Source organism: Scomber japonicus, chromosome 12 (assembly GCF_027409825.1).
Source record: "Scomber japonicus isolate fScoJap1 chromosome 12, fScoJap1.pri, whole genome shotgun sequence".
In the NCBI taxonomy this organism is placed as follows: domain Eukaryota; kingdom Metazoa; phylum Chordata; class Actinopteri; order Scombriformes; family Scombridae; genus Scomber; species Scomber japonicus.
In genome coordinates, this window is record NC_070589.1 from 28277420 (window position 1) to 28349508 (window position 72089).

At 39.3% G+C, this 72089-nt stretch overlaps 2 protein-coding genes across 2 annotated transcripts in view; both read right to left on the reverse strand.

The window, feature by feature from the left end:
* Nucleotides 1-7156: 7156 nt before the first annotated feature.
* LOC128369409 (integrin beta-1-like) lies at nucleotides 7157-44180 on the reverse strand. The gene is made up of 16 exons (XM_053330447.1): nucleotides 43874-44180; nucleotides 26101-26167; nucleotides 24970-25055; nucleotides 21777-21999; nucleotides 20938-21108; nucleotides 20592-20830; nucleotides 19499-19654; nucleotides 17892-17987; nucleotides 17702-17791; nucleotides 16949-17089; nucleotides 16328-16530; nucleotides 15525-15763; nucleotides 14045-14267; nucleotides 12904-13136; nucleotides 12016-12182; nucleotides 7157-7335 (listed from the first exon to the last, which is right to left on the reverse strand). The coding sequence occupies exons 2-16, from the start codon at nucleotides 26165-26167 to the stop codon at nucleotides 7270-7272; spliced, it is 2400 nt and encodes a 799-aa protein (XP_053186422.1). The 5' UTR covers nucleotides 43874-44180; the 3' UTR covers nucleotides 7157-7269.
* An 8467-nt stretch (nucleotides 44181-52647) lies between these two features.
* LOC128369405 (neuropilin-1a-like) overlaps nucleotides 52648-72089 on the reverse strand; it is a 98376-nt gene continuing 78934 nt past the window's right edge. Inside the window, exons 11-18 of the mRNA XM_053330442.1 lie at nucleotides 70772-70916; nucleotides 63218-63400; nucleotides 61789-61833; nucleotides 57568-57702; nucleotides 55887-56197; nucleotides 54765-54861; nucleotides 54570-54605; nucleotides 52648-53447 (exon numbers count right to left, since the gene is read on the reverse strand). Of these exons, the coding sequence (XP_053186417.1) occupies nucleotides 53173-53447; nucleotides 54570-54605; nucleotides 54765-54861; nucleotides 55887-56197; nucleotides 57568-57702; nucleotides 61789-61833; nucleotides 63218-63400; nucleotides 70772-70916 (1227 nt within the window). The 3' untranslated portion in view covers nucleotides 52648-53172. The remainder of the gene's footprint in view (nucleotides 53448-54569; nucleotides 54606-54764; nucleotides 54862-55886; nucleotides 56198-57567; nucleotides 57703-61788; nucleotides 61834-63217; nucleotides 63401-70771; nucleotides 70917-72089) is intronic.

Below are 72089 nucleotides of genomic sequence, written 5' to 3' on the forward strand. Positions count from 1 at the left end.
AGAAAAGGCATCAACAGGTGTGCGACCTTTGTTTAGGCTACTGTGAAGATCATTATGGATGCTGTTAAAGTAGCGCTCAACAGCGTATGTATGTCAGTTTGTGTAGATGAAAACTTCTGATAACAATCTGGTATGTACAATGTTTTTAATGAAAACAGAGGGGGGGAATATTTGTTTTTGTGTATACATGGCCATAGATCGCATTGGGTGCTCCCAGTTTGGTGGCACTGTTTACTGTACGGGACGACAGTTACTTGACATCGCAACTCTCTTTCCGCCAGTCTAATGCTAGCTACCGTTTATTAGTTACATAGCTATAGCAGGCGTAATTTACAATTAATAAGCCAACTATTACGACAAAAAACCACCAACGAAAAGGTGGATAAAGAAGTTTCAAGAAGCTGGCTACACTATAATGTTGAGACTGTGGTGGTAAGTTGCTCGTTGTGTTTGTATTCAACATAATACCTTATTATTTCAATGAAATATACTGAAATGAATATGTGACACAAAAAGGTCATTTTCCCCAGTAAAATATGGTTGGCCGTTGGATATTTTCTAGCAGTCCCCTTTGGCAAGTAGTCAACAAGTTAATTTCGGACACTGACTTCGGTGATCCTGCATGGCTTCTCATGTAGCCCCTCCAGAAGGTATAAATTTCACTTGGTCCAATACTTTTATGACCTAAAACTAAAAAACATTTCCATCAACCTCAGCTGTACTTGTTGGTAGTGTTTAGTATTAGTTTGCTAATTAAGATGGAGACCAAAGTAAATGTTATATCTGCCACACTTCTCCATATTATTAGAGCTGAAATAATGAATCAAATAACTAATTAGTCAATCGACAGAACAGTAATAGTCTAACATTTTGTGGTTCCAGCTTTTCTGTTGTGAAGTTTTGCTGCTTTTCTTGGTCATATGTGGTGGTGGACTGGTAGTCAGTTGTGCAAAATAAGCACTTGAAGAGAGGCTTTACAAAATTGTGAATAATTTATGAGTCTTGTTATGTTAACACTGGGTTAAAAGGACTTGTAATTTATACATGGTCCCTGATAATGATCAAAGTCAACTTAACGCCAGTTCATGCACATTTAACTACCAGGAAGTTCTTCTATTATGCAAAGCAGCTTTGTGATCGTCAGCACGGTTGGAAACTGAAACCGCAGGATGTGAATATGTATTTGAATACATGTTGGATGAACATAGCTATCCGTTTTAAATGATTGGTGCCTTAGGGAGTGTTCTTGTGAACTAACAAACGTTTGGTTTATATTCAGTGTCACTCAACAAAGCACATCGTCTAAAACAGTCATTGTAGGTTTTTCCTTCCTCATAAAATATTTGCAAACTGTTTAAATATTTTGAAACCTACATTGTGTTACATCCATGTTTAATAGCTAATAGTTTTCTTCTTCCCTGACTTTGTTGGCACAATGCTGCGTTTCTCGGTGGATGCCTACGTGTACGTTCAATGCAAATGTGCGTCCTCAAGCGAACAGAGAAACCATTTCTAACATTTCTAATCATCCTAGTTCAACCTGTGATACATATAGGGCTATGGGTTAATCTGTTACTTATTTTCTCAGAAAATGGTGAAAAATGTTGATGACATGATGTTTTCTAAACCCCTGGGTGACTTCCTCAAATTTCTTGTTTTGTCATCAATCCAAAAATAAACCATTTACTGTCACATAGAGAACTAAATAAACCATAAAATATTCACATTTGAGAAGTTTTTTTCTTTTCTTAAAAGATGACTCAAAAGGATTAAAGAAGTATCAAAAAAGTTGGTGATAAATTAAATAGAAACTTGGCGACTAATAGATTAATCGCTGCTGCTTTAGATACATTACCAATACATGAAAGTGTAATGCACTCCCTTTTAAAAGTACTGAAATGTATAGTTTAGATACACACAAACTGTTCTGTTTTATGGCAGATGAGCCTTTTACCATTGGTTTATGGTTATTTGACCTTTGGATGGTGGGGTATGCATGTTTCTAGTCTGTTTAAAAGACTAAAATTGGAAGTTAGAAGCAAGGGCACAATATGGAGGACGTATTATGATTGATTACTGCTTTTAAAGTATGGTTTTCGTTCACGTTACATTAATAGAATAAAGTACTAAAAGAAGAATGCCCTGAAATATTCTTGGACTTCCAAATATTTGTCTACCCTGCTATTAGTCAGAAGCATCACATGTCAAATGAAGAGTCAGAGGTCCTTTTGTGTCCTGTCATGTGACCATTTAAAGTGACAAAGTGAAGTAATAAGCATAAGAATAATCAATGATAGTATTTTAGTGACTATTTCCAAGTCAGTGTTGGCGACAGCTGTTTAAACTTATCAAATACACGTTAACACAATAGCAAACCATTTTTAAAACCCTTACAATACAATAGTTTCATGCCTTACATTCTTTGTGTCAGCCTACAAAAGTGTCATGTGGGTGGGGTTTGTCCCACAATACCCACAGAGTTTACACAATCACAGGAAAGCACAGGAAACCCAAGTTATTGTACTTTTCTGGTTGAGAACTCACCTGGTCGGCTTGATGTAGTAAACCCCCTATATATCCATGTGTTATTTTAAAAAAGCAGTTTGTATCAATACATTTGAAGTATTGATAGTGCTGCTGTCATTGCTAGTCACCATGAGGCAGCTCTATCCTCTGCTCTGGATGCAGGATTTCCAAACTTTTCTATTTTTTTTTTTTTTTACAAGGAGGCTAAATTAAGTGTTTAATAGTATTTCAGTCCATGTAGGGAGAGGTTAGTGTAAGGAGGGGAGCTACAGTGGGTTAGATAATGCAGTGAGGGGGGAATATGAGGGATCAGGACCCATGCAGGCCAGGGCCAAGCAGTTCCCTGATAGACCACAGGAGCTGTCTGGCACTGTTTAGCCACACACCCCAAAAGCCTGTGATCCAACAATGTAACATTTCCAACCAAGATGATGATGAAAATCCCCTTAATGTAAAAAATGATATCAAATATAAATAACGTATAGCTGAAGCTCTTCTTAACTCGTCACCTCCACCTTTCTTTTGCTACTGGGGTTTTTTTCTGTCACTCCTTTTATAGCCAGATCAGATTTCCCCCGACCTTGTATTTGAGCCATTACAATACAACGAATAATGAACTATATCTTTTTTGTTTTTTTGCACAGTGAAATACATCTAATTCGCCATGACTGCACGATATTAACAAGCTGTTTGCTTCATGTGTTGGCAAAGTGATTGGGGAACTTGTGTGTGGTTTTTTCTTTTTTTTTTTTAGTGCTGAATTGCATCCAGCTGACCAAGCTAGGAATTTGATTGCGTGTATGAAATCATCTGATGCCCAGAAACACACTATTCACGATGGGGGCCTCTTTTTTTTTCCTCTCCAAGCGACCAACATCATCATCATCATTAATATTATCATTATTATTATTATCATTAAAAAATAATAATAAAAAAATTACTCACCATGTCGATATTTCTGCAGATGACTTTAAAGCAGATGGGTGTACATTTTCTTGCAAGTCAGAAGTAAAAAAACACACAACAACACACACAAAAACAGGCAACACGACGCAGCTAGCCAACTAACATTAATGCTAGCCCACTGCTACTTCTCCTAGCTTTATAATAATAATAATATTTTTTTTACAAACGACACGATAAAGCTGGCACGTAAAGCAGCTGTCCACTTTCCATCCACCGTCGTCAAACAGCCTATTTTTTTTCTCCCAGTCGATGAAAAAAGTCAGTATTTCCCCCTTGTCGATGTAAAAAAAAAAGCAGGCAGAAACTAGAGAGAGAGAGAGGTGGACACCAAAGTGCTACTGTTGGGGGTTAACAACTTTGCTGTAAAAGACGGCCGTTGACTGGTCGTCGCGAGCCACCAATCACCTGTGGAGAGTTCCTCGGCTGGTGACGTCACAGCAGCACCACGTGGGGATGGAGCGCGACGTGATTGGCTGACGGTGTGTCACGATGACGGCGATGAGTATTATTAAGCTCAATGGCTGGTTGTTATTCCTTATGTCCCACTTTTTTGTATGTGTTACTAGTTTTTAAAGCACTTTTTTTTTTTGCTCCTCATAAAAAAACAAAAACTAAATTGTCACACCATCAACTGATGTCTTTTTATGTGAAATAATATTTAATTTTTTTTTTTTAAAGACTGATGCTGCACATGCACAACAGAGGGTATTTACTTTACCTTTCTATGTAAAATCTCAGGAATATTGCACATTATTTTTTATCTTTATGAAGTTATATTCTGTATGTGAATCCTAGGGACATTGCACATGTATATATCTCATATTTTCTAAATAAATAAATTATTATTGTTATTTTTTTAACACTAGCACGGCATTGTATGTCAAATTCTCATTAGGAGCTGGGCCCCCATAAGGGCCCATGGTATGATGGTATATTCTGGATGTGAATCTCAGGAACATTGCACATGTATATAGCTCAGATTTTTTGCACATTGCACATTCATTTGTATCCTTATGAAGATATATTCTGTATGTGAACCTCAGGAATATTCATGTTTATAATCTCAGGAACTTCTGCATATTTCATGATTATATATTGCAGATTTATTTACACAAAGACCTAGTTTACGATAAGATGCATCATTTTTGATCCCCCTTGGGTGAAATTTAAAGTGACACAGCACCTCACTATGTACCTCCCAGGAACATTGCACATTTATTTACAGAGATTGTTTACTGTGTATAGTATTATATTTATCACTTTCACTCTTACACTGCTACTTTTTGAGAGATACATCTTACTAAAAAAAAAAAAAAAAACTGATACTGCACATGTACATCAGAGAGCATGTACTTAAATTTTCTATGTAAATCTCAGGAACATTGCAAATGTTTTTTCTCTAATTTTCTGCATATTGCACTTTTTTATATTGCAGATTTATTTACACAATGATCCAATTTACTGTGTATAGTATTTTATCTTATTGATTTTATTGTTAGGACACTTTCACCCTTACACTGCTACTGTTTGTCCCACTGTACTGCTGTGTCAATTCTCCCAAGGGGGATCAATAAAGACACATTTTAATTAATATTTATATTACAATAAAAAAGGGCATGTATGACATCCTCACATACAGACCACCTCACAATATGAATGTCAAGTATTTTTAAACCAACAGCATTATTTCAAAGCATTAAAAACTTAAACTCAGACACAGGGAAACTTTCTCTTGAAGAAAATCTCAAGTCATGTCATTTAATTAATTAATTGACCCAACACAGAACATTTCGTTGTAAAAAAGTCCGCTCAAATGAATCAATCACATGTGTTATTGATGTCGATTCAATGGGGGTAGGAAAAGGGTAGCCAAATTCACTTTATTTTACTTCATGACAGTATTTTCTCAAACTTTAAGTAAAACCAAGAACATTAAACCATAAAAAGCTTTTCCTGAAGGTGAATAGTGAACGGATAAAGTAAGCACACATGTTGAAATGTAAATAGGAGCTCAGTATTGTTTAGAAAGGCAATTTTTTCATACTGTGGATTTTTAAAAAAAACAAAAAAAACACATGCTACATTTTCAATCAATACTTCCCACATCACAGGATCTATGGAGCATAACTGAAGGGTACAAGAGTTAACGTTGTACCATATTTCTATCAGTTAAAATAAAATATTTAACTAATAATTCATATGGCGACCTCATTTTAACCAGCTCACAGTTTTCCCAGTGCTTCAGTATTATCTTTAAGGCATGAATCAATAACCTCCTTTTGTCCTTGGTTGTGATTGTGTCGAGGCAGATCATTTGTTCACATCCCTGTTCAACAAACATCCACACTACACATCAGGTTCTTGCACAATGAAACAGACCTTGTGTAAAAAAAATCTAATACTGGCTACAGAGACACACTGAACACACCGGTGAGAAAGAAAAGAATAATTGCATAATAATACTTTAACAATATAGGGGTACATTGTTTGGAATCTTTATTCAATAAATAATTTCTAAAATACAGAATTTCAAATGTGAATGTGTGTGTTGATGGAATTTTTAAAAAAGGCACTTTAAAAACAACTTGTGAGAAGTGTTACCTTTTTTTTTTTATCTTAACGTAAAAAAACAAATTCTAGACATCTCTAGACCATTCCCTTACCACTGGTCTTTAAAAACCTTTTTCTGCTTATTTTTAATAAACAAGAAAAAAAAAAAAGTTTGATCGAGGCACCAAAACAGTTACGTTGAATTACTGACATATAGAAAACAAAAATGGGAACAATAATCCCCAAATTCATAACCTACGAGTAACACCAAGGCATTTCAATATAGCAAATAGTAAAATTTAGTAAGACATAAGGCAGGTTTAAGTGTATTTGGCATTGCTGTGAAGAATTAAGGACCTGAGTTGGCTTTTAAATTAAGCAAGTAAAAACCTGGAGCCAAACAGTAACACTACTGTACAAAGACGTCCTCTCATCTAGAAAGTCAGCGCAAGAAAACGTCTTTTTTATATAGATACATATATCAATTGATTGTTCCGATGGAGTAACTCACTCAGAAAAGAAAAGAAAAAAACATACTATCGCCTTCATCCCTGCTCTGTGAACACATATATGGCTTTACACAGAAACCAAACATACTGTACACAATTCATTCGTTGCTACTAACAACCGGCTAGCACTACTACTACTACGTTGGAATCCAAAAAGAGCGACATCAGCTCAGTCTAATAAGACCTTTGCTCAGATGGCAAAAACAATCTAAAAGACCTTTGCTCACCACCTGCCACCACTCTTCTTTTTTTTTTTTTTTTTTGGAAACATTGATGGATTGGTAGCAGAAGCCCGCCCACCTTACTTTGAATACATAGTTATTTGGACTGGAACCCTTCATTTGTTGTCCATTATCAAACGTCCAATTCAACCCTCAACAATACAAACTGATGTAAAAAAAAAAAAAAAAGTCAGTTCAACACATTCTCGGAATAAAAACCCCACATTCATACAGACTGTACAATTTCCAGATGATGCATAGAAAATAAAAAAAGTTAGTAAAAAAAAAAAAAAAATGGAATAGTGGCAAAAAAATGCATTTGCTATCATTTGGTGGCTACAACAACAACAACAACAACAACAACAAAACAAAAAATAAACAAAAGAAATAAAAACATCAAACAGTGAGAGCATTATAAAAACCCGCCCCTCCCTTCAAGCCCCTCGGCCCCCCATATATTCTCCATACAGTGATATCACAGTGAAGGCAAAGCTCCATCATTTGCCTTCGTACTTTGGATTGACGACAGTTGTTACGGCACTTTTGTAGATGGGATTCTCGCCCTGTAAGGAAGAGAGAAAAAAAGAAGAGTGTGAGGGTGAGTGAAAGTTTTTTTGTTAACGAGTCGACACATCACAGCAAAGTCAAACCTTAAAATCATAATATCAGAGTTTTGATACCAGTTCAAGGTTAAGTAAAACAGTTTCATGCCAAACAAGAAAAGCCACCAAAGAGTAAGTAAGTAGACACACTATTCATATTCTACACTATCTGGCCTGGAGGTAACCCTTTAGTTTAAGTTTAGCAGTGACTCTGTTGCCATGGTTTCAGCAGCTTGTGTCTGACTGCTGCTTCTGTCTGCTCTGATGCTTAAAGGGGAACTTGTAGTATTTTCAACCTGGACTTTATTTTCCCATCTGTTTGTGTCTAAACTGGAATACTCTCCATACTGATGTAAGAGATTGTAACAGATATCTATCCTTTCAAAATAAACTTAAAGGATGGATTAAAAATAACCAAAACTGTAACCATAACTAACCTGCACTGTAATTTACCTGTATGTCTAACGTCTTGTATGTCTGTCTGTTTTTAAATACCTGTTGTTTTAATTGTGCTGATTTGTCACGCTGTTGTTCATTTGTTTCTTTTTCTTTTCTTTTTTTTCCTGTTTGTTTTTTACTTTTTTAAAAATGTATTACTCTCTCTTTCTCTTTGTCCTGACCTGCCAAGGGACAACGGATGAAAACTAGCTATCTTAGCTAACTCTGGTGCCTTTACATTTTAATTGGAAATGTTCATGAATGTACACTGTCCCTTCTTAAATAAATAAACTAAACTAAACTAAATCGATACCAAGTAGTATCAAAATGCCTCCTGTCAAATGATACTTGCAATCGATCATTGTTGCACCCAGAGCTAGAAAATATGACTGTGTGTATGAACTTGCTCACAGCCAATTAACTCAACTTTTCTTTGATTTAATGCAACGTGTGATTGGCCCATTGCCACAGCAGCTACGACCCGTCTGTGGTGGTGAAGTCATGGTGAATTTGAGTTAGCGTGTTTAGCAGTTCAGCAGCTAAGATCTCACCTAAATGCTCTAAAGTGAGTCTACATTACACACCTGTTACACCGGATAAAAGACAGAGCACTATGAGTAACCAATGAAGTACTCAATAGGTATCTGTATCACTTTAAGGGCACTTGGATTGGTACTGGTATCATCATGTTTTAAATAATAGCCAGCCCTATTAATGAGAGAAACATAATCTTTGCTATGTAACTCATCAATGTATGTCTAAAAGTAAGACTAAAAGTGATAGTTTTAGCCACTAACAGACTCAGATTGTTGTCTTAAGTGTCTGAAAACATAATAGAAATGACCACACGGAGTAATACAAGGTTTTTCTTTACCTTTTGCTTTATCTGGTCTGTTTGTTAGTGTATCTAACCAAAGTCTGGCTGAAGTCTTGTTCGACCCTAAAACCTCACGAGAGTTGAGTTGTTGCAGAAGACAACCAAATATTCAGTCTTGACTTTGACTCCTCTCACCAACTAATTTCTACCGTTGTCTTCTGGCAACAAGTCACCTCTTGCAAGATTTTCAGAGTGACACTTCTTCAGTGAGACTTGGTTACACACAATAACACAAAGACCAGATTAAGCGGATGATATAAAGAAAAATCTAACTGGTTTTGAATTTGTTTATCAAGTTTAAGGGCTGTGGGTGGAGAAGAAGATTCATTTAAAATCGTTGGCAGTCCCTGGTGCTAATATATGCATGATCATGAAAATTGATCAGTAGGAAAATTGGCAATGGCTTCTATTTAGGAGTAAGGAATGAAACCTGAGGGAGAAAAAACTACCGGCTTAAGAAAGAAAGTAACAAGGGCAGAAAAACAAGACCAATTCTTTAGAGAAAATTATGAATTTACATCATGCAGAAAGAAGAATATTTAATCCATCATTTCATCCAAATTGTAGATACACAGTCAAACTTGCTTGTTTATATTAGCAGGTTTCTGATAGTAACCACAAACAAGAAGAAGAAAATCAAACATTTTAAATCTATCTTAGTAGAAAAGCACTTCACACATCAACACACAGTATTTAGCAGCTGTAGTTAAACATGCTGTTGTCCTTGAGTCAAGGAAGGAAGGAAGGGAGGGAGGAAGAAGGAAGGAAGGAAAGGAGGGAGGAAGGAGGGAAGGAAAAAGGAAGGAAAGGAGGGAGGAAGGAGGGAGGGAGGGAGGAAGGAAAGGAGGACGGAAGGAGGGAAGGAAGGAAGGAAAGGAGGGAGGAAGGAGGGAAGGAGGAAGGAAGGAGGGAAGAAAAGGAGGGAGGAAGGAAAGAAGGAAGAAGGAAGGAAAGGAGGGAAGGAAAGGAAGAAAGGAGAGAGGAAAGAAAGAGAGCAAGGAGGGAAGGAAGGAAAGCAGGGAAGGAGGGATGGAAAGGAGGGAGGAAGGAAGTAGAGAGGAAGGAAAGGAGGGAGGAAAGAAAGAGGAGGAGGGAAGGAAGGAAGGAAATTAGGAAGAAGGAAGGAAAGAAGGAAGGAGGGAGGAAGGAAAGAGAAGGGAAGGAAGGAAAGAAGGAACAGTCAAAATGGACGGGGTCAATTTGACCCGGTAGGACGACACGAGGGTTAAGCATGCTGACTTCACAACAAGTCAAACCAAACCTTTCATTTCATTTCCTTGCAGACTTGCATAAAGTCATAAGAGATGTAACTCTGCACCACACACACACACACACACACACACACACACACACACACACACACACACACAGACACACACACACACACGCTCAGGAAACAACATGCAAGATGATACAAACTTTGACCTAAAGCGCAGAGCCTTTACTCCCATAGCTGGGGTTTTGGAACTCGTTAATGGGGCTCTTGTAAATGGGATTCCCTTGCTAACATGGAGAAGGAGAAGAGGAAGATGAAACAGCAAAAACAGAAAACAGAGGAAAAAGGGAATTAAAAGAAGCAAGAATAAAAGGCAGCAGAAAGGATAAGCACAGAAGTATGAAGAACAGGAAATGTCAGGAAGTAATAAAGACCTACATTTTTGTTTCTCATCTTTATTTTAGAGCCTGATAGATTCTCATGTAACGACTATTATAAAACATTCAGATTCCTTTCCTATTGTAGTAGTATGTTGTTTCTAGTTTCCTGTAATCTGTTTTTAGCTCTTTACTTTTAGTTTTCTTTCATTTAGTTTCATTTTTGTGCTCAAAAACCTGCTTAACATACAAAAACAGGTGATAGAAATGGAGGGAAAAGCTAGATTTAATATCTAACAATCTGATATACTGTAAATAAGAATCTTATAATGGAAAATAAAACTAAAACATATCCTTAGTACAAACTTTCTTCCTACACCAGGGGTGTCAAACATGCGGCCCGTGGGCCAGATATGGCCCGCCGAGGGGTGTGATCCGGCCCACTTGCCATCCTGTATTCTTTTCCTTCCTTCCATCTGTCCTTCCTACCTTCCTTTTTTCCTTTCTTCATTCATTCGTTCCTTCTGTCCTTCCTTCCATCTGTCCTTCCTCCCTACCTTCCTTTTTCCCTTTCTTCGTTCCTTCCTTCCTTACATCTGTCCTTCCTCCCTTTCTTCCTTCTGTTCTTCCTTCCTTCCTCCCTCCCTTCCTTCTGTCTGTCCTTCCTTCTTTTCTTCCTGCCGACTGTCTGTCTGTCCTTCACTGTCTGTCCTTCCTACCTTTCTTCCTCCTTCCTTTCCTTCGTATTTCCTTCCTTCCTCCCTTCTTTCCTCCATCTTTTTAATGATCCGGCCCACATGAGATCAAATTAGTCTGTATGTGACCCTCGAATGAAAATGAGTTTGACACCTCTGTCCTAAACTATAGTTTGTTTATTCAGAAGGATTTTATTCTCTTTGCTGCTTTAACACTGTAAATTTCCCTATCGTGGGACAAATAAAAAGATTATCTTATCTTATTTTAATACATAAATAAGTTTGTTAAATTTGACCAAACTATCTTCCTCCTACTGAATCGAAGCAGCACGGTGACTCATCTCATTCAAAAGTCATGTTCACCCCCCTAAACACGAGCTGTAATTAATGTTTACTTCATCCCGTCCAGACATGGTGTGACTAACACATAACAGTGAGCAGCAGCAGTGGAGCTTTCCATCAGCAGTCCTCCTCTTTTTCCCCCTCTGCTTCATTGCCTTTTATGGTCATGCAGTTGTAGCATGTGGACAGCGAGAGGCAGCACTTTCAGCCAGCGGAGGGGAAGGAAGGCTGCTCCCACCTCAGGGAAGAGAGACTAAAACAAAGCAGCGTGGAGGGAGCTGAGGTTGATCAAGGACAGAGTGAGAGCTGGAGAGCTGGAGAGTCTCACTGTCTCCCCTCTCTCGCTCTCTTTCAATGTCTCGTTCACATCAGCCCCCCCTCCGCCCCACAATCTGACTTCTTTTTAAATCTCTACTCCCTTTCTACACTGAGACATTTTTCTGTTGATTATTTGACATGTTTGACCTTTAAAAGCATCCATAAATACCCTAAAGAAACCTTTTTTTCTCCAATATGGTGCTTAAGAGCTGGAAGAGCTTTTCATTTTCAAAGTTAAGGCTAGCCAGAGATGTTTTAACGGCAAGTAAACGTAGCTAATCCTGGTGCAACTACGCAATGTGAAATCATTTGACCTGGTACGAAAAAGAATAAAAGCCTGCACACTTGTACCGAGTCACATGACTAAACTGAACTCACCGTGTCCCACTTGGCATTCATCTTCTCCTTCTCGAACTTGGCGAACTCTCGTCGGTCGTGGATGATCATGAGCAGTTTCCAGATGAGCAGCAGGGCGAGGCCGATCAGCACGATGCCGGCTACCACACCAGCGACTATAGGGATGATGTCAGGACCTGCCGGGCACTCTAAAAAAACACAAACAAGACCCGCCCGCCCAATTAAATCTACATCTTTAATGACAAGAAATTAAGTAGTTTGTCTAACATGTTTACGGTTAATGGGTGGTGTACAGAATTAGATCAATGTCTTATATCTGTGAAACATTATGACCATGTTTTACCTACACTGGTTTAGGGGGAACTAGCAAATGAATGGATCACAGATTTCATGCAGATTATAGCCTTATAGTTGCTCTAACCCTAATCTAAGATTTTTTTGTCTTATGTGCCCAACAATCCATTTTTTTACCCAGGTATTTATCCAAAAAGAGCCACCAAGTGTCTGATACTCAATAACCTGGATGCACCTGATGCTACAACGAAGGGGACTTGTAATATTAACTACAACAGCATCATATTTAACTTATCAAGAGTTTAAATTCTTGATAAAACGACCACCTGTCAAAACTACAGTGGTTTAGGGGCAACTAGCAAATGAATGGATCACAGATTTCAAGCAGATTATAACCTAACTCTAATCCTTTGCCTCTAAAAGAGAGCAAGATTTATTTGGCTTATGTCCCCAACAATTAATTTTTTTACCCAGGTATTTATCCAAAAAGGGCCACCAAGTGTCTGATACTCAATAACCTGGATGCACCTGATGCAAACTTGCAACATCATCACATTCAACCTATCAGAGTTTTAAATTCTTGATAAAATGTCAAATTAAGCAGCTCGATCGTACCCAGATTCTCCACCACGTAGACCTCCTTGGTGCCATTCCTGATGGCGTAGGTGTAGTAGAACCAGCAGTCGTTGGCGTCGCGCTCCTTGCAGTGAGTCAGGGGGAAGCTCTGGTCTGTGGGCTGGGGCAGCTTGTCGCGGTCTTTCACCTTCATCAGCTGGAAGTAGTCGCATTCCTTCTGACAGTTGTCCTTCTTCTCACCGGCCTGGAAAGCTCGGCACTGCACGCAATCCCTGTGCAAGACACGACATAGACAATGTTGACTCAAGTTGTTTTTTTTTTTGTTTTTTTTCACACAGCGAATGTTGACTAAACCTCCGTTACGATCCCAGATTAGGAAACAACCTCGACTAGTCCCACCCATCCACCCACACTGCAAATACCAAGCACTCTAACTTCACTACAATTAACTGAAGACTCTGGAGGAAAGACAGGAAGAGGAAGCACACAGACTCATGGCTTCAGACCAGAGTTATTATAGTTGTGAAATTTGCATTAGTTTTTGTTTTCATTTAGTTTTTCAGTTTGCTTTTTTTAATTTCAGTTTAGTTTCAGTTAGTTTAACAAGTGATTCAGTAGTTGTAGTTTTTCAGGTGTTACTGTAGGAGGAAAGCTTTGATTTGTAGAAGCTAAAAAGGATGAAATAATGCTGACACTGAGGTAGAGTTTGTTTCTGACTGTGAGCTGTCTCCTGCTTCTCTGTGAGAGCTTCGAAGGTGGACTTTCACATCAGTGGGATTTTTCCCCTTTTAGCTTTGTTCCTGTCCGTCACTCTTCATCATCACCGCACTTTTTACTTTTATCTACTGCTGAGTCGTAGTCTAAATATTCCCATATTGGGCTGTGATGTCTCTACCTAGAACAACAACTTCCTCTTTCTAGAAAATCAGAAATTGCACGTCAAGCATCTTTTTCTTGTGCGTTGTGCAACAGCAAGCGTCCGCTCTGCTGCCATCTACTGGAAGCAGGATGCATTTAAAAAAGGGAAAACAAAAACAAAGCTTTTATCTGTAATTCAGTTTAGTTTTAGTTTGTTTTTCATTGTTCATTGTAATTTTTATTTAGTCTCTTTTCAACTAAATTATCTTTTCACTGCTAGTCTTAGTTCTAGTTAACTATAATAACCCTCCTTCAGACTTACTTGTGCTCCGCGCAGACTCCGGGGCAGGTTGGACAGATCTCGCAGGTCGGACCTTGGAATTTGGGGTTGGTACATTTGCAGATTCCGCAGTCGCACACGCCGCGTCCGTTGCAGATCTGTCCGTTCTTGGCGAGGCAGGTGGAAGTGTCCAGAGAGCAGTCGCAGGCGCTGCCGGTGTAGTTGGCGTCACAGATGCACACTCTGCACTCACAGCGTCCGTGTCCTGTTACAACAAAAGATAATAGTTACCACATAGTTGTTGTTTTGTTTTTTCAATGCTCTTTTTTTTTTAAGTATATTTTTGGGTCTTTTTGTCTTTATTGTTCAGGTTAGTAGAGAGAGAGACAGGAAATGGGAGGCAGAGAGGGGGGCAATGACACGCAGGATAGGACCCCTCGGTGTGGGATTCGAACCGGGATCGCCTGCAGTGAGGACTGCAGCCTCAACACATGGGGCGGGCGCTCCACCCACCGAGCCAAACACTTTTCAATGCTCTTTTTATTTATTATTTTAAAAGTTGAAAACAAAAACAATGTCCCCCTAACAAGAGTGTATCCACATACATTACCATATAAGCACTAATATAAAGACTCACTTTTATTCTCTGGCTTTTAATTGAGTTTAATGTGTTTTAATCTGATTTCTTAGAGTTTTACACTTGTGTTTAAATTTAATATATCTTCATGCTTGTATATGCATATATATTTAGTCTGTCTTTGTGAAGCGCTTTGGTGCAAAGTCTGTTTACTTTTTAAAGTCCTATATAATTAAAATAAACTTGAAACTTAATGTATATATACACACAAGATATGTACACCTATACCTTAACTTACATACACACATTCACACCTATATACATGCACGTATATATTCAAATATGTGGATATATTACGAATATATATCCAAATTAAGCATAATTATGGCCCTGAACCTTATGTTAAAGCAAACCTAACAAGAAATCAAAGGTACTTAGTGGCCCAGCTGAGAACAGGAATCCTTCCCCTGAACCTTGAAGTCGGTAGATGAAAGGTTATGTGAGTTATGTGAACTCAATGAAGTTGAAAATGAATCACATTTTCTTTTATACTGTCCCTTGTATGATGAACTGAGAACTCCAATATTTACTGAAATGTGTGTTAAAAACCCAGAAATGTTTTGGTGCTCTGATGAAGACAGAATGGACTGGCTGTTTAACTCTAATGTTTTTAAATTGGCTAAATATGTGTATAATATGTGAAGCCTGGAAAAAGCATCAGGACGGTCTATATGTTTAATTGCTCTAATGCCTGTTATCTCGTTATCTAGTTTCATTTGTTATTATGTGTTCTTTCCTTCTTTTATTTCAGTGTCTTGTAAACCCTTTTGGGCTGGGCACTTCTGGTGCAAGACACGTTAATAAAAATAAATCAATCAATCAATCAATCAATCAATATATTCAAATATATACAAAGTCAGTAGATAAATAAATCAAAGTCCTCACCTCCACAGAGTTTGTTGCCGGAGCGATCACAGTTGAAGTTGTCACACTCGCAGTACTTCCCACTGTAGACCTCTGCAGGGTTTTCTCTTTTCTTGCATTCGCAGGTGCCGCAGACACAGTCTCCGTTACTGCTGCAGATATCTGTACCGTTGTCTTTCCTGCAGTTGGCGTCCAGATCCTCCGTCCGTACTTCGTCTTTGCTGCACTCACAGAGACGCCCGATGCGACCGTCATTACACCTGAAACACAAAATAAGTTAGAGTTAGTTAAGAAGTTAATTCAGTAAGACTTTTGCTATGATTTTGTTATATTCGCATTTAATTATTTGTTTATTTACATATTTAATTAATTAATTAATTTAATTATTTAATTCATTAAATTCATTTTATGTATTTATTTTTATAATTATTTATGTATTTATTTATTTTTATTTTCTATTATTATTTTATCTTAGTTGGTTGTTTATGTGTTTATGTATATACGCCTATATATGCACATTAATATATATTTATTTATTTTTATACTATGTGCATGTACATGTATTTTATTTTTTTTATTTCTATTTTTATTTATTTAATTTTTTCACACTCTTTGTATGTTTATACCTTTCCTTAAAACAAAATAAAACATTTGATCACAAAAAAAAAAAGATTAATTCAATGAGAAAATAAAGATAAATAAAGATGACTGGGAGACAAATACTTACAGGAAGACCACTGGTCTGATTATTTAGAGTTATTATTTGAGTGAGGGAGGTATTATTTCATTTAAAATAGTGAATCTCTCCCCCGCTTCGTACTTACTTGCAGGCTCCACACTCGAAGGTGCCGTTGCCTTCGTGGCACTTGTCACTGTTCTTTTCTCCCGCTTCAGAGCACTCGCAGTTACAGATGAAGTTGAGTTTTACTTCCACCTCTTCTGTGAAGCCCAGCAGTTTGATTTTAATGACCTCCTCTTTGCCGTCTGACGGACACTTCTGAGACTCGACGGAAATCTGAAAGCTCACCTGGGAAGCAGAGGGGAGTTTATAAGCGTCATTAAACCTCATCTGGAGGATGCCTCGAAGCTTATTGTGACATTTTACAGACGTGACTCGTGTGGTGGTTTTCTTTTTTTGAACTTTTCTGTCTTTTTCTCACACAAATAGAGAATTCAAGCGATCTGAAAATTACTGCTACCAGTTTCTGCGTGTTACTGCTGATGAAAACTTTTCTATGAGCATGTGCAGATGAGTCTTCACCTAATTATCAACAGTTACTCACTTAACCTTTACATAATGTTCAGGGTCAAATTTGACCCATTTTTTGACCCATTTTTTATATTCATATTTCCTTTAAGTTGTTATTTTAAAGTAAAAAAGGTGCATAATGTACCTAACTGTTGTTTTATTTAATTTTAGATTACTTGAGAATGATTATATGTACCTCGTCTCCGATGGAGATGTTGGAGCACTTCCTGCCGTTCTCGCCGGTTCCCTGCACACCGTTCTTACAGAAGGACTTGTAGCTGATTGAAACTCCTTCTGGCAGCTTGCTGTTCTCCAGAATGACTTCAGATGACAGAGACTGTCCAGAAGAAAAAGAAAGAAAGACAGAATATTTTACTACCATCTGTACACGAGCCTTCTGACATGTGGAAACTCAGACGCTACTGCTGAGTTGTTCTTTTTGGGCTTAACTATTTAACTCCAGGAGGAAGGAGGCATTGTGATATTGCCTCCAGTTTGTCAGTTTTAATTGACTTTTATTTTTTAGCTACAGGATTTTTTGGTCGTGTTTCAATTTGCAAAGTCTTATCCTCACTGAAGCTACAAAAAAAAAGAGAAATATTAGAGCTGAGCAAGTTACCATGACGATAGTTTTTAATTATTAGTCAGTAAACTCAGCATCGTCTGACGCAGGCTGGAAACTCTGCACTTTTATTTACAGTTAAAAGATTTTGCCATGTGTTTCAGCTTCTGTCGAACTAACAGAGCTGCGGCGGCTTCCTGTTTAAGATTTTCAAAATAAAACCTTTGTTATTGAGCGCTATCTCATTATTATTATTATCAAATTTCGATTAATTGAGCAGCCTTATTTCATTCCATCATTCAGGTTTCAAATGGTTCGTATAAAACAAAGAAATTAAAACTTGTTATCTTCTTGTAAATGATGTGAAGATGTTGCAGCTTGACTCACGTTATAAGCATCAATAATGAGTTTTATCACGTTGCTGGAGTTGGACGACAGAGTGCCAACAGCGGATTTGGGAATGAGATTTTTCAACTCCTGTAAGAGACACAAAAGGATCAAGGTAAGATTATAATTTTTTTTTTTTAAAAGTGCATCTTAGCGTTGAAAGACTTTTAAAACAATACTCAAACTCTACCTTGTAAACAGGCTGGAATTCCTCCGTGACGGCAAAGATGGTCTGAATGTTGTGGTCGCTCAGTTTCTGGACCAAATGGGCGATGGAGGGGTAGTCCTGTTAAAGAATGAATCAATATATTAATAACAGAAGAAATGAGCAACCATTTCAGAGCACAGACTGTTTGTTAAGCCAGGTTTATAGCACTGCTTCATACTACTTGACGCTGTCACCTGACCTGCACCTCTAAAAAATTTTAACTATGCATTAAAGCGACACAGATTGCAAAGGCTGCAATTAATCTGCATGACATCATTCCCAGCATTTTGGCTTTTCCGGCTTCCCCCTTTTGCCATACCTCCATTTTTAAAACGTGTCGGAGTTATATCGTTCCTAAGGTATGAGCTGGTCAGGAACACCTCAGGTGGTGCAGCTGCAGCGTAGAGTATTACGACCCCTCACACTGTCATTACAGTGTATATTCAGGTTAAATTAACATGTCTGTCTTTATTTCTCTTCCTTTTAGGAACATTTTAGAGCTGTAATCGCTGCAAAGGCTGCGATTAATATGCACAACATCATTCCCGGTATTTTGGCTTTTCCGGTTTCCTCCTCTTGCCAAACCTCCGTTTTTAAATAGTGTTGGAGTTTTGTCATTTTTGAGTGAAAAGAAAACATGGACCAAGTAGAAGAACGCTTGATTGAGGAGGTGCAGAAGTACGAGCACTTCAACTACGAGGTAAACAAACCATAAACGACTTTCACATTAGACCCTTCAGGAACTTCACACCAGCATCATTCAGCCCCGATGAAGAACTTTGGCAGGTTAACCACGCCATTGAGTTGATGCAGTACTATAAACTTGGCTTTAACATGCACAAAAAGACAATATTCCTACTAAACATAGCTAATAAATATTAATATCCCACTACTAGTCTTGTTGATATATTGTTGGCTTGTATATTCATTCACAAATCAACTATATAGGAACAAAAAGACATTTAAAAAGGTCCCTTTTTGGGTTTTGGAGAACATTTTCTAATATTTTATAGACCAAACAACTCATTGATTAATCAAGAAAATAATCAACAGATGAATAAACAGATATATATCAGTATTTATGATGTCCTACAAGTGGTGATATTTTTTTTTAGATATATAGGCAGCATTTTATGTATATCTGATCCTTCGTCTTAATTCATGTTTAATATATGTACATGTGTATGTTTTTTGGTTCTATGTATGTTTTACATAAAAGTTATAATTATTTAATTCCCATTACTGTTTCAGTTCACTGATTTAAAGTTATTGTTAAACTGTAACTGAACATCACAGCCTCCCATATACATCTTTGTCACATGTGTGTTTGTATATATATATAAGATTATATGTTGAGATATCGATATCAGAGCTTTTGTAATATCCTTAATATCGGTATCAGCATCAGCCCCAAAAACCCTGTATCGATCAGTCTCTCATAAATACTGCATCTCTAGTCGCAGCTTTTAACATCGACAAGAACCTGAGTCCATTATTGAAAAGGTCAAGCTGAAAAACGGCACACCTGCTCACTCAACTCTCCCCACACACATTAAGCATCTTAAATAAATGATAAACTTCATACATACATAGTAGTGGCTCATGGTGTACATGTTGTTCTCCAGATGACACTTTCCATCGTTGGGCAGGACGATGCCGCCCAGCTTGCCATCTCCAGCAAAGTGGAAACCGGCATCGGTGGAGAACACCAGCAGGCGAGTCACGTTCCTCCAGCCGATTTGATCCTGGAAAGACAAGAGACAAAGAAAAGGAGGAATATCATTAATATTTTATATAAATGTTGAAGCCTCTATCGCCTCCTAAATACAGTGCAATGGAAAAATACATCTAAATGTTCTAATATTACAAATAACTACTACAAATCTAACCCAACCCTTCTCACTAGGGATGTGCATGAGCCCATTTTTTGGGACTGACTTACCGAATATTCACTGCAATGCTGACATTCACAGGAGCTAAATAGATAATGCGTCCAAAATTAACTTTAAATATTCATAACTGTACAAACTTGTATTTATTTAACTGATAATCAGCTTTCATTTATTTATAGAAACACATTAATTAAATTTTTTTACAGGCTTACAGATCTCTAAAAATAAAAGAACGTGGATTTTTTTCCATCGCTGAGCAGATCCTTTATAATCATGTTAGCAATAAGAGACATAATGTTAGTTTCCTCTCTGAGACTTTTGTCACACTTTCGAGGAGCTGTTCCAGTTGTTGACGCTCTAGTTTGGTGATTAGCTTAATGTTCGTCTCCTTCAGTAACTGTCGGCAACTTTTTCACGAGTCAGCATTTTTTCCACGCTGAACTTTTTGTGTGGCTTCGTCTGCATCATGTTCCTTCCAGTCAGCTAGCTAGCAGGCTAACTTACTACCGAGTCAAAGTAACCGAGGGCAGCAGTAAAAATTCACTCTCCTGTCAGACTCCACTTCTAGATAAGGTGGGAGGTGCTTTACAAAAACTTAGAGCTCCCCCTAGTGGCTGAAAGTGAGAATTGCTCTGTAGTAGTTGCTAATGAACTCTTCATAGTAGACTACACAGCTCAACTCTTCATTTAAGTTTTTCAAAAGACAAAAAAAACCCCACTAAGGTCGACTTTAGACCCTGCAAACTACTATTCGACTATTCGGCTTTAATGACACGTTCCTACTTCTCACCTCGCAGACCGCCACCTGCATGATGGCATCGAAGCCCCCCTCTGGAGAGTCCAGGTTTCCAGAGATCTGCTGCTGACTGACCAATCGGTTAAAGTCGTCTCCCTTGTCCGTCAGCTTCAGGACGTTCTTGTAGCTGAAGGGGCTGGTGCAGTTCTGGTTCCCTGTGCAGGGGTTGATGAGCCTGGCGGGAGTGGTGCTGATGTAAGGCATGACGGTCTTCTCCACAAAGGAGCCGAACCCTAAACGGAGGGAGGAAATAAATAAAAGGTAAATATGTTTTAGTGTTGTAAAAAGCTTTTCTCTGTGATTATAATCCTTTTTAATGGGAGTCAAAGTTCTTCCTCACCGATCCTGAAATCTGAGGTGATGCCCTGCATTTCCTTCATGAGGTCGGTGCCGAGGTTCTTGACGTTTTCCAAATCGTCCTTCATGGAGAATGACAGGTCCATAAGGTAATACAGGTCGATGGGGTAATCCTCAGCACGCTTGAATGTCAGATTGAAAGTCTGCGGCTCACCTGAGAGAGATAAAGATCACACTTTTTTTAGGAAAACTTGAGAGATTATGAACATTTCAACGTGCCTGTACCTCACCGTTTACTGTTACTACTTAAAAAACACACACAATGCCCCATCAAAATAAAATACCCCCTTACAACAATTCATAATTTTTATATTATGCAGAATTTTCTTTTTTCCTCCGATTTATTTATGAATTTAAAATGATCACAATATACTGTAATAATTTAAAAGATTGTTATTGATTCATTTTAACTAACTGCTATATTAATTAATTGTTTATTATATGTTGTATAACTGGTTGAAACACCTAATCACATTACAAAAAAAACCTGTTATCACTATGTAGCAAGATAATAAAATAAGTACAATTTTTTTTTTTTTAATCTCTAAATTTGGCAATTACCCTTTGTCTCACTACTGTCCCTCAAAATAATTTACAATTTAATTCTAATATAAAGGGTTTTATTTTGAAAGTGTGGCTTTAATGTTACTTTAATTATCCATTTTGTACTTTTTCCAGAGCTGCAATTAATTGTGTTAAACTTTCTTTCTCCTCCACAGATTTCCTGATGAAGAGCAGTGACCATTCACAAAAATAGATTTACTCTTAAAAACATGCATCAGTAAACACTTTCTGATTCTGCTACAGTCATTGAATAATTACCAGATCTGAGTGTCAGGCTGAGTTTCTGGGGTTGGATCTGCGTGATCTCCTCAGGGCTCAGTTTCTCGGCTACGTCCTTCTTGCGGTTGGTGACGTTCTTGTTCTGGACTATCACGTACTTTCCGCGGGGGTTTTCAATTTTGGCCTTGTCACACTTTCTGGCTATGAGAGACTGGATGTCATCGCAGCGGGCCGACTTGGACTCACCTTCAGAGAGGAAATTCTGTGAAATAGACAAAAAAGTAGTTATGAGAATTATCTGAGGGGAAATCTCTACCACACACCTGACTGATCTTCTAAATGCTTCCTCTGAGGTGAAAACTTGCTATTTTGAGGGTCTAATCTGTGACAAAAAATAATCTTAAAAGCATCGAGCCACATAAAACCAGATATACAGGAGGTGTCTGGTGCGTTCAGGTCACTACAGCTGATACAAAGTCATTTTCACTGGTGGTAAATGTGCATAAACATCTGGAAAGTGTTGTAAATGTGCATTAAAAAAACATGTTGACAACTTATTCTGACAAACATAACAGGAATAAAAGGACAAAAAACTTAATCTGTCACTTTTCATTTTCACATATTTTAAAATATGAAAACTAATTCAGTCAGTTAACCCTCCTGTTGTCCCCGAGTCAAGGAAGGAAGGGAGCAACACGGAAGGAAGGGAGGGAGGAAGGAAGGGAGGAAGGAATGAAGAAAAGGAGGGAGGAAGGAAGGAAGGAAGAAGGAAGGAAAGGAGAGAGGGAGGAAGGAAGGAAGGAACGGAAGGAGGGAGGAAGGAAGGAAAGAAGGAAGGGAAGGAGGAAGGAAGGTAGGAAGGAAGGAAAGAAAGGAGGGAGGAAGAAAGGGAGGAAGAAGGAAGAAAGGGAGGAAGAAGGAAGAAAAAGAGGAAAGAAGGAAGAAGGAAGGAAAGAAGAGAGGGAGGAAGGAAGGTAAAAGGAAGGAAAGGAGGGAGGAAGGAAGGAAGGAAAGGAGGGAGGAAGGAAGGAAGGAAATTGATTCGCTGAAATTGATCTATTTAGTGTAAAAAAACAAACAGCTTTAAATGATCTAGTTTGTAGGTTACTGTTGCCAGGCAGCAGCAGGAGAGGAGAAACAGATGAGCAGGAGGCCGAGTTAAGAATATAGATTGGATGCACATGATCTCCACCAAAGGCACGAGGAGAGATGAAGAACTGGAGACAATGAGTTCAGTCAAAACTAAAATAGTCCTTTTGACCTAATTCTTTCAAAACCACATGACCCACAGTAGCAGTTTTTTTATATACTCCTCCTCTGCATCGACTCTTACTCATCAGATAAGATCAATTCAGGAGTTTTGAAAACCACAGATATGTGAGAGTCAGTCTGCAGGGCGACTGTTCTCAGCAGTGGAAACGAGAGCAATCTGTCTGTGTTGTTTAACTCTGATGTGATTTATTGAAGATTTGAACAATAACGACCACTGATATGATAATAAACTCTAAGTATGAGATGATTAAGTTAATGTGGAGTCACAATTTTTCATATCTGACTTAAATCAACAGTCAAGTGTCGTTGAAACTAGGGCTGAATCAAATATCATGATACTTCTGACCAAATGCTTCAATATGGATATTTTGGCAGTATTATAGGGATGACTATCGGCACTTTCATAAAATATTTACACAATGAGATTTTTGATAAATAATCATTAGTAATGTGGATAATAATGTAAAGTGGATAAATTTCATCCAGTTTCAATAAAGCACTCCTTTTTTTCACTCCTTGTTGGCAGAGCAGAACTATTGCTGGGGGGGGCGGGGGGGGGGTGCTATATTTTTGAATGGCAGCAGATAACAGAACTGTCTTAAGCTCAGAAAATGACATTTTTACTGTAATTCAGCCTTTAAAAGCAGGAAAAGACATTTATCCCATATGAAGATATTAGGATATTCAAAATCTAAGACGATATCTATAAAATATCATGATATGGATTTATTGCCCAGCCATAGTTGGAACGTGCTTTTCTTAGCTGTAATCATTCCTCCTGTTCATACTGTCCATCTAAAGAGACGTGATTGATGTAGATTTCAATGTAAGTGATGGGACAGATCCACAAACTTCGTTCTTGAGAAACAACGTATTTAAAAAGATATGAGACTTCAGCCATCCGATGAAATGGATAGTCCAAAAAAAAATATGAATGATTAAAAACATATGGTATGATACTTTTTTTTACCTGAATCAGAGTATCTTTGGATTATTTGTTTTAAATATATAGACACCAGTATCTATGACCTCATATTGTTGTACGCAGGCTATTTGAAATGCTTCAATTTAACCTTCCTGTCGTCCTCCTGGGTCAAATTGACCCCGTCTGTTTTGACTGTTCCTTCTTTCCTCCCTTCCTTCCTCCCTCCCTTCCTTCCTTCCTCCCTTCCTTCCTTCCTTCCTTCTTTCCGTCTGTCCTTCCTCCCTCCCTCCTTCTCTCTTTCTTTCCTTCCTCCACCCCCTTCCTTCCTTCTGTCCTTCCTTCCTTCCTTCCTTCCTTCCTTCCATCTCTCCTTCCCTCCTCCCCCCCTCCCTTCCTTCCTTCCTTCCATCTCTCCTTGCCTCCTTCCTTCCTCCATCCTTTCCTTCCTTCTTCCTCCCTTCCTTCCTTCCTTCCTCCTTTCCTTCCTCCCTCCCTCCTTTCCTTCCTTCCTTCTTCCTCCCTTCCTTCCTTCCTTCCTCCCTTCCTCCCTCCCTTCCTTCCTTCCTCCCTCCCTTCCTCCATTCCTTCCTTGACTTGAGGACAACAGGAGGGTTAAAGCATTTTAAGCTATATATCGATATCATATTGATATTGTGATATAAGACTAGATATCATCATAGATTTTGGATATGGTGACATCATGATATAGTATAAGTGTCTTTTCCTGGTTTAAAAGGCTGCATTACAGTAAAGTGATGCTATTTTCTGAACTTACATCATTGTTACAGTATCGATCCAGATATTTAGTCATAGATATCATGACATTTGTTCTTGCCTTGATTTCTAAGTGATTGCATTCATTTCTGCACAAGATGAAGATGACGATGAGCAGCAGCTGTGTTTGTTCCCTCAACAATTCAATGATGCCACACAAAGCCACAAAGGAAACCACTCCCCACAGTTTAAGATCTTCTAGATAAGATGTTCATATGATAAAATACTTTGAGTGGCAAAGCTTTAGAAGAGTTAACTCACTTCATCTGTGCACCATCCGCACGACTCGGCGAACTGGATGCATTCCCCGCACGACTGAGCGTTCGCCTTGATGCATATGCTTCCCTCTGCAAAGAGACGACAGGCAGGTTCTTTTTTAAGCCAAGATGACAAAACTGGATTTTCCATTAGTTCAACTAACTCGAAACAGATTTAGTTTTTTTTTTTTTTTTTTTTTTGGCTTTAGAAAAACACAACCCAGGTCAGAAAACTGAGTCATGCTGAGAAAAACTCCTCCAGGCATGTCACCAAATGATGACTTCATCTCATAAAAAAGAAGAAAAAAAAGAAAGACTCCTATCATTAACTGTCATAAAAACACAAATTAAGGAATATAAGATTTGAGAGGAGTAAAATAGATGAAAGGAGAAAAGGATTACAATATGTTTTAACCTTGCTTTGTCTAAAAAAAAAAGGAAATATTTGGATCAATGCAGTTAAAATGAGAGGTGACAAGTCAAAACCTGATAATCAATGGATCTAAAGTGAAATAATGAATACTTTGGAGGCTGAGTTGCACTAGTGTGACTGTAACAGCTGGAAATACATTAAAAATAAGGCTGCTCAATTAATAGAAATTTGATCGTGATTACGATTTAGGGGCCAAACGATCTCAAAACTAATAAAATCGGGGGGAAACTATTTTTAATAATAATAATAATGAGATAGCGCTCAATAACAAAGGTTTTATTTTGAAAAGCTTAAACCAGAAGCCGCTGCAGCTCCGTTAGTTTGACAGAAGCTGAAACACACGGTGAAATGTTTTAACTGTAAATAAAAGTGCAGAGTTTCCAGCCTGCGTCAGACGATGCTGAGTTTACTGACTGATTATTAAAAACCAGGAAGTGATGTGTGAACTGTCGTCATGGTAACCCGCTCAGCTCTAATATCTCTGCACATGTTCTGCTGTGTGTTGCGTTAAGCGGCAGATAAAAGGCTGCTGCTGGGAGAGAACATTAATTAAGCCGGACGGAAAAGAAATGTTTTAATAATCGTGATTTCAATTTTGACCCAAATAATCGTGATTATGATTTTTTCCATAATCGAGCAGCCCTAATTAAAAGCTGTAGTTCAGATAAGAAACAGAAATGGATGAGATTTGCAGGTTCTTACCTTGCTGCGTCCGGTCGGCCCAGAGGAGCGCCGGTAACGTCACTAACACAAGTAACTGTAGATTCATCTGGAAACAAGAAAAGTATATAAGATTACTTTGTGCTGGAAGTTAAAACATGAATGAAACACAGCGGAGTAAAGGTTCAACACATTTAATTATCAGTTGTACATTTCCGATGCAGCTGTGTAGGAAATGTGTCATATGGAACAGATATATATAGAGTGTGTGTGTGTGTGTGTGTGTGTGTGTGTGTGTGTGTGTGAGATAATCGTGCATTTTGTCTTCATTGCAGAGCTTTAACCCTCCTGTTGTCCTCGAGACAAGGAAGGAAGGAAGGATGGAAGGAAGGAAGGAAGGAAGGAAGGAAAGGAGGGAGGGAGGGAGGAAGGAAGGAGGGAAGGAAGGAAGGAAGGAAAGGAGGGAGGGAGGGAGGGAGGAAGGAAGGAGGGAAGGAAGGAAAGGAGGGAGGAAGGAAGGGAGGAAAAGAAGGAAGGAAGGGAGGAATGAAAGGATGGAGGAAAGAAGGAAGGAAGGAAGGTAGGAGGGAGGGAGGAAAGAAGAAAGGAAAAGAGGAAGGGAGGAAAGAAGGACAGAAGGAAGGAAGAAAGAGAGAGGAAGGAAAGAAAGAGAAGGACAGATGGAAGGAAGGAAGGGAGGAAGGAAAGAAGGAACAGTAATAACAGATGGGGTCAATTTGACCCGGGAGGACGACAGGAAGGTTAATATCTCATGAGTGATCTATAGTGAGAGATAAATCTAAGACATGAAGTTAAGTTTGTTCAGCTGATTGAATGATTCAGTGTTGAGATGATTGAACGTGTTTTCTGCCCCAAACTATGAATGAATCTATGTTTTCTTTAAGGAGCTCTAATGTAAACTAGATGTGGATCACCAGGGTCCAGATCTCTATTAATTATAAAACCCTCAGCTTTCAGCATCTCTCTCTTTCTCTCTTTTCCTCCCACACGTCTACAACCTATTTTTCTTCATTTGGGGTTTTTCATTAGTTTCTATCCATCAGCTCACACTACATTATTCTCACAAGTCAACATCAGAGGTACTGTTTTGATAATCAATTCATTGTTTAGTTAATAGTTGTTTTTTCTTCTTTTTAAAGTGAGTTGGATCTGACGTCATCTGCCGTGTGTTTGATACCTGAACCTTTTCTTCCTTATTGATTGATTATTGATTATTGATAGGATCCATGTTTTTCTGGTGTCAGTCAATGCAAATGTTCACTTTGACATTTTCAATATATTCATTTCTTTTTAAAAACTTTATTACATGTATATTTTGTACATTTCAGTTTTTATTGATTAAGTAAAGAGACATTCCTCCTCATCTGGTTATTTATTGATCTTTTAACTTATTTTTTATTTTTTGGACAAAACAAGACAAAGACACCTTCAACTCACTTTAAATATTGATTCCCTGATAACATGTAGATACTTTAGAAATATCATCTTACATTTAAAATGTTTTGTTAATATAACTGCTTTGTTTTTTTAAAAATGAATCCTCAGTTTTTTTCCAGAGAAACTAAAATGAAGTTTAATGATGATGATGATTTGAAGACGTCACCCTGGACTCCATTTTTCTGACCTTTTATAGACAACACATCTATTTGCTTCATCGAAAAGAAATGGAAATACTCATCAGTTGAATAAATAATGGAAATAATCAGTCAGGATCCACATGTTCCCTCCTGATGCCACTGACTAACACACCTCATGTCTCTGTGTAATACAGCATACAGCTGCACTGAGGACACTTTAACCTCTTTAATAAGTTCATACACACTTAAATAAACTATTATACTGTTAATTACACCATAACTCAAATGTTCTTATAGCTCCTGGTGACTCTTAACCTTCCTGTCGTCCTCCCGGGTCAAATTGACCCCATCTGTTTTGACTGTTCCTTCTTTCCTCCTTTCCTTCCTTCCTTTCCTCCCTCCTTCTCTTTCTTTCCTCCCCCTACCTTCCTCCCTTCCTTCTTTCCTTCCTTCCTCGCTCCCTCCTACCTTCCTTCTTTCTTTCCTTCCTTCCTTCCTTCCTCCTACCTACCTTCTTTCTTTCTTTGCTTTCCTTCCTCCCTCCTTTCCTTTCTCCCTTCCTTCTTTCTTTACCTCCTTCCCTTCCTCCCTCGTTTCCTATCTTCCTCCTTCCTCCGTTCCATCCTTCCTCTGTTCCATCCTTCCTTCCTTCTTTCCTTTCCTCCCTCCCTCCTTCTCTTTTCTTTCCTCTGTCCTTCTTTCCTTCCTTCCTCCCTTCCTAGCTCCCTCCTACCTTCCTTCTTTCCTTTCTCCCTCCTTTCCTTTCCTTCTTTCTTTCCTATCCTTCCTCCCTCCTTTCCTTCCCTTCCTCCCTTCCTTCTTTTCCTTCCTCCCTTCTTCCTCCATCCCTCCTTTCCATCCCTCCTTGACTCGAGGACAACAGGAGGGTTAAAAAACTGATTATGAATTTAAAATAGATGCCCACAATGAATAAAAAGCTTTTTAAAAGATACTGCATCATGCATCCCCCATCATGCCGAGCGTTGTAAAGAATGTATCCAGACGTTGAGGAGAAATACCTCGAGGACCGTTAGGCAGCAGCAAAGAGGAGCGGCTCTCATTTTGTTTATTCCTAATATGGAGGAATGATTAGCCCGCAATAAGCTGGCATCGCATTTCTGATTGACGTTTGGAAACTTGCATGCCGCTACAGGCCTGCATATATAAAAAAAAACAAAAAGGTGGATAGTTATCTCAATAAGGGCATTTTTAGATAAGGAGAACAGGAGAGAGACAAAAGGAGACTAACAGAGGTTTTAAGAGACATAATAAAAATGTTATGACAAGGAGAGGCTAGTCACGTTTGCTCTTTTAGGTGTTTATCTTCGCCCAGAGTGTTTCACAATGAGTCTAACAGCAGATGTGTAATAATGACTGTAGCAGCAGCAGCAGCCTGGCCAGCAGATTTAAAAACCAAGATGGCCGCAGTGAAGAATTCAAACTAGGAAGGAATAACTGAGGCTTTATTAAGAGGGTCCTCTGATGACGCTCTACCGCAGTGAGCTGGAGCCCGGAGAGCCGAAGCTGCCAAGTATACTCCGACCGGCCTTAACCTCAAAAAACAGCACTTTAATTGCAGCTATGGTCCCAAATCTATACCAGAAAACAGAAAAATGTCTGTCTGTGTGTGTCTGTGTGTGTGTGTGTGTGTGTTCCCATATTTGGTCAGGCTCTTTCATACGTCCTGCTGAATCTCCGGTGACACACTTCCTTGACTCTCTGCCCAACCCTCAAACTCTGAAACTGATTCCAACTCTCTATTTACCCCAGTAAAATAAACAGAGGAAATAAGGTCTGTGATGACAGTAGCTAAGTCAACAGCTGAGAGTCCAAAAATAGACTTAAATCATGTTGAGTCAAATGTGTTAAATTCACACCTCACAAGAAAAAAAAGGAAAGATGTTTTATAACAATCTGTGAGTGATGCTGAGGTATAAAACATTGTGTAGATACAGAGGTTTCGGTCAGAGGGTACAACGCAGCGCTGCAAAAACAACCACATCCTGTCGAATGAGGTCTAATGACCAAATGAAATGAAATGAATTTCCCCCCTTAGAGCTGGGGCGATGGTTATCATACTGCTTGTAGGGAAGAAGTCATGAAATAGAGAGCAGGGGTAGACTCTTAGTTTGCTGTATTTAAGCTAAAAAGTACAATAAATTTCACTCAAAAACCTCAATTTTCATCTTCATGGTGGCACAATATGATATTATAAACACCCAGATTGAAATTATTTACTCCCTTTTCAGAATTTATATGCTAATTAAAGACTTTAAGGCTTGGTTGAAATGTTAAACACGCAACAAACTCCCCAAGCAAGACACTAAATTAGATCAGAGTCGACACCAACTGCAAAAAGCTCTTTCGACACCGTTAAAAAAAAAAAAAAAAAGGCGCCTCCCAAACATTCCTGAAGAGCAGCTTTGTTTGCTGCGCCGGGGCTCGTCCTGCTCAGGGCTGCAAATTGCAGAGAGTTGACAGATTGGAAAAGTATTCAGGGTCTCTTCCAGTGCCTGTGTTGCCATATAACGGCATCGGAGAGGCATTTGGGGGGGGGTAGTCATCTCCAGGGATGACTATGTATGTAGAGGCTTTTTTATTGTACATCTGAATAGAAAAGTCTTCCTTAAAAGTTGAGCCTGATCTACATTTTGACTGTCTTATCTATAAGCTGTGAGTTTTGTGCATGTGGTTAAATTGAACTCTCACCCGCTTCTTCGTTACTTCAAAGAATGAACAGCTGAGAGCAGACGTGGATAACTGAATGGCGGGACATTGAAGTCAAAGTGTGTCTGTCTACCCCCCCACCTCCCCCGCCACAACGTCACAGCTGATAAGAGCTGATATAAGCAGACAGTGTGAAGACTTTGGTAAAACTGCTCCTCTGTTAGACGTGATAAAACAGAAGGGCCGGTTGGTATGTGGTGAACCCAGCAGGAAGCAAGAAGGTCAAAGAAAGCCTGTCAGTGAGTTAGCCGTTAGCCGTAGTTAACTAACGTACCTCCTGGTCAGTGTTTAACACGCAATGTGGGATTTCTAATCAATAGCTTCTTTTATGCATTGAATGAAGTCTCCCAGTGAGAAGTAGACTGTCTGGGCTTTTCACTCAACCACTAAAAGAGCCTCCTGGAAGAGCTTAGAGAGACATACCTAACTTCTTTTGCAATGAGCTAGACAAGACAGTTCAACAGATCCTAATCACATGTTGAATTATGCTGATAAAACTTCCTCTTCTGTCTGTCTGCAAGTTAAGAGACTCATGCTGTGTGTCTCAATTCTCTTACTTCTGTAGTTACACTTAATATTTAGTGTGCATAAGTGCGTTAACACTTAGAGAAGTGTAGGAGAATGCAGCGCACTATAAGTCAAAAAGTTGAGTGTGGACCTATGGACACTTCTCGTCCTCAACGGTCGCCATCTTGGCTACGTAGCGGAAGTGGAGGGACCCATTTTCAAACTGGTAATGGCAGCTGAGAATGGTGTAGCTATGGTGAACATCAAATGTAAGTTATACTTGTGTTTTTGGCATGAAGCACCACTATACTGTTGTCACATATAAGCCATCAGTAGGTTTATGGGGTTAATTTAGGAGTCATGATTCACGTAATTTCACATGATTTGGGAGCGCCAATGATAATGTGAATGCTAACGCTAGCTTTCTAACGAGTTAATCGTCATTTCTGGTAAGTGCACAACGGCTGTGTTTGATTGGAGGTGACGCTAACCTGCCGAAATGTGTGCACAAGTGCACTAATAGTCTTATGTGATTTAAGATAATTAACTTTTATAAATCTACTCCAATGTACTAGATGTAGCAAATTAGCATTTCTTTATAAGGATTTCTTTATAGTACTGGATTTTGATATGGATGTCTTTATAATGTAGTAGATTACAGTACTAGATCTTTATAAAAGGACTAGATGTGCCAGATTATAGTACTAGATCTTTATAAAAGGACTAGATGTGCCAGATTATAGTACTAGATCTTTATAAAAGGACTAGATGCACCAGATTATAGTACTAGATGTACCAGATTATAGTACTAGATCTTTATAAAAGGACTAGATGTACCAGATTATAGTACTAGATGTACCAGATTACAGTACTAGATCTTTATAAAAGGACTAGATGTACCAGATTATAGTACTAGATGTACCAGATTACAGTACTAGATCTTTATAAAAGGACTAGATGCACCAGATTATAGTACTAGATGTACCAGATTATAGTACTAGATCTTTATAAAAGGACTAGATGCACCAGATTATAGTACTAGATGTACCAGATTATAGTACTAGATCTTTATAAAGGACTAGATGTGCCAGATTATAGTACTAGATCTTTATAAAAGGACTAGATGTGCCAGATTATAGTACTAGATCTTTATAAAAGGACTAGATGTGCCAGATTACAGTACTAGATCTTTATAAGGATTTCTTGTGTATGTACTAGATGCAGCATTTCTTTATAAGGACAAAGATCTGCATAAAATCTGCAAATTTGACCAGATTGAAGCTGCAAATGTTTGCTTGAAAATGACAAACGATTCCCTGATATTAAAATAGTTGCGTTCAGATCATTGTTGCATCTCCAGTAAATTATTGCCAGGAATCAGCATTTATAAAACTGCTGGAGGGAAAGTACAGCAGCATGAATCAGCTAAATCTATCATGAATGGTCTGGTTTTAACCCTTAAACCATGAAACACACACACACACACACACACACACAGAGTTGAAGCTACTGTATCTGTCCTACATATCAGTTGGAAGGGAATCAGTTGACTACATATGTGAGTCCGTGCCGCTTCCTGACTCGCAGTAGATACTGATCATTTGTGGATATTAGTTTAACTGTGAGTCAGTCATGGGAAGCAACGCTGATGGCTACATGACTGCTGAGTGGCAGATGACAGGCAAAATTAAAAAAATTTAAAAAAAGGGGGAAGTGTTTTAAAGTCAAGATGAGGTGTCATTTTTTCTCTTACAGTGCCTGAGCTCTCCTCTCTCGCTCCCTCCATCGTCAAACAGAATCTCTCTCTCTCTCTCTCTCTCTCTCTCTCGATGAGTCTATAAGTAGTCAAGAGCCTAATATTTAGATTAGGAGGAGTAAACCGTGTCGAAGCATGACTTTGTATGGTCAGGTTAGAGAAGACAAGAGACGTTGGACGCTTTGTGTTTGGAGCGCTCGATGTCGTCGTGGCGATCTGTCATTTAGAGGTCCACCTGGCTGCTAGGACCCTTTCCAATACGAGTACAGTACTCAGGACAGTGTCATTTCTCAAATAAGGATGTGTGTGTGAGACTGTGATAAACCAAGCAAGGCACGTGTATTATTTTAGTCTCAAAAAAAGGAAGATAAACACTTTAAAATCTGTTTCTTCTTGAGTCAAAGGAGAAGATGTTTTCCTTGTAACTTCTTGTTTATGTGTGTTCACAGTAAAAGATGTTTGTGCTGAAACATGTGGAAACAAGTATGATTCAGCAGCATAGTTCAGTTTTACACAGTGGAGGAACGGAGGGGGGGAGGGTGGGGTGGGGGGGATGAATCAGAAGGATGGTTTATCAAGAATTTCTTCCCAACAGCTGCTGCAAAGAGCCGACTGAAACTTAATCCTCTCCTCTGCAGCAGCGCTCCCTGTTCTGTTACGCTCCGTTGCCCGCCGTCGGCTTCAGACAGGTCAGAGGTGTTCTCATTCAGACTCCAAATCTGAAACTACTCCTCTGGGGAACACAGAGCCAAGCTTTTTTATTTTTATTTCTCCCGATTGTAAATTCACCGAGAGACAGAGAGGCATTCCTCGACTCGTGCGTGCGTCTCTAGCTTTTCTTGTAAAAGAATCGAGGCCCTGTGTGTGTGTGTGTGTGTGTGTGTGTGTGACGTCTCCTCCCACTCCGACAAACAGGAATTCCTTTGGTGACGTTTGGGTCGTGATGGAGAGGCGGCAGACGGCTGATCTAATGGATGATCAGGGAGCGGATGTTTGAGAGTCTCGAGTAACAAATCAGCGTGAATAGAGAATGATGATTCAGAAGTACAGACTAAGCAAAAAAAAAAAACTTTAGACGGTTTGCAACACTATACTGAAGTAGATATCTATTAGTTTTTGCCAGTAAGGGTTTAGTACGCAATTAATGCCAACGTTACACATCAATGAAGAGAACTGCTGTCTGGATTTGTACATTTATGTGATGTAGCACATTCACTTCTTCATTTTTCCAGGTATTTGATTAGTTTGGTTTAGTTTAGTTTAGTTTATTTGGATCCCCATTAGCTGTTACCCATGGCAACAGCTCCTTTTCCTGGGGTCCATGTTAAAATAAATAATTTGTTCACAGGATTGTCCAAAAATATAGATCAGCATATTTGTATTTTGTTTGCAAAAGATCTTTAATTTAATCACTACATCAGGATATAAATTAACATATCTATATGCACTCAGTTGCTATGGCTACAATAAAGTTAAGTTCGCTATAACAGCCTTGCAATGAAATCCGCCTTAATGAAAGTTATAATGTTCATTTTAGTGGTGAAAGTGTTTTATTTTAGTAAGTTTGAACAGTTTGCATGTGTCTGTCTATGTGTATTTGTCTCCATGGTAACTAATCAGAGCAGCATGCTGAGATATCAGAAACAAAAGTTAGAAAAAGTAAAAACAAAAGTCACTAGGTGGGGCATGTATGAAAAAAAGAAATCCAACATGTGTAAGATGTCACGTTAAAGTTAGTTTCATAATCACCAGCTGCACATATATTTTACCCAATAAACTCAATAACTAATCCATGTTCATTTAAATTAGTTTAAAGTTCATAATGCCAAGTTGGATCTGGATCTTCCTTCCTTCCTTCTTTCTCTCTTTCTTTCCTCCCCCTACCTTATCTGTATCCTCAATTGTTTTCTATTGGGATACATCTTGGGGGGTTTCTATATAAACCTAATTCTATATAGGCTTAATAATACATAGACATATTTGTATCAGTGGGGATATAATATGGTACTTAAAAAAAAAAAAAAAAAAAAAAGACAGTCCTTGACCTCATGTCACCCTTTCAACCCACTCTGTGTAAACCAATGTTCAAAGAAAAAAAAAAGGATCATTTTTCACTTAAAGCAGAGCTGTGATTTCAGTGACACTAAAACTCAGGAGGTGAACTGGAGGTTTCGACTCAGTCTGAGCTAATTAGTCACCGCTGCTTCTTTTGCTTTCTTTGTCTCGTTCTCTGTCTGCTCAAAGATGGTGTACGATTGCTTTCAGTTTTATTATTAAGTAGGCAAACTCATTGAGAAAAACCTCTGGAGCAGTAGACTTCCTGTTTACTATTGGGGAGAGCTTAATAAGGACCACTGACTAACATTACTGCTAACATTACTCACTACTTTAACAGTGAGTAATATAACATGTTCAATTCAATAAAACCATAAACTTGCCCTTATCTGGGGAGCGGTCAAGTGATAAGACTGGAAGAGTTTCATCACCTAGCGGCATATATGTAGTTCATATCCGGCCGTCATTAAAGTGAAAGAGCTGCATTATCTGATTAAGAGCTAACTATGTTTTCAGGGCTGTGCATATTATCTGCCTTCCTGACCTCACAGTGACATGTTTCTGCAGCTTGTAGGATGCTGCACAGACAAGCCCGGTGTTGTGTCAAAGGTGGAGTGAAAAAGCACATCTGTGAACGGTTAGTTACTCTTTACAAAGTGCATGTTCAGACTGAGGGGGGGGGGGCGAGGCACAGTTCAACAAATAGGCTGATAACCTTCCTGCATATGGCTGAATTAATGGTTTAGTGTTGTATAGGAGCACAATTGATCAGATGGATGCAGGATTTAGTCTCCCTTTATGTGTCTCATTGGATTTAGTCTCCATTTATGTGTTCATGAAGTTCAAAGTTCAGTTCAATGCTGTTCAATGACAATAAGAAAGGCACTGAACTGAGTTATCTGCAACATTTAATGTCTCATTGGAGAAAAACTAAAACTATTTTGCAGATTAAGCATCAACCAGATCTGATGTGACAGTCGCAGGTATGTTTACATGTTTTTTCTTTAGCTGCCGAGCATGCTAACAGATATAAGCAGTGCACTTTTCCCCCCGCTGGTGAATGTTTGTTTGGTGGCTCGTTCAACAATCTTTGCTGCAGGACCAGACATGTACGTTCAGGTTTGGAAGTTATCATCAAGTGTTGATAAGTGGACACAGGGCTAGTTTATCATTCACTACCATGCTGAGAGAAAGAATGGATCATGCCTCATTTTGCACATTTAATTTAGCAACTGAGTATTGAATGTTGTCTCCATTTAAAAATATGGGAAAAATGATCATGATAAGATTCATTTCACCCCTTATTTGGACTTTAGTAACACCAGGTTTAATATTATGGTTTCTTTTTTAAATGCCAAAGTGACAACATACACTTTTTTGTTGTTTTGGTTTTTTTTAAACATACATATGCTCCTGCACACTGTCTCACTTACTGTTGCTTATTTTATTAAATTACTACATCGCTTCAATATATTCAATTTAATATGCATAAAAGAGCTGCTTCAATCATCCGACGAGAGGACCTGAGAGATCACTGACTAACTGATGAACATCTGGGTTACTACAAATAGTGCACGTCGCCTGTCAAATAATAGAATATGAAAATGAGAAAGAAGAAAAAAATGATAAAAATGGTAAAATGCAATAGATGAACAGTACGATTAAGGATGTGTTGTCACCTGATCATAAAATATTACATCAATCGGTGGTCAACATACAACATAAAAAGACCAAACCAGTAAAATGTAATTAAAATGAGACTATACTCTGCAGCTCTACCCCCCCCCCCCCCCCCCCCCCCCCCCCCTCAATAAATATCTTCATAAAGAGAGCGACAGAGCGAGTGCAGACTATTTCCTGTCAAATGTTTTGCTGATGTGTTGCTTCCTCTCATGCACACACTGGCGGAAAAAAAAAAGAAAAAAAGAAAAAAATGACACAGGTGTCCAAACAAATGAGATCATTTCAAGTCATCTGGCAGCCGAATCAGCAGTTTAAAAAATGTACCAGTGTCACGACACCGCAAATTTTATACAAGCAGTACAAGAAATCAACAAAAGGAAGTCCAAACATTTAAAAAACAACAACAAATTGAACTGGACTGAACCATCATGAGAAGATTAGTAAAAGCCACCATAAGTCCTGCTGGTTTCTCCAGTGGTTCTCTGTATCTGGTGGTTTACCGCACTGTCCGACACCAAGCTTTTTTTCTTAAGAAACCAGAAGTCAAAGTTTCAAACACATCAATTCACTCCCACACAACTGTGAAATGGTATGTTGTTGCTTCAGTCCAGAGTATCATTTTACAAAACATGCCCAAAAACACAGCTGCAGTTTACAGAACGCACATTTCCACAAATATTCAACACTAATTGGGTTTTGTTTTTCCTTTTTTTAAATTATTACTACATGAATCTTTTTGTTTGGTATGTTATGTTGACAAGTGGGAACATTTTCTATGTAATTAAACACAAATGAGTCTCTCTCTTATTGTTGGTGCTTTGCTTTATCCAGCAGACTACAGAGCACCACATTTACATCTGGGTCATAATACTAGGTGTGGCAAGTCTTGGTAAAGCTTCAACAATCATCAATTAACCCTCCTGTTGTCCTCAAGTCAAGGAAGGAAGGGAAGAAGGAAGGAAAGGAGGGAGGGAGGGAGGAAGGGAGGAAAGAAGGGAGTAAAGGAAAGAAGGAAGGGAGGAAGGAAGGAAGGAGGGAAGGAAGGAAAGTAGGAAGGAAGGAAGGAAGGAAGGAAGGAAGGAAGGAAGGAAGGAGGGAAGGAAGGAGGGAAGGAGGAAGGAAAGGAAGGAAGGAAGGAAGGGGAATGAAGGAAGGAAAAAAGAGAAGGAGGGAGGGAGGAAGGACAGAAGGAGGGAAGGAGGGAAGGAAGGGAGGAAGGAAGGAAGGAAGGGAGGGAGGAAAGAAGGAACAGTCAAAACAGACGGGGTCAGTTTGACCCGTGAGGACGACAGGAAGGTTAAACTTTAATCTTTAAGCCTATAAAATATCAGGCAATAGTAAACGAGGCCCAACCCAATTTGGCTAATCTCAAAGTATCATCTTAACATCTTAACAGTCTTGGAGGCATTTTTTGAATTATAAGTGAATTAAATGATCAACGATTCATTTTCTGTCAGTCAACTAATCATTTCAGTACTTATCTTATAACCTCCAGAACCACAAAGTTAAAATTGTAGTATTTCAAAATGATTCGTGGTTGATTTGAACCATGATAAGTCCATCATGAGTCATAACTGATTTCACCAATATACCTCAAATGTGATTATAGTAAATGTGGTTTTGTGATATTAGACAGGTCACAGGTGCACATATGGCTGTGTATTTGGACTTCATTACTTATTAATAATATGACTCAATATGGAAAACTGTGCATCTTATTTAATCTTTAATCTCATAGTTCAGTATTCAAAATCATATTTTTTTTGCCACATTTAACATTTGAGAAGTATTTTCATGAGAAGGGTTTCATGTAAAAGTAAAACATAAGTGCTGAAACTCCTGTATTATATTAACTGCTGGTATTAAAATTTACAGCTGGTATTAAAATTGCTGTTACGCACCTCCTCCTCGAGCTTTACCACTTTTAAATTTACCTTTTATTCTTTATTTTACTGATCTCCACTTTCTTCTCTTCCCTCTCCAGCTGTTTACACTATTGTATATTGTAACTGGACGGTGCCAAAGCTATGTTTTATTAAATACCATGAATACAATGATCATATCCATGTCTAATGACAAGAAGATCAAGCACAGTTTAGCATGAAATTACATTAATGTTTCTTTTTCTGACACTGCTTTATGATCCTTTTAGGCCCTTTTAATGTGAAGCACTTGGTGTATGTAGTTTATTTTGTTGTCAAGCACTTTGAGCTGCATTTTTTTAGATAAAAAGGTGCTATAGAAATAAAAGTATTATTCTTATTATCATCATTATTATTATTATGGCCGATAACAGTCACTTAAAGTGTTCAAATCCACACAGAAAATCAGTGAGAAACATGGAAAGTGAAAGTCTTTAACACAAGTCAGCATTGTTCATTAGGGTGGGTCATCTGGTAGTTCCCATCCCCCCTCTCGCCCCCGTCTTCTGGTCTATTTGCCACCCGGTCAACCATCATGCCCCCCCACCTGCTGCCGAAAATCACAGCCCACTCTCAGTCTCAAGTCCATTAAGGTCCCCAAACAACTCAGCGTGACTTCCCCATGTTCCCATTTCCTTCATTAAACCACACCCAGGCACCACTTTACTCTACTTTCCTACTTTCCTCTCCTCTCCACTAACAGGCTGCTGAAGGATCAGGAAGAAGTCATCGCTTCTGTCCACAAAACTGTTTACAGAAAACAAAAAGAGAAAAGAAAAAGGAAACCAAGCCCATATAATCCAGTATTGTCCAGAGAGATGATTTTAACAGGGGGGGTGAAGTCTGGCTCCCGATCCCTGTTTTTAAGATCCGTGCTTGACTTGAAATTCATATTTTTCATTTTAGACACCCAGCAGATAATAAAAGAAAAAGGTTTGAATTATTACATTTAGGTTTAAAATGAAAACTGAAAACTAACACTGATATTTGTTGTAAGGATGCGTCATTAAAATCAAATAATTGTTAATGGGGACTAACTTTGGCCTTATTGCTGTGGATGTTTTTTTTTTTTAGTTATTTAAAGACTTTATTAAAGATTTGAGCTGTGTCGTCTAGTCGGAAAGGTTCATTAACAGCTACTGGAGTGTAATTCTCAATTTCAGCCACTAGGAGGAGCTCTAAGTTGGCGTAAACCACCTCCTCCAGTCTGATAGTCCTGCCCTCAGCTATTATGACTCGGAGATAAGTTAGCTTGCTAGCTAGCTGACTGGAGGAAACATAATCAAGCCACACAAGAAAACTTACAGGAAAGCAAAAGATAATCTTGTAAGGTGTGAAGAATGTGACATAGACTTGAGCTATCGATGTGGTTTCACATGGACGATGCTAACTTGTGTGAAAAAAAAGCTGCTGTCTACTATGGCAGTTATAACTCGGACGTAGTTAGCCTGCTAGCTAGCTGACTGGAGGAAACATGATGAAGCCGCACAAAAAAAACACGCTATTATATTTTTAGGCGGTCTATAAGCGTGTAAGATTTTTAATGAATGTGTTTCAGTAAATAAATGAAGGCTGATTATCAGTTAAATAAAAAAAAATTTGACACTATTTCGCACTTGTGAGTGTCGTCAAGCAGCGAATATTCAGTTAGTCGTCTTATCTGTTGCAACCTTGCTTATATTTGTGTGTAATACAATCTTAATTCAATTATTAATGGTGTTGTGTTAGTTATTAATTCATCATTCATTTCTATATTACCACTGTGCTACAGAAAGAGAAGTCAAAGTACTAAGTTGACACAGCTGTAACCTTCCTGTGACACTAAAAGGAGAACTAAGAGCAAAGCTGACATACACATGTTTAACATGTGTGTGTTAACGTCTGAGAGACGTGTTCATATCAAACAAAGCTAACGCTCATTTATGTTACGTACTCCGCAGACACAGCAGACTGATTCTGGTTCAGAGTTAAATGATGACTATAATTTAAGAAGGCTATAATTTTTTGGCCCTGTTTGTGGGGGTTTAGCTGTCATTAAGGAGACGATCCCAAACTCCCTGCCCTCCGCCTCAGAGAGATGAGATAACACATTCCAACTTAACAAACTGCGCCCTATTCTCCGGAAAAACTAACGTAACTGAAATTTCCATTTCTCTTTGACTGTGGGGTGTAGAGTTCACTCGGTCAGTCTGATGTTTGAAGACGAACCCCCCTGCTGCTTGCTGTTTAAAACTGTGATGGTTTGTTTGCATTAATGCAGGACTCACTGAAGCTGGGTTTCATCAGTATGCACCTTACAAATGACATTATTTATAGAAGAGCACTCAAATTAGACCGCTTGGTCCCTTCAGTTTGGACTTAAAAGATTTATTTGGCCATATTTTTCCTATGTAACTAATTCAAACTTGATCCTACTTGTGAGTATTGTTTATGTGGGTCCAAATAGATCTTATTCCTCTGTACCATAGACCTCCATTGTTGCCCTCAAACTATTAAAAACATGTTAATGAGCCACAACACTGAACTGGATCTCACATTTCTTCATTATGAAGAGTTTGGACTTGTTAGATTGTTTAGAAACGGCTCCAACGACTAGTAACAGTGCTCATATTTTCAGTCTCTAGAGAGTAGTTCTGTGTAACAAGGCAGATGTTTATTATTACTCGTCATATTGATTAGACTCTGATCCAAACAATGTACTTTTTTTTTCAAAGAGCTTCAGTACAAAGTCAAGACGTCATGATTGGGGATGGGGATTGAGAACCGGTTCCAAATTGTCCAATCCATTGGGATCATTGATTCCTCTTATCGATGCCCACGAACAGAAAAGACAGAACTTATCTGACTGAATACAGCGGGCTCACGCTAAAGTGATCTTCAGCTGTCTTGTAGTTTGTCTACAAAAAACAGCAGCAGTTGCAAGCTCGTTCTGATTTAATGACTCAATAATTACCGTTGTGGGACAAAATGTGAAAGTATACTGCAAACTTTCTAAAACCACCACTCAGAGGCTAACATTAGCAGAGGGGCACAGCTAACTCAACACCAACACACGGACCATTCTGCGGTGGACCATTTATTTACTTATCTAACAGTTATGTTTCCAAAGAATCGTAACAATAAGCAGAACTGATAATGGCATTGATATCAATACAATCTTCCCGTCCATTGTTAAGATATGCAGTGGTGTTTGCCTTCCAGTCATACTCTTCCAGCGTCTCATTTGTGAATATCTTCAGGTTTATTTCCTCTATAAAGTAAAATAAATATGTTTAGGTTGTGGACTGTTGTTTGGGACAAAATAAGACATTTAAGGATGTCACCCCAGGCTTTGGGAAACAATAATAAGAGATTTTTACCTATAATAATCAACAGAATAAATCAGTAATGAAACTAGTACTTAGACATTTTAACCAAAATCTTTGGTGGTTTGCTTCATTCCTAAAAACTGAGCTTATTTGTTGAGCACAACCCAACAGCAGCTACGCTCCTTAAATCTTTGTGTTTTCATGCTTCTCGTGTTTCCCGTCACATCTTATCAAGGGGTTCAACACGTTTCCTTCAGCGAGTCACTTCCCACAAACGACCACAAACTCAGACCTGAATACAAGGTATAAAAGCCATTAAAGGACAATGTTTGACTCAGGATCAAATATCCCCACCTTCCTCCTCCTCCTCCTGCATGCTCTGTCTGGCCGTCATTGAAGAGGCCTGTCACACATGACTCATATCTGACAAGTCAGGGTAAAGGCCTAGTTGTTGAGTAATGCCGAATGACCCTTCATACTGCCCCCGGACACTCCTAACTTGAAGCCGAGCTCTGTTCGCTGTGTTCAAACATCATAACAATGTAACTAAGGGAAGTGACTCACAGTGATCCGCATTGGGAAGCCAGCCCCAGTCTACCAGACACGTTTCCCCTTATGTCTACAATTACAAAAAGCCTGGTTTACATTATCTGCATCCATGTTGATGTGCTGTACTCCCTGTTCAAGATGAAAGACGTATGTTTGCCTGTGTTCGCACTTCGATGCGGTGCTGTTGCTATATCATTACGATGCAGTCTACGACCCAAACCCGGGCTAGTAATTAACCCGAGGCGTTTTATTCCCATGTCACCAAAGTAGTCCTTGCAGATTACCACTTTAAGTCCAGCTTCTGTCTGATATACACTATGGGAGTAGAGAGAGAAAGACGAAGAAAAACACCACCCCTCAGGCTACAATTCCTTTACTGGAAGTGAATGAGGGAGGCAAGACCCATCTTGTTGAGCTTTGCACAGTCAACAAAGTCCTGAATCTTAAGTGGGCAAGGCTCAACAAGAGACTCTAGACTCTGGTTAACCAGTCTGGCCTCCTCCTAATGCATCCAGGGCTTACTGTATCCTCAATTACAGCCCTTAAGCGTTATGGTTTATATAGCCTGAAATGCAGTTTGAGGCTCAACTTTACCTTTAAATCCAGTTTGGATTACAAATGGATCCACTTTTGGTACGTTTTAAATGAAATGTTCCTTTAATGCATTTACAACTTCTAATGGTAAAGACAGCTGCTGAGACTGGGGGAAAAGTCTGGTAGGACAAATGGACTCCAATGCTTTGAAATCCAATCGTAACTTTCCAGGAAGGGAGAGAAAGAAACACGTCAAATTTTAAAAAACCATTATTCATTATTTTTTTAAAACCATTTCAGAGTTCAAAAACAACCCAACAACCCAAACAAAGTGTTCATTTTCCTGTTTAGTTCAGTTCAAACACTCAACTTCAACATGCTTCAACAATTAAAAAGCTTTTCACCACAAGAAAAAAGATCTTTAAAATGACTTTTAAAAGAGAAAAATGTGACAGTAAACCTCAAGAAACCAACCAGCCATGTATATAAACACACAATGCAGTCCAAATAAACCCCTTCAGCTTTAAATACTGCCTAGTATGTAGGTAAATGTGTCATTTAGGGATTTAAATAACAAAATAAGCCCCTGTAGGACCACAAGAATATACTATTTATGTTACAGTAGATGACAAACAGCACTATTAGGGAAGAAAAGTCACCATTAAATCACTATTGAGACTGAGCCACATAGACTTGAGTTTGTTTAAACAATACAAGTTTTTAAGCCTCAATAATAGTTTTACCTTTATATTGATGGTTAGCATGATGAATAAGAAGTATTGACATAAAAGTAGAGAAAGACACAACTTATGAACTATCCATACTGCTTTCTTTGGCCCATAAAGAGGCTCAGTGGCCTAGTTTCTGCACAAAACCCAAATTCATATTTAATGAAAGCAGGAAAGACATGAAGGTGTACTCTGGAAATAAACCTAATATTTCTTTTCTTATATGGGTGTATAAGTACATTAAATAAAGCTGTTAAGATAGTTAATCCACACCCAGAAGTTTTCACCCCCTGAAGACAAGCATTCCTCCTTCCTTCCTTCCTTCCTTCTCTCTTTCCTTTCCTCTTCTCTTTTGTGTTTTTCAGTGGCTCTTAAAACATGGCAGACTAGGCTTTTTAAAAGAAAAAGGTGACAATAAAAGGTTGGATATAATAATAACAACACTCACCTTTAAAACGGATGCTTTTTTAAAGTTGTTGTCCCGGGTTGCAATTTTTTTTAGAGATACATTTGCCACCGAAAAGTCTCCTTCGAGCTGCTAAAAATGCGAAGACTGAGCAGAAGAGGGTCCGCTTTGTTTCAGACACGGCGTCACGTCCCTGATTAAAAACGTGGTTAAACCAATCCTCACCACTAACTTTATACTACTCTAAACTTTATTAAAATATCAATTAAAAAGGTGAGGAGTACCCAGCTCCTCTGAACACGCTATAGCCCTTCTGGTTAGTGCCTTTTTTTTTAATGCCCCACTTCTTACCAAGTGCTACAACCCTCTTTTTCTCGATTAGACACCGCCCTCCTCGTCACAGGAAGTACTGCCCTATGCGGGACGACCAGGGAAGATGAACGAGCATACACCGCAGAACTGTGAGCGCGTGAACCTCTATTCACCTCGGATCGGATGTGGTTCACACACACATACACGCAGTTTCAGGGTGTGTTGTGTTTAGAGTGTAACTAGCTACATTTGATTTAATTAGAAACTAAATGTAACTGTATTCTGTGATAGTTACTAACATAAAATGTTTTATTTAAGTTAAATTTTTTATATTTGAATTATAGTTACTAATGAAAATGGTGATGATTACAAAAAGGGGGTTACATCTGAAGTCACACCTGATATTTAACATGTTACTTAATGCATATATTGCTGTTTTTAATTCTTTGAAATCAATATTTTGTAAATAAATCCTGACATGAGCTTAAATGGTGTCACAGTATCAATTAAACCCAATCCCAGACCGCCCCCCCCCCCCCCCCCCATAAAATAGCCTATTTTTATTTGATATTCCAAAGTCTACATGAACTAATGAATGCATTTTCAAATGAGAGATCAATCTTGCTTTATAAGAAATGATCTGCTTAATAGTATCCATGAAAAACACCTGAATTTTTGGTGGGCTTAAGTAGGGTACTATTTAAGCCCACCAACTGTAACCCATTACATTTCCAAAGTAATCTTCCCAACCCTGATTAAAAGTAACAATACAGCAATATACAAAGTAAAAGCCCTGCATAAAACAACCCTACTTAACTAAAAGTAGGCCTACATAAGAATTAGCTGCAAAATGTAGTTGAAGTATTAAAGTAACAGTATGTGTCTGATGTCATGTTTCCCATTATCTAAACACTACTTAGGAAGTACTGATCTACAGGAAGTTTGAGGCACAGTCGTATTTATACCAGGTGAGTGGGACAGTAGCTGTAAGATGAGTCACTTGGATGAGCCTCTGATGAGTAACTAGCTTAGATCATACCCACCTGATGTTATCTCCAGTCTCTAATGTCAACTTTAGTCTTCAATGTCAGCTTCAATGGGTACAACTTAAGGAAATCTGACACTAAGGCAGGGATGTCAAACATGCGGCCCGTGGGCCAGGTCCTATCCGGCCCACTTTCCTTCCATCTCGTCTTCTCTCCTTCCTTCCTTCTGTCTTGTCTTCTCTCCTTTCCTTTCTTCCTTCCTTCTCGTCTTCTCTCCTTCCTTCCTTCTCGTCTTCTCTCCTTCCTTCCTTGCTTCCTTTCTTCCTTCTCGTCTTCTCTCCTTCCTTCCTTCCTTCTCTCCTTCTCATCTTCTCTCCTTCCTTCCTTCTCTCCTTCTCGTCTTCTCTCCTTCCTTCCTTCCTTCCTTCCTTCCTACTCGTCTTCTCTCCTTCCTTCCTTGCTTCCTTCCTTCCTTCTCGTCTTCTCTCCTTCCTTCCTTCTTGTCTTCTCTCCCTCCTTCCTTCCTTCCTTCTCATCTTCTCTCCTTCCTTCCGTCCTTCCTTCCTTTTTGTCTTCTCTCCTTCCTTCCTTCTCGTCTTCTCTCCTTCCTTCCTTCCTTCTCGTCTTCTCTCCTTCCTTCCTTCCTTCTTGTCTTCTCTCCTTTCTTCCTTCCTTCTCATCTTCTCTCCTTCCTTCCTTCCTTCTCTCCTTCTCGTCTTCTCTCCTTCCTTCCTTCTCTCCTTCTCGTCTTCCCTCCTTCCTTCTCCCCTTCTCGTCTTCCTTCCTTCCTTCCTTCCTTCCTTCCTTCCTTCCAATGATCCGGCCCACATGAGATCAAATTGGGCTGTATGTGGCCCTTGAATGAAGATGAGTTTGACACTCCTGCACTAAGGAGTTAAAATCAATGTAGAATCTTAAATATTTCTTCTTTATTTTACATGTCATAACTTATAGTGTTTTTAAATGTTTATGAATCCTCAATCTTACATGAACACAGAGAATTTAATGTGGTTTTTATACTTTTGGATCCCATGTATACACACAGGCTTTATCATGTCATCACTTCCCTGTTTTACAGTCAAACAGTGAAGGAACTAAAAGCTTCCCACATTCAGCTTCTACTATCATGATGAGTATGTAACAGCTGATGCACTCAACTGGCCAAATGACACATGTAGTCGCTATCTCTGTTTCACGTCTTTACTTAAACCATACACTCATCCAGCCACATATCTCTGATAATCTGTCCGTGGATAGTTCTGCTACTGCCTCCGTGAGCTTTTTCATTTATAACTGGGGGAAAAACCCAAATGCACCCACGCTGATGTTTTTCTCAAGGGAAATGCTTAAAAGGTTTCCTGAATCAGTCTGGAAATTGAAACTCGTGGCTGGCTTTAGCATCTTTCATCTTTTTTATCTCATAAAGTATGTTATTCCAGTCATGGCTGGATTAATCCGCTATGGTTGAATGCGAATTTACCATGCAAGTTGATTTGAGTGCAGAGCTCCTCTACAGCACTGCATGGGACCCATCTTATCTTCTCATTAATTGTCTGCTTTAGTGGCACAACTTTGCAATTTTTTAATTTCTAAGCATTTAAAACTAAATATTGAACAATTGTTTTAAAGCTTCATATCGTTGAATCTATTGTAAAGTATCATTACAACTGTCATCCATAATCCTCCAGTTATGGATGTGCAGAGGAGCTCTTTGCTGACAAATCCATGAATAAGCAGTTATATCTACTTACAACTACATTATAGTGTGTTTAAAACAACATATTAAGTGTTTATATATTGCTAAATGCTAAATAGGAGAACTTTAAATGATGCACCAACCAGTTGATAATCCAGCCTTGTTGCCAGTGGAATAATTAGTGCTAGTTTAACCTCAAAATTCAAAACTGATCATGCAACTTGACAAGAAGCCGAGTCTGGAGGCAGCAGAGGTGAAACTCTCATCAAAGAAACCACGTTGTTTATCTACCTGTAGCATTTACAGCTCAGGACAGATGTCGTGTTTGCAGTTAAGACAGCTTGAACCACATATTTTATCTTCTATATGATCAAAACAGCAAGTATGAGGTTTTACTCAGCTCTCATGAAGTCATGGAGCCAGAATAAGAAACATATCTGTTTCTTAGCAGTATGACATAATATGTTGTTGCTGCCTGAAATATAACTTCACAGAAAAAGCCTTTGCAAAACACCACAAAGAGAACTAAACAAGCAAAATCGAAACTAGCAGGGTATTGGAAGGTGGTACTGTGGCAATGCTGTGGGTGGAAAACCTCATTTAAACCGACGCCACAAAGACAAAGTTCACACGAGAGTGAGACTGAGCTAAACTGAACTGAGCTGAGCTGAGCTGTCTCATAAACTATATTCACTGAGCTGAGGCAAGCAGTTTTATGAGAAAAGTCATGCATTTTAGTTTAAGTCTCTGGTGCATGCATGCTGCAGTGTATAAATATTTCAAGGGGCAATAGTGCCATTCGGTGGTTAAAGCATGATATGACACTCACCAGGGACAAAGTTTCCATGTGCATCATATGAAAGTCAAAGCAACATGAACTTCCTCAGTTAAGCTGTTAGTCTCACAGTTTTAGTGTAATGGTGAATGTGCAGGAGTTCAGACATATACACAAATAAACACATAAGTAAATAAGAACTAATAAGATATGCAAAAAAACTAAAAATGAAACATTAATGGCTCTATCTGTACATGTTAGTGAGCTTTAGAGGTGCTGGGTGAATCATTTTTTAACATGAGAACAGTCAGGTTAGTCGTTTCTCCCCTAAACTAAACTGAGCTAACTAACTCTGCTAACTTTACTGGGGGTCAGGAGGTCTCTATGTTCCCCCATTTTCTAAGAAATGTTCCTCCCATTAGAATTAGGCCTTATGTTTCCTAAGGCCTACATTACCACAGCAGAGGTGTGACCATTCTCTAATGCACATATTGTGTTGTTGTTTTTCATCTATGAAAATGCTTGAAAGACAGGTGAAATGCTTTATTTTATTATTAAACTGGGGAACGGGCTAAGGGAACATGGGACTGTGGGAACATAGGGCTGAGGGAACATAGAGCTGAGGGAACATAGGGCTGAGGGAACATGGGGCTGTGGGAACATAGGGCTGTGGTAATATAGGGCTGTGGGAACATAGGGCTGAGGGAACATAGGGCTGAGGGAACATAGGGCTGAGGGAACATAGGGCTGTGGGAACATAGGGCTGAGGGAACACAGGAATGTGGGAACATAGGGCTGAGGGAACATAGGGCTGATGGAACATAGGGCTATGGGAACATAGGCCTGTGGTAATATAGGGCTGTGGGAACATAGGGCTGATGGAACATAGGGCTGAGAGAACATAATGCTGTGGGAACATAGGGCTGAGGGAACATAAGACTGTGGGAACAGGGCTGAGGGAACATAGGGCTGTGGGAACAGGACTGTGGGAACATAGGGTTGAGGGAACAGGGCTGAGGGAACATAGGGCTGTGGGAACATAGGGCTGAGGGAACATAGGGCTGTGGGAACATAGGACTGTGGGAACACAGGGCTGAGGGAACACAGGGCTGTGGGAACATACGGCTGTGGGAACATAGGGCTGAGGGAACATAGGGCTGTGGGAACATAGGACTGTGGGAACACAGGGCTGTGGGAACACAGGGCTGTGGGAACGTATGGCTGTGGGAACGTATGGCTGTGGGAACATAGGGCTGTGGTAATATAGGGTTGTGGTAACATAGGGCTGAGGGAACATAGGGTTGTGGTAACATAGGGCTGAGGGAACATTGGGCTGAGGGAACATATGAATGTGGGAACATAGGGCTGAGGGAACACAGGGCTGTGGGAACATAGGGCTGTGGGAACACAGGGCTGAGGGAACATAGGGCTGAGGGAACATATAGGGCTATGGGAACATAGAGCTGTGGGAACATAGGGCTATTGTAAAATTGGGCTGAGAGAACATTGGGCTGTGGTAACATAGAGCTGTGGGAACATAGGGCTATTGTAACATTGGGCTGAGGGAACATAGGGCTGTGGGAACATTGGGCTGTGGGAACATAGGGCTGTGGGAAAATGCCAGAAATTAGCTGTTTAGCCCCTGAAATGTGAGGATTTTAAGCTTGTTTGTGTCATACATGATAGTAAACTGAATATCTTTGGATTTTGTTCTGTTTATTGAACAAAATAGGACTTTTGAAGAAGTCACCTTGGGCTGTAAGAAATTAGAGCAATTATTTTTCACAATTTTCTTGCATTTTATGTCTATAATAAAAGAAAAGAAACAGTCGAGCAGTTTTTTTTAATTAAAACATTTATTTGATCCAATTCTTTGGAATGTAATAGTCAATGATCAGAGTCTGAGACAACAGAGACGGATGATGGTTGCTGACCAGAAAGTCAAAGTACAAACAATACTTTTAGTCACTTAAGGCCTCACTGCTTTTCCATTTTTTTACTTCCATACTTCTTCATTTCTTGTTTTTTTTTCTTCTGGATCTGAGACAGCAAAATTACAGAAGCAGTATTTTAAAACAAAAAACAAAAAACAAACCAAAACCATGAAAAAAAAATCTTGTCATACAAAGAAAATAATAATAAAAAAAAAATAAAACAATGGCACGTACATCAGTGACAGTACAAAAACACAAGGTGATATTATACCAAGTAAATAAAATTGTTACGTTTCAAAGAGACGCATATAAGCTTTTTCGAGAATGAAAAACATCTCTGTAAATTGTACATTTCAGAATTATAACATAGTCATCTGAAACTGTGTTAAAAAGAATCAACGATAACACTGTCCTCTCCTTCCTTCCTTCCTCCCTTTCTTTCTCTCTCTCTTTTCATAAATCAACATCATAAAACACAGACTTTTTTTTCTCTTTTAAATATATCAGTGCAACATTGTTTTCACGTCTAGTGCTGCAGCATCCTTTCTTGTTTCTTTAAAGGGGAAGGAGCTTTCTCAACATCCGCTCGAAACGTCGGAAAAACACACATTCCTGTCTGTAAAGCCGGACTGACTGAATTTATATTTTAATATTTTAAAAATGAGCCGTCGTGTTGTCTGAGAAAACAACGATTAAACCAGTTTTAGGGTTTTAAGAGCTAATAGTGAGCATCTCAACAGTCAGAGCACCTTAATTTTGATTAGACACATTTGCTCAGTTGTGGGATTATCTTCACAATATCTCGAATGTCTCACTTTTATAAAAGGAGAAAACATTTGATGAGATTTGATGCTAAATCGAAACACTGCCTGATGCTTTTTCTTCACATTTGGAGCTCAGGAGATGCCACATAATGCTACATAAAAATGGCAGGTTTAAATTTTCCACAGTGCAGTGTACAGACATTAAGACAAACATAATAATAATAATCATCAATCATGCTGTACCTGTTTTATGTTTTTTTAAAAGTCAATAAACTGTAAAAAAAACAAAAAAAACAAAACAACTTCCGCTATCTTGAAGAAACATATGATGGGAACTGCCCTGTTTAACATCACAGATTGAACATAAAACATCTGTCAGAGATGATAGTTCATTAATTAATATGAGTTAGTGATTGGTGAGGCTTTTAAAACTTAACACCCCCCCCTGCCGCCCCTCCCCTTTATAACTGACATTTTTAAAACAGTGCTACGAACAAGCGACCAGTATCACAACACATGTAGCTACAGAAGCTGAAACACAACCAAGCAGTATTATCAGCACAAGGCTTGAAGTGAAAGAAAACCCCAAAAAACCCCAGATTTCTTTAAGAGAAGCCGATCACAGTTTGATTGTATCCTGATGACTGTGGTTTACAAATATAGGGCCAGTTTGCAATGTTGATATCTAAAAAAAAAAAGAGTAAAATGAAGATAAAATGCAAATGAGGTGCTGATTACACACACACACACACACACACACACACACACACACACACAAATAAAGGTTAAATCTCACTTCTGGTACTGCAAATAACATTTTCTAAATCCAATTATCACCCAGGTTTTTGTGTTTTTTAAAATAAAAATAAAAATAATGATAATAATGAACCCTGTATTAAGGTTTTTACTACACATTTCTGCTGGATCTCTGCTCTGCTCTGATTAACTACTGAACTTGTCTTTGAAACTTAAATGAGTGTTAATTACAAGCCCATTAAGCTCACGGGGTGGGGTGGGGTGGGGGGGGGGGAGAGGACAGTGAAATATGTGTGTTTAATGAGCGTTGCTGCAGTTCTGAGTCATTTGCAGGATTTTTTTTTTTTTGTACATCTTTTACTCCTTTTAAAAAGATCCTTCAAAGTCTTCTGATAGTCAACATTAGAAATACAACTGCCATAAAGTACAACACTGTCATGGCAGTAACAGTAAATCTCTTGGTTTTTCCAGCCAAAGACAGTCGGCATCAACATTCGGGGATCTTCCATCCGCACCCTGTCAGCTCATTGTAAGACGCTGATGGATCAGAAGAGAGACGATTGAGGCTTCGAGGGGTCTCGGCTCTCGGCTCTCTCTCTTTTGGGACCGCCAGCCATACTTTAGGTTAAAAGGTTTAACAGTCATTTTTCTGTGCCAGACGATCCATCCATCCATCCGTGTTAGCTGTCAGCGTCTTTAGTGGTACTGAGGTTGTACGTTTTACCCTGTACGAAAAACACCACTTCCCATGAGGCATTTCTCCATAATCTCAAAGCCTTCTTCTCCATCTCCATCTCCATCTCCTTCTCCATCTCCATCGACTAACACACACACAAAAAAAAACCAACCTCTATCTCTCTCTCTCTGCTCCCAGAACACAAACAGAAATAACAACAAGATTCACAAAATGGCAACTGGATCACATTTGCAAAAAAAAAAAAGAAACACAAATGATAAAGTTTGTGCCTCTGTCTGTTAAAATATTTTCTGTACATTTTTCTGAATTTGAGGATTTGAGGATGAAGGCGAGCTTGATTCTAACATAGAAAGGATACTGCGGCACTGGTGTCTTTTTCTATTATAAAAAGGGCGCTCAAATATATTAAAACCTATGTACAATATGTTGGATGTGTCATGTGCCATGAAAACGAGACTCCTATAGGGCTCCAACTCATTTTTACATTTTTACTTTCCAGACTGTAAATGTGATATTTTTGACAGAAGACTATGTCACTAAAATGTGAAAGCCCATACATTTATACTGCAAATTCAAATATAATCACAACCTAGAAAGCTCGAGGATCATATTTTTTCTGGATGTTAATGGAAGGAGCCCCTGGATGAAACGTCAGCCGATGAGAAGAAGAAAAAAAAAACCAACCAGCCGACAAAAAACAAGGCAACAGAAAAAGTTGGAGGAAATAAAAGGCACTGTCGGAACTAGACACAGGTTGACGGGATGATACCCGCTTCTCTCTCTCTCTCATCTCACACTCACACACAGACAAACACACACACCTTAAATGTAGATGTCTATGATTGTGACACATGTACACACACACACACACACACACACACACACACACACACACACACACACACACACACACACACACTCACTCATATCATGGCTAGTTAAAGAGCCAGATAAACAGAAACAGCAAATTTCACATATACTCTGCTCTCTCTGTGTGAAACAATGACGTCTGAAAAGAAGAAGAAGAAAGAAAAAAAAAAGAAAAAAGACAAGAAAAACAAATCTTAGCTTTTCTGTAAAAGTACACAAACAATACTTTCATCTGAATTGGTCTCAACACCAGCATGTGATTACATGAAATCAACAAAGCACGCCGAAAAAACAAATAGAATCCTTAGTTTTCTTCTTTTTTTTCTCTTTTTTTTTTTTTTTTTGCTGTACAGATTTTTTTTTTATACACAGTGCCCCCTGCAGGTCAGTCCCTTCCACTGCCGCTCCTGAGAAAAAAAATTACATCGGCTCACTGTCAGCCCACTCTGCTGTCCCATTTTGGTGGCTTCAGCCCCGTGTTTTCCTTCCCGCTTGATTGGCTGCATCACGTGTCCAAGCGGAGCAATCGCAGCTCCGTCCTTCTTTTCCCCTCACGCCTCTGAGTAGTTATTCTGTCCGTTCATCTTGTCCTTCTTTAGCTTCACGCCGTCCACCAGCTCAAAGTTATAGTTTTCCAGGGCGGATAAGTTCCTGTCCGTCATGCTGCCCTGTGAGCAGGCGCAGTAGAGCACGACGCCGCAGATGGCGCCCAGGAAGACGCCCAGAGCGGACATGGCGATGATGGTGATGAGGATGGGGTCCAGGGTCTTAAGCATGTTGCCTGGACCGCCGAGTTCGCTGCTGTCCTGCGAAAGGGGGTCCATCGCTGCAAGAGAGAGAGAAACATGACACATTTTAATTATTAAAGATCATTTTTGAGTTTTTGAATAATGGCCAAATTCAGTTTACATATTCACATTCATTTTGATAGAAGACTCTAAAATCCTGACTGTCAGATCTTCCTTGAATGCACCACTAAGAAACAGTTTCCAACACACACACATCCTCCTGCTGCTTTAACATCTAAAATCTGTCCAAGCTGATATTAGATGTTGAACAAATGGAAACCAGTGGCTGACTGGAAGTAAAACTGATTGTATTGGCAAATATGACAGCATTACATTTGCTTCAATGTGCAAAAAAAAAGAAAAAAGAAAAAAAGTACACTAGATGTATTTTCAAGAACTGGGAGGAGAAAATGTGGTAAAGTCTTTCTGAATGGGTTGAAAACATGTAAAATTTTGCATAGTTAAATAGAGAAATAAGCTCATAGAAAATTATTACGTGTGACCTTTTGAGGTCTGTTTTTAATTATATGTGTTGTAATGAGAAAAAAAACATGTTTTATGCACATTAATTGTGTAAAGTAAGAGCAAAATTCCCATGGATGTTGTTGCTCGAGTGGCTAATGTTCTAAAAAAAAAAGGACAGAGTTTTTGAACAATGGCCAAATTCAGTTTACATATTCATTTTGGGAGAAGACTCTAAAATCCTGACTGTCAGATCTTCCTTGAATGCACCACTAAGAAAGAGTTTCCAACACACACACCCTCCTCCTGCTTTAATGAATGGAAACCAGTGGCTGACTGGAAGTAAAACTGATTGTATTGGCAAATATGACAGCAGCAGTAATGTTACATTTGCTTCAATTTGCAAAAAAAAAAAAGTACACTAGATGTATTTTCAAGAACTGGGAGGAGAAAATGTGGTAAAGTCTTTCTGAATGGGTTGAAAACAGAAATATGTGCAGAGCAGACAGGTAAACTTTTGCATATTTAAATAGATATAAACTCATAGAAAATTATTATGTGTGACCTTTTGAGGTGCGTTCTGGTTTTAATTATATGTGTTGTAATGAGGAGGATGTTGTTGCTCGAGTGTCTAATGTTCTACCAAAATTAAAATATCGCCACTCTGATGACAAAATGGGAATCAGTAAGAAACGTACGTTGGATGATGATCTCATTGGGAGGATCTTCTGGATCTAGAAGAAGAAAAACGCTTTTCATTAGTAACAGTCACCAAACAGCACAGAACTCAAGTTAACATAGTAAAGAACATTAACATTAAATCTAACCCTGACATTTCCTTCACATTAGTGGACTGAAGGTGTAAAAATCACATCTGACAATAAATTACTTACCCTTGCAGTCGTCCATGTTGATATCTTCTATGATGTGGATGTTGTCCAAAGCTATGTGGCCTGTGCTAAGTATCTTTAAATGACCTTCAAACACCACCTGCAAATAAAAAAAACACACAGTCATTCAAATGAATTCATTTAAATAAGAGCTTTATAATTATTCACAGCTCAATAAAGTCACCCAAAGGTTATTGGTACCCAATGATGTGGGAAATGATTTAAATATAAATAAAATAGAATCAATAAGCCACCCGAAACTTTACTTTTTAAAGGTAGATTTTCTTTAAATTATAATATAAACACATTTTTACATCAGTGGCTCCCAGCCTGAAGGGTAGTTAGATGTAAAAACATTTTTATATTAACTTTTCCATTTGTTTTTGTTAAATAATGAACAGTTTTACCTCTCCAGGCTTAAAAAAATATATTAAAGTGAGACAATGCATGAAAATAAAATCACTTTTTGTCTGAGCAGCTCTTCATATACAGACATACATAAACTGTGGAGATGGCTGAGAGTAGACACTGATAATTTGTAAGGGGTCACAAGTCAAAAGAGATTAGAAACCCCTGTTTTTACTGTATTATCGACATGCACAGTTGCTTCTTTTCCTGAAAATATTATTCACACTTTATGTTACAGTGGGGAATGAAAACTAAACTTAGGAAGTGAAGCTAAACCTCCGTCAGGTAAGAACTCATAAAAAAATAGCTGAGGATGAAACTTTTTTCTATTCATCTCTCAGTTTTTTCCCAGCAGAAGCCGCTCAGGGTGAAGCAAGCTGGAGGAAGTCCAAGTACAGTACGCACAGTGCAAGAGGAAAAGAAACACCCAAAAACCAGGTCACCAGTCTATCACAAAGCAAATATGGATTTATGGTTTTCCAGTTCCACCTAAGCTGCATGATTTTGGACTGTGGGAGGAAGCTGGAGCCCGAGGAAACAGACAGTATGATTTCCTGGTAACAAGCAAAATACATCTAGTTCTAACCCCAAATGATGAAAGGGACCACTACTATATTTGTCACAGAAGATATTTAAACCCACAGTCCTACAGTTACATGATGTGATAGCGAGGACTCTTACATCTTACATCTACAGTCTCTGGACAGAAGCTTTTACCTCATATGAGAGGCTGGATAGTGGCAGTGACACTCGTGCCTCCTTCCACTGGCCCTGATGCTCTTTGACATTCCTTATCAATTTCCCCGGATCCCCTTCCGTCCTCTGCCTGATGTGAATCTCTTCTGCGTGCTCGCCGATCAATAGATACCAGAAGGACATGCACAGGTCAGTGTCGTGCCCATCCATACGCAAGCTGGACAATCTCGCCACTTTCTCATCTCTCGCCTCTTCATCTTCGTAGTATTCGTAAGTTTCACTTTGCTTGACTTTGTCTGTCAGCTGCACGTAGATGAAGTTCCCTGGTTTTCCTGCAGGGGTCAGCATAAGACAAGGGAAGAAATGAGTGTTTAGTGTGATAAAGGGTTCTTGACAGTATGTAAACACACAATTTCAAGATGTGTTACCCCCTTTCAAATTCTGTTTTAGTATCATTTCAAAGTAAGACTCAGTGAGAGGTGAAAATATACTCAGCAATCCACTTTTCTGCAGTTTCACAAGCCTTACTTTGATTAATATCAACCTCTATTATAACAAAACTCTCAGGGGTTCATTATATATTCCTTTTATTATATTTAATTCAATGTTTAATATTAATATCTAGACTGATATATGCACTTTGAAATGTTTCACTGTCTTTTCTCTTCCAATACACACTTAAAAACATCAAATTCAAGGACTTTACAAGGTTTTTGATGAACGACTCAATATCAGCACGCTTCAGGATATGACTTGACATTCTTGACATTCATCTTTTTTCTTTGTGATCTCGTTAAGTCATGAAATCAAGGTGAGATCATTCATTTTAGAGCTGCTGCTGCTGCTGTCTTTACGCAAACATCCATCATCGGAGATGTGAATGCAAAGAAGGCCAGAGAGCCGAGGCATACTGATGAATCTGAGAGCTTGACTTTTTAAAAAGTCAAGTGTTTGAAGGCCATCCATTCATTTTCAAAATACTTTAAGGCTTAAGGTACCTGCCAATTGTGTTCTGTACTATTCAGTGCTGAATACACAGCGTAGTTATTGAAAGTTGTGAACATACTTCTGCTTCGTTGCACGTCTTTGCAATGCGGGTTCCTGTTATTCTTTCTTATCAGTACCAGGACAAATGTACTAAAGTTCAGTTTGACTCTGATATGAAACTTCCTATAAGTCCCTATTTGTGTAAGGAAGGGGCACACAATTATTTGAGGATATCCTTGATTTTAATCTCATCTCAGTCTCAGTCAGTCAAAAAAAAGATTTACATCGGTAACCAGCTCAGCCTTGCATGAATGTCTGCTGGGGAAGTTCTCATCAATATGGACCAACTTATGGAAATGTGTGCTCTTGTCTTTGGTTTGTCTCAAAATGCATATCCAAGTTGAGCAGCTCCAGGGTCTACATGAGTGTGACGACACAGATCAGGCTTGTTTAACTTGCATAAACTCATTAGATTGTCCTTCAGAGCAGGAATAAGGTGAAGAGTCTGACATGGTTTTGTTTTTTTACATTGTTTCCTCTTTACTATTGTGAATTCCCTGCAGTGTGTTGTTTAACCACCGAAAGAGGTTTAGACAGGCTTTCAACAGTTGCATAGTAACCATAGAGAGCCATGAAGTGCTGTTGCAAAGCATCTGTTGAGTGGCTCTGGTTAAAAACATACTCTTGAACACAAAGGTGAACACAAATCTCATACCTGTGTGGTCGAAGGTCAATGCGCTGTGGACGGGAGGAGCCTCAGCGAGTTGAATAATCCACGTAGCTCCTCCGTCAGACTGTGTGGTCCAGCCGCAGAACGACGACTCAAAGTTACAGGCGAACCACACATACCCTGCAGCAAAGAGAGAACAACAATCGTAAGAAAGTGGTACTGTACCAAAAACTGCGTGGAACAATTGATCAGTTATTGAATGAATTGAGTCGATTGACAGAACTGGTCTCACTTTCTAGAGATGTTTTTAGTTGTTGGTTTGGTTAATTCTACTGTGTTGTTCCCTGTTAGCCTGCTGAGGGCCTTGGCACACCTTTCCTTCGATACATGTGATGTCACCAAGACCCAACCATCTTCTTCGGCAAAGCTAACGCAACATTATTAGCATGTTCCCTCACTGGCTTCCCACCCACCAATACAGTCAAACACGTTTCTTATTTCCATGTAAGAACAAGCGACCATTTACACCCTTGTTTTGTATGCTACACTGGGCTACACACAGGTTGCATTCAGACTGAAATAGCCCTGCCCTACAACAATGCAAGGTGCTGCGTCGAGAGTCGAGGTAGAGCTGCAGTTTAAAGTGTTTTAAGGCTCATCAGAAGCTGCAATGTAATACTCACAGACAAGATTTTTACAACTCTGGAAAGTTAAAGCATCTGCAACTATTTTGTCTTTTTGTCACGACGATCTTAACAGCAGAAATACAGTGTTGGCGTTACAAGGTAATCCACCAGGAATGTGTACTCGCATGGAGATGATTGACCAACACAAGGCTTTAACAGATGACGTTGCATGAAATATAAACCAGGTTCAAGATATTATTCACTCTGGATTGCCCTGCATTGTGTCCCTAGAGCCCCCTTATGTTTGCACCCCTACTGCAAGGCATTAATGTTAGCCTGTATGCTACTTTCGGGCCAACATGCACAGGCGTGTTTCATAGATTTCTACATACAACTTGTTAAATGTTTCTGTGTTTTTCTTCACTATTTCGAACCTGCTTCCCTGTGACCTTCACACTTGTTTCCATGTTTCAACAGAAGCAAAAGTCCAGCTTAATAGAGTTTCAAAAGGTTTAAAAGGATAATAACCAACTGACTGTTTTTACAGGGTAATCTGCTGCAGTTGGGAACAAGAGTGGAGACGGCCTCGAGAAGGAACTATAAGTCTTGTAACATCAATATTAGAAAGCTGTTCCTGCTGTATTGTACACTCAGTATAAATTGTGTAGCTTGTGGAAAGCATGTCGCACCAAACAAAAGCCTTGTGCAGATGGAATAGGGTGAGAAAGACAGGGAGACAGTTTGCGATTGTACGCTGCGTACAACGCCGCGGGGCATTTCCCTCTACAGCCTCGCTGAAACACAGGAACCAGGACGTCAACGCTGATAGAAAACAGCACCGAGTCGTACATGTGTTTGGGATCAAGAGAGAGAGAGAGAGAGAGAGAGAAAGAACCTAAGCTTCCACAGAGAAGGGCGGGATGCCACCAACATGCGGATGTGGTCCCCCCCCTCTCCAAAAAAACATCAAAACTCAAACAGAAGAAAAAAAAACGACATCTTTTTCTCTGTTTTCCACCGTGTGCCAGCGTTTGACTGGCGGCAGCGGTTCACCACAGCATCCAAACCAATGCACAAATCTCTGAACACTGGACATTTTGTTTCTGAGAGGCTAATAGGATGCAGAGATGACCGTGGAGCTGGTAACCCCCCTCCACCCCCCACTCTTCCCTGCCGAACCCCAAGCTGTCTTCATGTGATGCCTTGGCTCAGCTAATTGAGACCCAAGAGGCCTTTATCCTCTTTCTCCAGCTCTCACTCTACCTCTCTCACTTCTTTCACCTTGTCTCTCTCTTTTTTAAAACTCCTTCTCTCTCCTTTCACCTATCTCTTCATCCTTCTCACCCCTTCCCCTTTTTTCTCTCATCTCATCTCTATTCATTCCTCTTGCCAACTGTCTTTTTTCACTCTGTCTCTGTGTCACTGCTACCATTTTTCTACCTTTCTGCCTATTCATCCCTCCCCCTTCTTGGCAATGGCAGTTCACACCAAATGAATTGAATTTAGTGTATTCACGAGGGATGATAAACAGTGTTACGGTGCAAAGATGTTTGAGTAGGAAAACAGCTAGGTCACCAAAACAAAGTACTCCATTTGGCTTTGAATGCTCCAATGAATGCAGGCACGCCAGATGATGTTTTTCAGCCATGCTGGCAACAAGTTCCTGTAGATGGGAATTTAAACCTGACTGAAATATTTCACCAATTACTGCCTTGAAACTTTTTTAGAGACATTTGTTGTGCCCGAGGGGTGAATCCCATGACTTTTCATCTTGTCAAAATTCTGCTTATCCAACATCTACTATGTATGCTAATGACTTTGGTGTTCCCGCTTCTCATTTAGTGCCATCATTAAGTCAAATTGTTTTAATTTATGCAGTATTTTGGGTTTTGACCAAATACCTGTGAACCCTTAAACAGGCAGCAGTGGAAAATGAGATGTGATGTATCTCATGTTCATCTAAGTAAAACATTTTCATAAATATATATGATTTGCATGAGTTGTATCTCCACCTCCTCCTTTCTTCCTTCCTTCCTTCCTTCCTTTTGTTCTTCCTCCCTCCTTCTCTCTTTCTTTCCTCTCTTTCCTCCTGTCCTTCCTTCCTTCCTTCCTTCCTTCCTCCCTCCCTCCCTTCCTTCCTTATTTCCTGTCCTTCCTTCCTGCCTTTCCTTACTCCCTTCCTTCTTTCCTTTCCTCCCTCCTACCTTCCTCCCTTCCTTCCTTCCTTCCTCCCTCCTTTCTTCCTTCTTCCTCCCTACCTTCCTTCTTCCTCCCTTCCTTCCTTCTTCCTCCTTTCCTAACATTCCTTCTTCCTCCCTCCCTTCCTTCCTCCCTCCCTTCCTTCCTCCCTCCTTTCCTTCCTTCTTCCTCCTTTCCATCCTTCTTCCTCTCTTCCTTCCTTGACTCGAGGACAACAGGAGTGTTAAAGAGTCTATATCTCCTGGTGCATGTTGCCTGTTTAAGGGTTAAGCTTATTACTAGTGCTAATTAACTAGCATGCTAACAGGTTAAACTAACATAGTGAAGATGATAGCAGCTTAGAAGGGATGGTGATCGATTTGCATTGGTGCAACGGCATATATGTTAACAATTCAAAAATTAAGCACCGGATACAAAGCCTGTAAAAATGTGAACTCAATAACTCTTACTAGCCTTTCCTGGAGCTCTCAGTTACAATGGCAGCAGATGGAGGTGGCTCGGTTTTCATCATGTGACCTAAACAACTTCTGTCATGTAATAACAGATGGTTTTATTTGGAGGTGAGATCCGAACCCCCCCTGTGTCTGTGCAAAGGTAATGACGACAAGGGAGCCATCTCCATGACGACGCCACTCACTGAGGATGATAGGTATCTTGTTCAAAGCTCCAGGCAAAGCTAGTAAGCGGACCTTGAGTTAAGATTGATTGATTAATGTTTTGGTCAAAAGAGTTTGAATCAATTCAGATAAAAAGATGATTGTTTTTTTATGTCTTATAACGTGTTTGGAGATCAGAGTCATCATTACAATAGTTCATTTTAGCAGGAGACGGGATGCAAATGTCAAAAAATCAGATTCACTTTTTACACATGGACTTCCACCTCTCAGAAACAACAAATGCAAATGCCTCTAGGAACACATTCATCTTTATTTCAGCTTCTCTCTCTCTCTCTCTCTCTTTTACTGCCTGTTTGGCTTTCTTTTCTCCATCTTTCTTCATTTGTATCCCTCTCCTATTTCTCAAACATCGAACTCTCTCTCTCGCTCTCTCTCTCTCTCTCTCTCTCTGGCTCTCTGCAGTCCAGTCCAGCCGTGTCAGGGCTAAGCAGTATAATGCAGAGTCTCATTTGTGAATTGGGGCGATGAAAAAGCCATTTACTCCCCTTGGATGTCGGGTTTCATTGTTCTTTGTGACTGCAGTCTGTACTGTTGGTGACACTGAATGATGGGTCTTATTGGCTGAATTAATGCACTGATCTGGCAAAGCCTACAGCAGCGCTTTTTATTTGTGGCTCAACTTCACTTTTTAAAAGAATTTGAGGAAAGAAGAGAAGAAAATACTGACATAAGACATGAAAATAGAAGAGAAACCGGAGTTGAACAAGAGTGAATATAAGCAAAGTAAAGTGGAGGATATTGAAGTGATGGAAACAGACTCTCACCTGGAAGGAAGTCCAGGGGAGTATCATCCACTGCGGTGCCTCCTGCTATAGACAGATGGAACAGTCAGAGTGGGGTCAAAGGTGAGGTGGGTTGGTCCCACCCACACAGATGCCAATACATACTCAACATACCTCATGTTACTGTACCAAACTCATGTCAAATGCACTTCAATTTAGAGAAAATCCCCCCCAAAAAACTACAAATACAAAAGGATTCAGCTCTGTTGCATAGAAAATCTCTCCTTTAAAAGTTCAAGCTTTCATATTTCAGAAAATAAGGATATCGCATTTGATGAAAGGGAAGATAAAGGAGAATTTTAAATGTCGTCAAGGCAATTAAATGTTAAAAAAGTAAATATATTTAACAGAAAAAGACACAATTTGGTCAGAAATTAAGCCCAGAGAGGAAAGATGAGGGAGAATTTTTCATGGTCTGTGTCCAACATGTTTTCCTTCTGTCAGAACCAAGTTACAGGATGAAAAAGAAAAAAGGCATTTAATCCCTGTTCACCTCTTAAAACATTACAGTCAAGCTGACTCATAAATTATTCTACATCTACTTCAACATGTCTGAAGACACTTTAGGGCAGGGGTGTCAAACATGCGGCCCGTGGGCCAGAACCGGACCGCCGAGAGGTCCAATCCGGCCCAGTTTCTTTCTTCTTCTTTTCCTTCCTTCCTACCTTTCTTCCTCCCTTCCTCCCTGTCTTATTTTCCTTCCTTCCTTCCTTTCTTCCTTCCTTTCTTCCTCCCTCCCTCCCTGTCTTATTTTCCTTCCTTCTTTCCTTCCGTCCTTCTTTCCTTTCATCTGTCTTCCCTTCCTTCCTTCCTTCCTTCCGTCCTTCTTTCCTTCCATCTGTCTTCCCTTCCTTCCTTCCTTCCTTTCTCCTTGTTTTCTTTTCCTTCCTTCCTTCCTTCTTTTTCTTTCTTCCTTGATTCCTTCCTTCCTTCCATCTGTCCTTCCTGTATTCTCTTCCTTCTCCTCCTTCTTTTCCTTCCTTCCTTCCTTCTTTTTCTTCCTTCCTTCCTTCCTTCCTTCCTTCCTTCCTTCCTTCCTTCCTTCCTTTCTTCCTCCCTTCCTCCCTGTCTTCTTTTCCTTCCTTCCTTCCTTCTCTTCCTTCCATCTGTCCTTCCTGTATTCTCTTCCTTCTCCTCCTTCTTTTCCTTCCTTCCTTCCTTCCTTTCTTCCTCCCTGTCTTCTTTTCCTTCCTTCCTTCCTTCTCTTCCTTCCATCTGTCCTTCCTGTATTCTCTTCCTTCTCCTCCTTCTTTTCCTTCCCTCCTTCCTTCCTTTCAGTGGTCCGGCCCACATGAGATCAAAGTATGTGGCCCTTGAATGAAAATGAGTTTGACTCCCCTGCTTTAGGGAGTGAGAGAGAGAGAGAGAGAGATGATGAAGAAGGGTTGGGAGTTGAGTTTTGGTGGCTTACTTGTCCTCGTTTCGTAGTCCTCAGGTTCCTCATCGTCGTCGTGACAGTCCCATTGTCCCGGCTCGCAGTCGATAATCAGCGTTGGGTTAGGGACGGTGGTCGGCGCGGTGGTGGTCGCACCAAACGTGGTCATGGGAATTATAGAAATGGCCGCCTTGGTGGGAGGCGCCGGGGTTGTAATGGCTGCAAACACAGAAAGAGAAGAGACAGTGTGTAAGTAAATAAGATGGTGAGGAAGAGCTGAATCAAGAGACTGGGTTTATTACACACTTCCTCTATCATTTAAAAATAAAAGATAGATGAAGACAAAGTAGAATCAAATAACACACATTCAATCATTATACTGAATATATACACCGTAGTACTGAGAGTGTGTGTGAGGTACGCTTCGGCTCAGTTTAGAGTACAAACATATTTTAAAGTTGGTAGAAAGACTGTTCCTTCTTTCCTTCCTTCTTCCCTCTTTCTTTAATTTTTCCTTCGTTCTTCCCCTCCTTCTATACTTCTTTCCTCACTTCCTTCCATCCTTCCTTGCTTCTTTCCTTCCTTCCTCCTTCCCCCTTACTCTTTTCCTTCCTTCCTTCCTCCCTCCCTCCTTACTCTTTTCCTTCCTTCCTTCCTCCCTCCTTACTCCTTTCCTTCCTCCCTCCTTACTCTTTTCCTTCCTTCCTTCCTCCCTCCTTACCCCTTTCCTTCCTTCCTCCTTCCTTCCTTTCCTTCCTCTCTCCCTCCTTACTCTTTTCCTTCCTTCCTTCCTCCCTCCTTACTCTTTTGGTTCCTTCCTTCCTCCCACCTTTCCTTCCCCCTTCCCCCCTCCCTCCTTACTCCTTTCCTCCCTCCCTCCTTTCCTTCCCCCCTCCCTCCTTACTCCTTTACTTCCTTCCTTCCTTCCTTGACCTGACAACAGGAGGGTTAAGAACCATTTTAAAAACTAAATTTAGTATCTGCCCCTCCCAACAAAAAAAATTACATATGATTGAGTAGTGCTTTCTGATGATCCAGGAACTATCAGGGTGGAGTTTGCAGAAACGAAACTTGCCCAAACTTAATGTGATTACAAGCTGAAGTAGAAGAATGGAGTTATGTACTGAAGCAGAAACAGGACACAAGAAAAAAAGCTAAATAAAATAACAAGTAGAAGGTACGGTGATCAGGGCTTGTTGCATGCAAATAAAGCATCTCAAACAAAGCTCTTATTAAGTTGAATTAACTTAATCTTCATGGTTCCCTTGGTGGAAATACAGATAAGAAATGTTTTTGATTTTAGTTCCTGTGTTCAGTTTCGGGAACTTATATTAGCCTAATGATATTCTAAATGTTCATATTGTCAAAAAAAATCCCCCCCAAAAAAACCCCAAAACCAACAATAAGCTACAATTAACATTAGTATTGCCTGTCTGTGTCCAGAGTCTAATATATCTTCTTCCTGTCAGTGTCATAGAGCTCCATTGTTATTCAAAAGCTATTAAAAACAAATTAATGATGAGCCACACTGTTGCAATGGGTGACATGTTGCTTCATTAACACAATCACACACACACACACACACACACACACACACACACACACACACACACACACACACACACACACACACACACACACACACACACACACACACACACACACACACACACACTGTAGTTTATTTTGAGTCAATCCCACACACACACCATCCTGCTGCCAGAAAGGCTCAACACAGCTTGAAATGTGGATTAATCCGTCACTTTAACTCAAGAATTGCTCTATAAAACTTACAGTGCCTCGTTGTTCTTGGAATGTATTAATCATATCACTACAGATATATGATATATGAAGTATACTGTATTTATACATCTGTGACCTGTTTTTTAAGCAGTAGACATGAACCCTTGTGTTGTCCTCAGGTCAATGACGGACAGAAGGAAGGACAGGAGGAAGGAGGAAAAGAGGAAGGAAGTAAGGGAGGAAGGAAGGAAGGAAGGAAGGAAGGGAAGGAGTAAGGAGGGAGGGAGGAAGGAAAGGAGAGAGGAGGGAGGGAGGGAGGGAGGGAGGGAGGAAGGAAGGAAGTAAGGAAGGGAGAAAGGAAGGAAAGGAGTAAGGACGAAAAGAGGAAGGAATTTAGGAGAGAAGGAGGGAAGGAAGGAAGGAAAGGAGGGAGAGAGGGATGGAGGGAGGGAAGGAAGGAAGGAAGGAAGGAAGGAAGGAAGGAAAGGAGTAAGGACGAAAAGAGGAAGGAATTTAGGAGAGAAGGAGGGGAGGAAGGAAGGAAAGAAGGACGGAAGGAAGGAGTAAGGAGGGAGGAAGGAAGGAAGGAAGGAAGGAAAGGAATAAGGAAAGGAGGAAGGAAGGAAGGATGGAAGGAGGAGGGAGCAAAGAAAGAGTGGAGGAGGGGAAGAAGGAAGGGAAAATTAAAGAAAGAGGGAAGAAGGAAGGAAAGAAGGAACAGTCAAAAGAGACGGGGTCAATTTGACCCGGGAGGACGACAGGAGGGTTAAGAAGAGGGCTAAAGACTGGCTCGGGTCATCAACACGGCAGACAAGCTCAAGAAACATGTAAGCTTTCAACATAAAGTCTAATTTAGCTTAATTCAGGATGCCTCTATGCATAGTAATACCATCAGAAACTCAATAAGACCTTTGCTTTTGCTTTATTCATGTAGGAGTATTGCACATCCTTTGGGGACAGAGATATTAGGTTGAATACCAGACTCTCTCATTAACAACCCTGCAAAAACTCAAGTGTCTCGATTTGTTGGATTTTTCTGAAGATTGAAGTAGTTGAGAGCCGACACTTTCACTCCCCATCAAGGACCAAAGTAATAATGACAGAGACTCTTGTATCTTGTTAAACTCGACTAAATTCAATGTCTGCCGATGTGTTTTTATGGAAATGAAGCAAATTGAACTTGAATTAGCATATGTAGGCTATGTTAAAAAAAAAAAAAAAAAAAAAAATCACAGATGGTCTGCATGTAATTAAACTTTGTCAGGAAACGTGTCTGCAACACTTTGAGTGGGATGGAGGTTTGTGTGGATGGAAGCGGAGAATAAACGATTCAAGCTTTAAAGCAAAAATCATCAGCTATTAAACTGCTAAAAACTGATCTGCAGGCGTTCTACATGCATGTTAGTTTCTCCTCCTCAGGATTTGTGTGAGCTTAAACTGAGATCTCAACGTTTTATTATATGAAATAAAAAAGGAAGAGACTCTTGCGTAGGATTCATACTTCTTAGATTAATGAACAGAAATCCTTTTTTTGAGTAGGAGTTGCTCAATAAATCCAAATAAACTGCTAATTAATTATACACATCTAGCACCTTGAATGAAAAGGGCTTTTTGGTAATAACGGTATTAATACTTTTTTTTTTTGATATACAAATTTAAGTGTAAATCAGCTTGTTTAGCTGTTAAGAGCACTCAAGGTCAAAGATGTATCATTATGTGCATTAATTAAGAGATAAACTGCCTCAATTGAGCATCAAGGTACGAGAAAGCTGTGATTTGGATAATTGGGCATGATTGCAAATGTCTGTGTGTGTGTGTGTGTGTGTGTGTGTATGTGTATGTGTGTGTGTGTGTGTGTGTGTGTGTGTGTGTGTGTGTATGTGTATGTGTGTGTGTGTGTGTGTGTGTGTGTGTGTATGTGTATGTGTATGTGTGTGTGTGTGTGTGTGTGTGGGCTCTATGCTGCCTTTCCCAGTGTGAACACATATGGTTTCCATGCATGTGCGTCGTGTACATACAGTGTGTGTGTGTGTGTGTGTGTGTGTGTGTGTGTGTGTGTGTGTGTGTGTGTGTGTGTGTGTGTGGGTGCTCTAGGCAGTGTGATTAACGTGTCTTGGTCTGTGTCTTGTCTCCTGTCACAGAGTGTGTGTCCTCTTTGTTCTCGTCTTTTTGAGAAACACAGATGTCCTGTTTCAAATACCACACACTCTCTCTCCTCCCTCTTTTCCTCTTCTTTCTTTTTCTTTGCTCCCCCTCTTTTCACCTCCTCTCTCCACATACATGCTCCTTTAATTCATTTTTATTTACTTATTTATCTTGGCCATTTGTTATTAAGGATAAGGACTGTTAAAGGATTGTTTAGATTTTTCTTTTTGGGATTAATAATGACTTAAATTGTTTATATGGTCAGATGTAAATGTATCCAGCCTAGTAAAGGAATTACATCTCTATTGGAAACATGCTGTAATCATTCGTCTTGTTTATACTAACCAGTAGGGGACAAAATCCACAGTTTTCAGCAAAATATGTGTTTTAAAACTCATTTGAAGATAATATGAGGCTTCATCTGTCTGAGTTAGTCACAGAAAATGGATATCTCCCACAGTTATACACAGTTATTTCATTACAGTGTTTCTCTGTTGAGCTGTGGTGGAAAGATAGCAACAACATGAGGGAGTTTGGCACCAAAAAGACTGTAACTTTGAAATATATTGATATCTGAAGACTCATATTAGCTTCAAATAAACTTAAATACATTTTTTTGCATGGAAGGATAACTGGATTGTTTGTCCCCCATCACTTACATTGAAAGTGCATTATGAAGAGATATTTTAATGAGTCAGTATGAACAGGAGGAACGACTACAACAAGATAAACATGTTTCAGTGTCACCTGATTATTGACCTTTAGTGTTTGCCTTTTTATCACCTCAGTGTTTCTCTAACCTTAACCGTTGTCATGGGTGATATTGAAGAAACTTAAAACTTTGGCATCGGATGGAAAAAACAAAAAAATCAGAATCACCAAATATTGCTGTTCTGGTCTGAAGACAGGGTTTGATATTAGACTTTAAATGAATTTTCCTTCAAGTATGCAGAGGAGGAGCAGGAACACATGAAGCCCAGCAAGTCATATCTTAGCCTGCTGCTTCCCATCTTAAAAGAATTCAACAAAAAAATAAACTTCATTTTATAAATATGTAAACCACAGTTAGGAGAAGTTTTGAATCCTCCAAACTTAAATTGAGAATGGTTTTCAGGGCGTCTCAGGTGCTGATTAAAGGGTCCAAGCTTTCTGATATCTTCCATATTTTGCACACTGCTTCTCTCTTCTCTCTTTCTCTCCTCTACTCTGCAATCTCAGCTGCTTTGGCTGATTCTTATCCTCCTCCCTACAGGGGCAACCAGATACTCAAACTTCACTAAAAGAGCCTCCCAGTCTCTCTTTTTCTGTTCCTCTCTCGCCTGCTGTGAGAGGTCGAACCCTCCTCTCTCTCTCTCTCTCTCTCTCTCTGTCTCTATCACACCATCCAAGCTCTGACCACTGCTGCAGTAGAGATAGTAGCCTGCCATGGCATGCGTCAGCCTTTTATCTGCTCTCTCCCTCTCTCCCTTTCTCTCTCTCATTACACCAAACAGTACAGATAACACCCTGAAGTGTAAGCAGTTCACTGTTTAATGACTGATTGACTGTCGGACTGAGACACATTAATGCTCGGGGCTTTGGGGGAAGTCGAACATTTTTCTCCAGCACTAAAATTATTCAGCTTTTCTTAAAATGTTGGTGACACACAAAAAAGGATAGGATCAGGGCAGCAAATGCCATTCACATAGTGTCACATCGTTTGACGTCTACGACAAAAACAACACAGTACAGACAGAAGAAGTAGACAAAGCAGCTGGGACGTGAATGTGCTTTTGTGAAGTATAATAAAGCTGGGAAGTGTGATAAAAAATACTGGTTTATAGAACAAAATAGCAAAAAATAGATCACATGACAATAACCTGCTGATCATATCTAAACCATATTGAAAAGTACTGTTTTCTCTGTCTATGTCTATCCACTTGAAGGCATATTGAATGTTTTTGGTGGTGAGAAATGTTGTAGTTGGAAGTCTAAAATGAACAGCACACTGTCAGCCTTGAAGTATGAAGAGTTTCCTGTTTGGCTGCTTCACAGTCAGACTGATTGAACCTCAAATAATTGAGATACATCTGGTTTCGTGACATCTACAGAACACGTTGTCATGTTAATGTGGTTGTGTGGTTTTAACAGGTGATTGTGTTTCAGACTTGACTAGTTGTGTGTACTGTTTCTGGACTGTGTCTGGTCTCATGATGTGCTGGGTTTGGATGTTAGTGTGGAACATTTGGGGTTTTAAAGGTTCCTTTTATACTTGACGAATATGGGCTGCCGAGGACAAAAGTTGACAATCGTGAGAAAAGCGTGGCGAAATCTTTGACTGTGAATCTAATTACAATTACAGCATTGGTCCTAGATCTCACTGGAAGACCACTGATGACCAACGTGGAGGAGACCTGATGCAAAATACTGATAAGTGTCAGAAATTTAAACTGCTTGTGGTTGCACAGCCTAAATGCACCTTACGACTCACCTCTGGCAAAATGCATGTTGGTTTAATGCCTATTGTGCTATTGTTGAATAATATGTCTGTTAACTTCCAAACCAGCTCAAAAACTGAAACTGACCAACTCACATGCAGCTGCAGCTCTTAGTACCTCGACTACTCTATCTGCAGATTAACGCGGAAGTAACTTAGAACTGCATTATATCAAAAGGCCACCAGGGGGCGACTGTTTTGGTATCAAAAGAACTTCCATCTCTATACAAGTCAATGGAGAATTCACCAACTTCTCACTTGATTTCTAACCTCAGTAAACGTTTTCAAAATGTGTTTATGGTCTCAATCGCTAGTTTAAAGCCTTCTTCAATGCAGTATGATGTTCATTTGGGACATTTTGGCCTCCCTGATTTTATATTTGACGATAAAGCAGGGTATGCATTAGGGCGTGGCTACGTCGTGATTGACAGGTTGATTGACCAATGTCCTCGAGATCCAGCCCTTGCAACCATAGCAACCTCCTTGCTCCGCCCATGGCTCCGCCTCATGCCCATATAAGTAGAATCCGTGTTTTTATTTTTCCCAGCATGCATCTGAAATTTTCAAGATGGCGCTGCCTAGATCCGAAACTATTGGCTTCTGAGCAGCAGTCCACAAACCAATGAGTGACGTCACGGATGTCTTTTATACAGTCTATGGTTACTAGCGTCACATACTGTAATTCTGCTGCATGTGTTTGATCTTTTTTATAAAAAATATTTTGTGAAAGCTGAGCACCAATCTTAACCGAGAACAACTCGGCCAAAGCCAGAAAAACCACAGGAGCGTTCTGCCTAATATCAACCCTGCTGTAATATCTCAATATAAAAAAGTAATATGCTGAGACAAATCGCCTCAGGGATATCAGTTAAGTTTTCCAGAGTAACCTGATCCAATTCATATTTCTCAGCCTAATATTGTTTGTGCAATGCTGGTAATAAATAAATGTAAGGATTTACTGTGCTGTATCACAAGGAGTAAGTTTTGTATGCTACATAGCAGAAAATATTGATTTGAGTACTGCAGACATTTACAGTAAAGTCATAGATTCATATTTCATGCAATAAAAGGATTATTCTTAAATAACAAACATGACAGGGATCCTGGAAGACGTACTGCATCATTAAGGAGATCGAACAAGACCAAAACACTCTTATTTGTCTTTCATAAAATAAACTATCACCCATCCGCTGTATAAGCACATTTAAATCAGCTCGGACACTCACCATCCAATTCACAGCCCAGCAGTTCTAGTCGGAGGCCAACTCCCTCGGAGGTGGCTCTCTCTGGGTAAATTCGGACGAAGCGGGCCAGTACCTGATCCAAGGACCTGAGCTCTGGGGTGTCGTGGTTCTGGTTCCCCATGAATATCTAACGGGGGAGAAAAGAGGGAAGGGAGATGAGTTCATCAGATGTCAGAATCAGCAAGTTATCAGTGATATTTGGAGCATAAACAGTTCAATTAACTATATTCTCTGTGCATTTTGAGGAAGAGATTGAACGAGAGGCCATAAAGATGCAGAATAAAAGTCGGATCCAACCTGCAAAAAAAATCCTTTGAGTTCAAGATAAATGGAGTTCACAGGATGTCTGCAAATGTCATCAAGCAATAACTTTTGTAGTGTGGGTTGGAAAGACTACTTTTGCAAATTAAATGAATATATATCAGTAAACCTCTAAAATGTAATTGTAGGCTATATAATACACAGCATAAGGAGTTGTTGACACCTTTAAATTGGTCTCAGGTGGATTCTTTCTATTGTTGTAACCCATTATTTTAATTTTATTAACTACTCGCTTAATTAAAATGAAATGTCAGCAAGTACAGAAAATTAGTTTGAATCCACTTCTTCAAATGTTTTGTTTTCTCCAAAATGTACTATTTTTTTAGAAGAGGAAGAAAAGCTTATATTCACAACTGAGAAGCTGAAGCAAGTGAATTAATGCTCTTTTTTCTCCAAATTGTAATTGATCATCAAAAAACTGCTTCACTTGTATCATCCCTGAATCTTCCCTGCTATTGTTCTGACTCTCCAGCGCTCATTGTGGCGGTAAAGCCCGTCCATCTGGTGCAGAACAAGAATAAAACAAACAATAACATGTACTGTTTGAATCCAAGTCTGCTTCTGATCAAGCGTTGGACGTTTGATAAGACACTGAAACAAAATGAAAGAATGAAACAACCCCCCCCCCCCCCCCCCCCCCCTCGAAAAAAAAAACCAAAAGCCAGGAAACCAAAACCAGAGGCCATCCTTTCATTTCATTTCCAACATGGAAGCAGCACAGATGAGAATGGTTACCGTCACACTGGGAGCCAAGTGGTCGGACACCAAACCCCAAAAAAGCAAACCCTGCCTGTCTGAACTGCTCAGGTTTCCTCTTGTCTGATGTATCAAAAGCTGCTGTAGTGTAACATTATAGATGTAGTGATGATGTGACTCTGTGTGTGTCTGTAAGGAGCAGAATATTTTTCTTTCTAAGTCTCAATCAGAGCAAAAAACCCTCGAAAAAATCATCTTTTTTGTCTAAATAGATAAATAGTAT

What these genes read in the sequence shown, in the direction of transcription:
- LOC128369409 (XM_053330447.1), bottom strand. Translation starts at nt 26,167, where the DNA reads ATGAATCTACAGTTACTTGTGTTAGTGACGTTACCGGCGCTCCTCTGG. An exon ending in GGCCGACCGGACGCAGCAAG is followed by an intron (nt 25,056 to 26,100) that starts GTAAGAACCTGC and finishes GTCTCTTTGCAG; the next exon opens with AGGGAAGCATATGCATCAAG. An exon ending in AATTCCAGCCTGTTTACAAG is followed by an intron (nt 17,792 to 17,891) that starts GTAGAGTTTGAG and finishes TGTCTCTTACAG; the next exon opens with GAGTTGAAAAATCTCATTCC.